Here is a 72,089-nt window from a genome sequence, read left to right as displayed (position 1 = left end):
AAGAACGGCTGCCGAACAGAAAGAGGTATCTTCAGCTTCACACGCACAGGCATAATATTTCTGATTAAAACGAGAACTCCGTGGGACGTTTCTCTCCAAACTCCTCAGTGATGGGAGACCTCCTAGTCCAAGGACTCAGGCGGCCGCATCCCCTCGGAGACCCCATTTGCCTCTGCGAAATCCCCTGTCTGCACGGAGTTAGCCTCTAACCTCTCTCCATTTCAGACGGGAAGGCAACTGTTTTGCGCTAAGCGGCGAGCCGAGGGGATTCAGCCCTCCCAATCAGCACAACTAAAGCATGAAATGAGGACACGGAACGAGAGGGTGAGCAGTAGGGGGGGGACGGACCGCGCGCCGCTTCTCCCACATCACCAAAAAAAAAAAAAAAATGTAAAAAAAGGGAAGAAAGCAGAGCCTTTGCATTATTATGTGTTCTGTCCGGACCGCAAATGCTCTATTTTTATATACCTCCCCATCTTCCCCCCCGTCCTGTCCTCTCCTCCTCCGCCTGTGCAGGCAAAGTTCTTGAATCAGCAGATTCTGAGCTCGGGAGCGGTAAAGAGCTATTGAGGGACGGACTCTGATAGCATTACAACCATACATGGAGCCATTTTCTGTGGCGAATCGCTGAGTTCTACCTGGTTATCTCCTGCCTTGCACATCACTTCCGAATGACATGCTCTCAGTCTGGGCAAAAAAATGAGAGGTTTTTTTTTTTTAAGAGCTGGGATTTCAATAATATGTGACGAAAGGATGAGATTACTTTCTGAGGTGGGAGAAGGCGAGAGGGGAAGAGAGGGAGAGGAGATGAAGAGCAAGTTCTTGGCCCTTTATGGAGTTTCACAGCGAGGTTTCTCTCGTGGTGGCAAAGGCAGCCCAGCTGCCTTTCTTTGGATGGCTTCATACCCTTTCCCTAGGTGAAGGGGGCTGGGAGATGCCCATGTAACATATCACTGTACTAGTGAGCCCTTCTCACAGCTATGTTGGCTAGCTCAGCAACTAGGACCTACCTGCTTTACAAATGCCACCTGCCTTGGCCTCCTGTGCACCGTCGAGGAGAAGAAATGGGTCATTCTCCTTGGTAGCCACCTACTCCAAAGATGTGTTTGTTCGTGCCAATGTTGCCAGGCCGAATTGCTCTGGTCCATCATTCACGGACATCATGAGCTTCACACCGGACATGAGTTGGATCACCTTCGCAATGGCTGGGAACGCGGAGCTGCGCTCAGTTACAGAGTCTGGGTTTTGTAATCGGTGTGAGGTGCCCAGGAGCCAAGAGATGGACGTGTAGTTCATTAATGAACACATTGGCTCCCTGTCTGTCTGGGAATGGCACTGGAAGTAGGAGCTGCAGAAGAAGCTCTAAAAGATGGCCGAGCTTCAGCTACAACTTTAGAGATGGGTTTCATGTTGAAGAAGTTACAGTACTTCCAAGGCCCAGCTGGTGGCTTTATTTCCAAGTGTCCAAATTAGCCAAAAGTCGGTTGGAAATGGAGAGGGGAGGTGTGAAGATCAGCGAAAGACTCTCAGACAGATGGGTAGATGCATGGACCATGTGGTGGGGCTGAGGGTGCAGCAAGCAGAGACTTTAAAGGTGGCAAATATTCCCCTGTTCAGCAGAGACAGACTCATTCTGGAGTGATAACCTCTTTTCTGCCTTCAGATAATTCCTGTGCCTATATCCTCTAGCTCAGCTGTTTATCTGCTTCCCTTCCTATCTTTGCTGGATGCATCTTTCCAGCACCCCTCTGAGATAAGCAATGCTGTTATCCCTCAGGTATCACAGAGAAACCGAGAGGGATGGGATGGGATGGGATGGGATGGGATGGGATGGGATGGGATGGGATGGGATGGGATGGGGTGCTACAGGACTTTGCCATGGTCACACAAAAACTGTCTTTAGAGTGGAAATGGCCCCAAGGTACAGACTTACGTCTTAAACCTTTGTTTCAACACTCAGCTGGGGGATGAGGAGAAAAAGAAACTCCAACTCCATAAAAATGACAAAGGCAGGTTGTGTGGATCTATCACGTCCCCACGTGCTCTTCTACTCCCTGGGGAAGTTAGTTGAGACTCTACAAAACCTGTGGCCCTATGGATGAACTGTAGGTAGGGCCAGAAATGCATTTTCAGGTGAAGGAGCCATGTCTTTGCCAGGGCCAGTGCACTGTTTGGCACTTGGGTAGGATTTAGGGTCTTCTATGGGGACCACTTATTTGTGAGGGACACTGCTGGGAGGAAGATGCATTTTCTGCCTAGCAGAGATTGGAGAAGACCACTTCCCCTGTCCAAGAGCTCTGGTGACGAAGGCAAAGTCTTCGCGGCAGCAGCTGCCCATGGGGAGCAGCTTCTGATGGTGAGAAGGTCACCAGAGATGCAGGAGCTTCATGCATCTGCAGCAATGTGGAGGGTATCAGCACCAGAGCTAAACAGCTTCAAGGTATGTAGATAAACCCAAACATGTTGCTTTCTCATTTTGCTGGCTAAGTAGAAGAATACAGGGTTGAAATTCTTCCTTCAAAGACCCAAAGGTCCATTCCAAACCCATCTTCAGAGCAAAGTTGCACACCAGTCTCAGCCTTGCCAGAATGCTGCTCACTCATAGAGCCCACCTGGACGTGCTCTTTCCTCTCCCGTTTCATTTTCATTTACCAGCCCCAGGGAGACACAGTGGCCGGGGAGAGCCAGCAGCGCTGGGGAACACGAGCACCTCGTCCCCCCAGCTCCAGATGCGATCACCCGCTCGTCACAGCCGGCCGCGGGCTGTCGGCGTCAAGGAACAATCTGACACCGTGCACCGGGTGAAATTTCACTGGCTTCTGTCTTTAGATAAGGGCGCTATCACTGACTCGACATATTTTATGTATAACGCACCCGATGCAAAAAGCATTCAAGCATCAGGCTTGTTTAAATGTGTTTGATGGTATCTGGAAAAAAACCAGTTAACACTTCTCGGCTCGATGCGGGACGCTCTGTATGGCGAATCGCTTCGCTTGTCCTCTGTGCTCAAACCTGCCCGCTAGCCGGGGGCGGAGGGGCGAGAGGAGGACAACCTCCTTCACGAGGTCGTGATGAAGTAGCTTAGCTCTCCGAGGAGCAAGAAGACCTCAGGAAAAGCAGGATGGACAGCCTATCTGCAGAGACTCCTTCCACCTCCACAGCTGTGAGAGTGGGGACACTTGGCCAACGTGCCAGGATTTATCAGTCAGCTCCAAAGGTATCTGAAAGTTTTACAGGAACCCGAGACCGCTTTGTCTCTTTGCCAACACCAGCAGCACGGGTGCTGTCCTGAGACCTGTTTTCACCAACACACACCTTCACTTTCAGTGAAGAACGTCCCTGAGTACAGTATTGCCATGTTGTATGGGGTTGTTGCCTAGGTTTGGCCTCATAGAGTCATAGAATAATAGAATGATTTGGGTTGGAAGGGACCTCAAAGATCATCTAGTTCCAACCCCCCTGCCATGGGCAGGGACACCTTCCATGACACCAGGTTGCTCAAAGCCTCATCCAGCCTGGCCTTGAACACTGCCAGGGATGGGGCAGCCACAGCTTCTCTGGGCAACCTGTGCCAGTGCTTCACCATCCTCAATGTAAAAAATTTCTTCCTTAGATCTAATTTTCCCCTACCTGGGAAGAAAGTGATAGTTCAGATAAACATTTTCCAGAAAACTAAAATGCCATCACTTTTTTTCAGAGTTTGTTTGGGTTTTATTGTTGTTGTTTTTTGTTTTTTGTTTTTTTTAAACTGGATTTTACAAGAACACATGAGAAGCAGATAGAGGCAAATCACTCCCAGGGCTTTCTACTGACAAGATAGTTCTTTATCTTGAATTTGTGCTCCTTGATCTAAGCCCATGCGCCAGCTGTAAGAAAACAGTTTTGGTGAGCTGACCTAAAGAAAATAGAACACACTTCCACTTTTGAACCAGTAGATATTTTCTGGGTTAGGGTAGATATATCCGGGGAGAAGTGGGAAATAAAGAGATGCATTACTCTGTCATCAGTAGATGATTGCTCTGCCATCACCATCATTACTTCTCATCAGCCCCATCTCTGCTCATCAACCAAACGAGGCGGAGTTTGCACACAAAAATCCTCCATTGCACATACATCAAAACAGGGGACATCATGCTGGTACCTACTGGGCAATGACCAAATGACTTCAGCTGTCACTTGCTTGAAAGCACATCCCCACTTTTCCCAGTGGTAAGGAAAAACGGTGCAAACAGGACCTCTGCTCTTTCTGAAGAGGAAAAATCCCAAATACAGAGGACCGAACACTTATTGATCAGGGTTTTTTTGAGGTCCAGCTAATGCTTCTGAGATGTTTAGGGGTATTGGTACTCCATCACAGCATAGTTTGGACTACCTGGAGAGGGAAGGTGATGGTGATTAGCACAAGGATGTACAGTTTCAGCACAAGGATCAACACCATGTTCTCGTACAAGGTAAAAAGCAGTGGAAAACTTGCCCCCTCTCCCAGTTTTGTCGTCATTATTTGCTCGGAGGCCAGAGTGAGATTTAGGAGACTTTGAGTGGAATCAGCTTGCTGGAGTTCAAGGATCCCTGATGCAGATGTCACCATTTGGTGAGTCAGTCTGTTCTCCCCTTGTCAGTGATGGGGAGAAGCAAGTTCCTGACCTCCCTTAGATGCTTGCCCTGGGACAAGACGAACCCCTCTCCACATCTCCTGTTTTTTGGGTTACTGTAAAGTGGGGTCGAGAAGATCAAAGCCAGAAAAACTCACATGCAGCCTGGTTACCAGCTACAGAGAAATCCTTCTGCCCCTTTCCAAAGCTGCTGCTAGCTGTGCTGGGAACTGAAGCAAAGCACTTTCCTTCTCCCAGACTCCTCTTTCTCCATCTGCAAAATGAGGCTGACAATTTGGAAAAAACCACTTAGAAACACATAGATGGGATTCATCAGCTACCTAGAAAAAGAATCACAGCTATTTTTCTAAATTGTGAATTAACAAATGAATTATTGTTCCTTGTGGGTACCAAGAGGCAGCACTTTGCTGGTGTTCGGAGTTTGGGAGGAAAACTCCAACAATACTATATCTTTTTAATTCTTTTTCTGTTTAAAACCTGTACTTCCCCATGGCAGGCCATGCTCTGCTCCTTGATTGGGGTGCAAGGAAGAGGAGGAGGAGGAGGAGGAGAGGAAGAGCGTGCGTGTGCGTACGTATACATGTGTAGGGTGGCTGGGTCCAGTGGCAAAGGACCCTTTTGTGAAGATCAGCAGTTCTCCGTGCTTTTATCCCAGGCAAAGATTACATTTAAGTCCCATGGGTCTTTGCTTCCTCAGATCCTTTTCAGACTGAGTTACTGTAGCTCTGCAGATAGTTTTGGGTGTCCTTTCATTTTTTTTTGACGGTATTAAATATATACCCCAGTGAGCCATAAATCAGTGGTTTATCAGAGAATAAATCATATCTGTAATAAGGGACCACTTCTTTTTAATTGGACAGCGCATTAAATGAAACAGATATACTTCCTCAAAGAATACAAAAATGTGTCAGCTAGCCTTCTTTAATTAATTTTAATTTTAAACCACCTTTTCTTCGAGAGAAAAGCTGGTTTCCCCCCCCCCCATTCTCCAGTAAAATTATATTCTAACTGGAGGATTCGCTGAGTTTTAGGGGTGATTGCATTCACACCACTTGATGTTTCATTCCTACCGTAACGCAGCAGCCTGTCCTCCAGGTTCAAACTGAGTCCTGGGGAAAATCTCCACACTGGAAGTACTCTCCTAGGTGAGAGAGGAAATAATTTGGGTAATGTTTATGCAGAACAGTGACCAAAAGGAGTAAATTCCATGGGAAGAGGAGGATTCGTCTTATTTTGTAAGCAAGTACAGACCATCTGATCAGGGAATGATGCAATGCAACGCGTTCACGGATTGGAGACACGGCACAAATGAGGTCAAATTGTAAAATAAATGTCATCTTTATTTTTTGCTCCTTATCATTCAGATCCCAACCTCTTCAGGGCAGCAACAACTGACCAAGAGTTGGAATTCTGGTCCTTTGGGAAACCCTGACATTTTTGACGTTTTCTTTTCGGCAGAGCTGCTGCTTTGCCACAGACCAGGAAGAGCTGAAAAATTCTGATCTGAAGGGTTGTGCCTTGCAGATGGCTTTTGCGTCACCTGAGGTGAGGTGTCACGTCTGAGCAAGTCAGCTGGGAGCATCTGTAGTCGATGAAAGAAGACAAGACCTTAAGGAGGTGATGGATCCCATTGCAGGAGAGGAGTGGAAGGGCTGTTGTTGGTGTGCCGTCCCCTCCGCAGGGTCAGGGCTTTGTGGTCTCCTACCTCACACTGCTTTGATGCAGGTAGGGATAATGTCCTGATGCCTAATGGGGGTTGCAAGTCTGGCTAGGAGGTCGGTGAACACAGAAGAACAGGGTCACAAAGTATAAATAGCTGGTCTTCAGTAAGGTATCTATGGCAAAATTAGATGGCATCCACAAAGAAAAAAAAAAAACCAACAAAAGCCCAAACTTTTTCAGTAACCAATTTTTCCACGAAAAAATAGCCCTGACATCCACCCCAGGAGATGAGCACAGAGCAGAACAAGAAGGAGGCATCTGACTGCATCCTTCACCCTGGGCTGTCCCCATCCCTCCCGTGGTGAAGGTGGTTGGCCATCTGGGAACCAGCCCAACCGACTCAACATCACCTCCCCTCGTGCTCGGCAACAGTGTTTTGTTTTGTTTTCGGGTCTGTTTGCCACCGTCTGATGGGTATTAACTTCTGGTCCCTTTAGCTGCCCACCCTCAACTCAACCAGGGCCCTGCAGCATCACCACCCCACTGTTTCTCGCTCTCATAAAATAAACAGGCTCTGCAATAATTTTCTTCTCCATGTGCTGTTAGTAAAATCCTTATGAATTTGAATCACTTTTATTATTTTCAGCCCAATGCTTCTATTTCCTACCCAACACCTTGGGTATGATTTCCCTCCCCTGAGTGCCCAGCTGGGTCACTGTAGGTAATAACTGGTTATTAGCTCTGGGCAGAGGCAGCACGCATTTCCAGCCAGGCAGGAGAAGATATTACAGGCAGAAATTTAACATTATTTCAAACTTCTTGTCCTTGGTGGGTTTGGAGTAGGTATCATCATCTGTTTTTTGTTTTGCTGGCTGAATTCCTTAGAAACAGACAGAAAATTCTTTATCCTTGTCATCTTAATTCATACCTGCTCTAGTATGACTGCTTCTTGGTGCCATTGTTTGTCTTGAAATACTTTGAAACCATAGCTCTTTTTTTTTGGTCTCTTTTGCATTCCTGTTAAATTCTGGAGCAGTTGACTGAAGAGGCTAGCCCAGATCCATATATTTCTTATACAAGTTATTAATTGTTCTGCAATTTAAAAAGTAAAATAAGACTGCACGGTCATCATCGTATATAGTACATTAAGCCTTGAAGCTTAATATCGTATATAATGCACGTTTCTTCCTGCATAATGAGATTGGGAAATCTAGAAGACAGCTTTTTTTTCGACAGAAAGCTTCCAAAAAAAAAAAAAAATCCCCAATAAATTGTTTGGGGAGATGCTTTGTTGAAATGCCTGTCATTTAACTAGACTGGTCAGCTGAAATTAAGACTTTACGAGGTATCTTCTCAAAGAAGGACCCTGCCACCTCATCCCATGTCCATGTACCCAGGTCCCAACATCTCCTTCTTGCTCGTGGAGCTGCAAGCTTTCTCACCTCTGAAACAAACTGGGAGGAAAGCAAGGGGTCTCCGGGGGTGAGATTTGACCACCCCACTCCATTCTGTGCGTGCGGTGGTTTGACGAGTCTGCCTTCGGTTTTCGCACGGTACTTCCTGCTTAAACACCTTTTCAAGGCTGGGCATGCCCGATGCTGGGTGGGATGTCTTCTTTAAAGCCAGATGCTTGGCTCCGGAGCACGTGTGCTGCAAGGAGGAACTGCGCGGGCTGCTGTCGGCAGAGCGTTTGCTCCTCCGTCCTCATCGAGCAGCTGAATGCACCAGCAAGAGAGAAATCAAGGCAGAACATTTGGTTTCCTCTGTTTTTTTTCTGCCGTGGAAAAATGCACCACGAGTTTCCCTCTCCTCCAGTTCACGCTCAGTCCATCCTGATCTAACTCCAGCATTGCTCCAGCATCATTGCCAGGTCCTACAGGGAAGACGCCCATGAGTGCAAGACCTTTGGGATGAGCTGGGTCCTCAGGGGTCCGGGTCTGCATGATCTCCACTGCACCTCACACCGAATCCCACCAGGATGATGAGGCTGCCCTCGTGGGGGTGCAGAGAGGGGGATGGAGGACACCCCAAAGACCTCAGGAAGCCGAGCATCCCTTTGCTGGTTTTGGGTGTCGCGTCTAACCTGCTGGTGGGGGTCAGGGAGGGCGACCACCTCCTGGGGAAGGCAGGGAGGGCAAGTTGGGATGTGAGAGCCCATCCTGGCACGTGGTCAGGAATGGCCCTCTGGTGTGATGTGCTCTTGGATTTTATTTAAATCAGTAAAACGAGAGGACAGTTCAGAGCACTGGATTAATTCCACTTTCTCCCTCTCGCTCTCTCTTTTTTTATTAGGAAAATAAAAGAGACTTTGAAATATTAAGAGAGAGTGGGATTAGAGCCCTCTCCTGCTACCCCAGTCTTTCCTCCCCTATTAATTTCCACTTGATTAGAATTCTTTTTGAAGTATTTAAATATGGACAATAGGAAAAAGGGAGGGCGAAGTTATTGAATATCAGTTAAACTGTATTAATATAAGCTCAGTTCCAGCTTTTATATAGATACTTCATATATATGTATAGTTTCCACTAGGAATAAAGTAGATCTATCCCTCCTCCCCTACCTAAAGTAATTATGATTTAAAAAAAAACTATAATGAAACTCTTAAACTTTAATAGCCCATTTATAAATCCTCAGCTTAAAATTTAAAAGCTTTAAAAAAAGTTTCAGAACTGTAGAAATTTTCTTTTTTTTCTGCCTTTTTTTCTCTTTTTTTACATAAGGGGCACTTTCATACTGTGAAACTTTTGAAGCTGCACAGCATTTCATGATCAGTCACCCCTGACCTTGGTGGAAATTGGGGTGCTAAGGGGCCAGTAAGGAGGATGTAGGGCTTTCTGTGCCAGCACGGGGAGGTGGTGGTTACTTACCCCTGTGCCAGCAAGGTGGTCCTGGTGGCCTCACCTGTATCTGGAGAACAGCTGGAAAACAACGTCTCTCTTTGATGGCCAGAACCCAACACTTTGCCATTGTGTTGGGTGTGATACAGAGGCCCTGAGGTTTTATTTTTTAGTGAAGGGTAAATCCGGGATTGCTGATGAATGGTCTGGGGTCCCTGTGATAGACAGCGTGGGTGTCCATGTCACGGTCATTTTGCACCTCCTGACTCATCACCTGCCGGGAGCCAAGCCGTTCTTTGGGGTTTTATTTGTAAATCGGTACTTTTATAAACTAGATTCAGATATCTCCATCCAGATTCATAAATCCTCTCAGCTAACCTAAGAACTGCAGTTTGATTTACAAACCATGACTTTTCACATCAGATTTAACTCCCTGACTGACTTCTGAAACATTCCATTGGCTTAGAAGTCAGGAAATAGATTTACAAATCCTAAAACATAATCACAAGTCATGCCAATAAGTTCTAAGCAAAAAAAAAAAAAAGAAAAAAAAAATGTTCGTTTACAAATCTTTTCTTTGCATTAGGAATACAAGAGACTGATTTATAGGCCAGGACTCTGAGGTCCTGTCACCTTTATGATCAGCTGTATAGATCCAGCTTTTCCATTTGAATGCAAAACTCCTATCTGTAAATCTCAGTTGGCTTTTCTAGCTCTGACTGAGCCTAACCTCCAGCTAGGCTGTAGGATACAACACGGATTTGAATGAGTCCCACCATCATCACCAACCTCTGCGCCCAAGAGATGACCATAAGATGACCATGCCACCCATGAGAACACACCACCACCCGTGCCAGGAGAAGGGCCACGATTACCACGGCTGCAATGGAAATCTTTTCAAAATGAAGATGCTTAACGAGAGAAAAACAGTTACTCAAGGAGGGGATGTATTTAGGAACGTGTGTTCCCCTCTCCGACAGGTTCTGGCTCATCCTCTCCATGCCGCTGCGCTCTGCGATCCCATGTCCCGGGACAGGCTTAGCACCAAAGTAATCACAACTCGCGGTCTTGTGCTTTTACAAATGCACTGGAAACAGTCCAACTGATATATTTTTCTGGTGCCTCCATCTTGGCTTGATGGGCCCTGCTTGAAGGGGAAAGAAAAGGAATTTTATATTGTTATGGTTTGAAGTGGGGGGGGGGGAGGTCCGGGTGGCAGAAGCTGCCCATCAGACCGGGCTGCCATCCCCCTCGGGGCTTGAGCCAATCGGCGCCTCTGCGAATTGCCCTATTTACGTGGGACAAAGGAACCGGAAAGGTGTGTGCCTGTGCCCAGGGGCAAGGAGAAGGGGGGGGGGCACGGCCCCCGGCTCCCGGCGCCCGGCCGGGCCGGTGCCCGCCCCGTCGAGGATGGCGGCGGCGGAGGCGCTTGGGGAACTCGGGGAGAGCCCCGCTGCGGGGGCGCCCACCGGGCCGAGTTCACCCAGAAAGGGCTGAGATCGGAGAGAAACGGCCGCACAGATCAGAGGTCAGTGAAGATGGGACGGGACAACGTGTGCCGCGGCTGAGGCCCCCTTGCCAGCAGCCCCTTTGCAAACAGCCCTCGGTGGGGCAAGCAGAGACCCACTCGCAGCCCGTGGAGGACCCACATCGAGCAGAGATGCCAGAGCCTGAGCACGGTGCATCTCGATCCCGTGGGATGCCCCCGCCGATGGGGAGGGGTTTCGTTACAGGAGATGCCCGAGCCGGAGCCTGCTGTGACTCCCGGGCACAGGGCGAGGCCATTTGCGCATCTCGGTCCGTGCGGAGCCGCGTTTCGGGTCGCTGTGCCGCCCCACGCCGGGGCTCATTTAAAGTCTGTGTGATGACCCAGCGAGTGGCCACAGCTCCTTAAAGCCCAGGGCTGGTAAAGCCCGCACTTGGGGCAAATCCGATGGGGTAAGGATTTGCCCCCCAGCGGGCAGGATTCACGCTTTCGCCGTGAGTAGGGGATCTGCTGGAGCAAGGGACAATGGTGTAAGGGCTCCTGCTCCTTTAAGGGAAGCGGCAGTAACAGCACGGGATGAACTGACCTGCACCCCCCCATTCCCTGCCCCCTGCGCCGCTGGGGGGAGGAGGTAGAGCCGGGAAGAAGAGGCAAAGGGGGGCAGTGGTGTTGATTTTAAGACCTGGCCTTGTTTTCTTGTTACCCTCTCAAGTAACCGTTTTTGTGTGCTTTTCTCTTTGTAGGCAGCTGTTAATAAATAGTTTTGCTTTAAGAAAACAGCCTCTTTTGCCCGGGACCGTGGTTGGTGGGTGCTGCTCTGTTCCTGTCTCGACCCTCAGCTCTTTTATTACATTTTTCTCCTCTCCATTTTACTGGGGTGGGAGAGCTGCGTGGGGTTTAGTTGCCGGATCGGCCTAACCCATGACATATATCTGCCTGTGGATAAGCTGTTTTACAGCCTTTTCAAAGTGCCACGTCGTTGCTCCGAGGTGGTGGACCTCTGTACCAGATTCAACAAACACTTTGTAATCCAGCTGTTTCCCTTGCAAATTGTTGCTACTGGAGCAAACTCCCACCTTCCATAGTGTTCTGGAGAGACTTAGAGGAAAACATAACTTGTCCACGACGTCTAATGTTAATATGTGGAAAAGCACCTTCATAATTCAATGATTCCTTTTTTTTTTTCTTTTTTCACTCCTTCATCTTCCAGATATACATCATAAAGCAACAACTGGCACTAATTCATTTTCCTCTTTGCAATCACCTTTAAAGGAGAAAGCAGCAAGGGTTTTCTACCAGGTGTAAACATGAGGAATAAAAGGCCAGATAACAATGAAGATTTCATGGAAACTTACAGATACGGGCACCTAAGTGTAAGGTCTGCAATTAAATGATGGGCAGCAATTTTCAGATGACATTTTGTAAACAGAAAGCTGGAAAATGCAGCCTGAGAGTCAATTTTGGGGCAGGAACACGAGAATCTAGAGGAGGTCAGTGGAGGAGGCACCTGTCACTAGAAAGCTTGGTCTTGTTTATTAGAAAGAAACAATCAATTTAAGGAATAACCCCCAACACCAACAAAACAACAACCTTCAGTCTCCTGAGGCAGATCTTCACTGAAGAGAGGGTTTAATTTGTAGGCGCAGATTTTTCATCTCTTCTGCCATTTTTTTGTGCTGGTTGGGCTACGAGCTGAACCTTTCTTACGGACACTGGTGGGACTTGGACTGCGAAGAAATGCCAAGATCCTCCTCTCCTGCTCTTCGGCCTGGGCTTTGCATCTTTTGCTTTCATTCCTTTCCTGCCATAAAATAAATAAAGGTTCATTTCCTCATTAAGAAACACTTGGCACTCACGGTGTCCTGGCCGAAACCTTGCCTAGATGCAAGGAGGAAGAATCTGTCCCTTGGAGTCCGGCTTCCTTCCTCCCACCGAGATGCCCAAGAAAATGCCATTTCCATTTCCCTCCCCCAGGGACGACTTCTGCCTAATATTATTCTGCTTTCTCCACCCACCTCTTCCACCATGTGCCCTCAGGAGCTAACAATAATAATATTCCAAACCCTGTAATACATATTGCCATCGCCACCTAACAGGCAGTCTAAAAAGGCTGGGGATAAATAAATAAATAAATAAATAAATAATAATAATAAAAAAAAGAATTTTCCCATTTATCCGTGAGGGTATGCGTGTGCTCGAGAGAGGGAGAGAGAAAAGAGTTAGCTATTAAAGATCCCGCATAGCCACAGGCAAATTCTAGCATCGTCTCCTTGCGGAGACCCTTTTTTTTTTTAAAAAAAAAAAAAAAAGCAGAGATTACTCTGGCGGTTCAAGGTGCTATCGAGCTCTAACCAGGGACAATTACAAGGCTCCAGTTGGAGCCTCTGAGACGATGCTTACGTCTGATAAGGTTGAAGGGGAATAATGGAAGGAGGGAAGTGATAATGGGCTGCTGAATGGGTGGGTTGAGGTATCATTGCCATAGAGCCTGGAGACAGAAGCAGCTACTCATGCAGAGAGGATGTGTTGGTTTTGTGGTTTTTTTTTTCCTTTTTTTCCCCCATTTTGTTTCTCTTTTCCCTACGTAAGGAAAAAAAATAATCTCTGAACATACACTTCAGAACGATTTTTTTCTCCTAGCTCCAAGCAACACTAGTAATGCCACTCACCAACAGGTTTTATGCAGTAAGAGCATTCATAAAAGAGGCCTGTGTGCCTTGCCTCTCTCGTCACCCAGTTCAAGGGCTTTGGAGAACATTTTTTCTCTTCTCTGCCCATCACCACTTTACTGAGGACCAGGCCGGACCCCATGGCTGCTCTGAAAGCACCCAAGGAATGGCCAACTCTGCACCCCATGCCTCACAGGGTGAGCCAAGACAGGGAGCCAGGCGCGTCCATCCCGGTGTAGATGAGATTCTCTCATCTCAATGTTTGCTTTCAGGTCCTGGGGTCTTCCACCTGGCATTGGTCCTCCATGTTTTCTCGGCAGCTGGGATCCTAAAGGGAGGACATGCTTCCCTGACGGCCTGGGAGCAAAGAAGGAAATTTGTCTGGCTTGCTCTTCTCCATCATTCACATGGAGAGTGACCAGCCAGCTAACCCAGTCATCAGTAAGGGATGAACCCCTCCACTGGGCTGCCTTGCACAACTCAAATAGTGGGACGAACGCTGCTTGAACCCACCCTTCCATTCCCTTGGTGGCCTGTTCTTACCAACTTGTGGGCCATGACTTGGTCTTCGTAAAACTAGCATTGCTGGCACAGAGAGCATCGATGACGCTTTCATTATATTATTTGCTGAGATTTTTTTTCCTGAGCAAGAGTCTAGCCAATTACAACTTTGGTGTATTTTAATATACAATAAACAAACAAAGCCGATTGTTTTTCTTCTTCGAAGATGAGACTCTTCTCTTTGGCAGATACTTTTATGTCTGTCTTTACTTTTTGGGAGTACAAAATTAGATCAGGATTTGATTTTTCTTCTTTTATCAAGGCAAGACAGAGTTGCCTCTGTCTTTTCCTATGTACCACTGAAGGCCAGCAAGCACCAGCAGAAATCCTGCTTTGGCCAGAGACGCATTTTGGAAGAAAAATCAAATGAAACCTTCCTACAGTGGAGGTCCGAAAACCCCTCTGACGTACACAAATATGGAGGTCCTTGTGCAAAGAGAATACACACAATGCATTTTTGCTTGGCCCAAGAAAAAATGCTTTTGCTTTCCTGAGAGTCAGACAAATCTTGGCCACTGCAGTGGAAGATGTCCAGACAGCATCCAGGGGAGGCTTTTGAGGGGTGGGGAGTGAATTACAAAAACAAGCAGTCATTTGCAGCTGTGTCTTGACCAAAACTTGCAGAGAGGTGGTGCCAGACACTTATCAAATCCCCAAACCGTGTCATTTGCTTTAAAGAAATCACAGCACTACTTTTGGGGTGGGATTTCTCTCACCTGCCTTTGAGTATTGACAGTGTCAATAGCTCAGCTGGGGGGTCCAAAGTTATGTTCCAGACCAGGGAGACGAACATAGAATCATAGAATCATAGAATGGTTAGGGCTGGAAGGGACCTTCAAAGGTCATCTAGTCCAACCCCCCTGCAAGGAACAGGGATATCTCCAACTAGATCAGGTTGCTCAGGGCCTCGTCCAACCTGGCCTTGAACATCTCCAGGGATGGAGCATCCACCCATGAACATGCCTTCATGGAGTACAATTTATTCAACTTCTTCTGAGGGCCAGCCTTGAGATGGGGTGGACTGTGATCCAGAAACGTCTATTTCTCTCTGTAGTCTCTAACACAAACCTAAACAAAGAGCTCAGGTGTAAACAAGTACTCTGTTCACTTCTAAAGGCAATGGGATAACCTCACCTTTGAAATATAATCACTTGCCTCCTAGGTTTTAAAACAGTAGGGATCTGGGTTTTCGAGCAGATCTTCTCAGTCAGATGATGTTGAATCTGGTGTATTCACATGACTCCAGGATCTGGGGCTTTAAGGGAAATAGGACAAGTTGTGAGAAGAACAAGAGAAACGTAGAAGCAAAGAGGATGTAGAAAAAGCTAGTGTCATCTGCAACAATTGAAGATATTCGGTGTTTCCTTCCCTGCTACTTCAATTTTCTCTTCCTCCGTGCCACGCCAAGTTCCCCACCTCGAGCCTTTGGTTGAGCTGAGAGCACAGAACCCAGTGATTGAAACAGCCACGAGTTTCTGTATGAGCTTCACGGAAGCCTTCCTGCTCTTCTCCAGCATCCACCTTTTCAGAGAAACAGGCGGGAGGAAAGAGCAGGTAATAGATGAGGAAATGCCTCTCTGCCGTTGTAATGGACTAAAATAAAGGAGCTGCTGTGTGATGCCAGGAGAAAGGAGATGATATCTGTCCAGGTTATACCCTGGATGCTGAATCCAAAAGCATTTCAGCCAAGATCAGTTGCTGTAAAAAAAAAAAAAAAAAAAAAAAAAAAAAAAAAGTTGATTTTCTTTCCAGCTCTTGGAAGTGAATCTATTTGGTGTCAGGCTGAAAGAAGACAGCGTGTAAGTAACTGAGAAAGTGTTTACTCAGTGAATTAGTTCAGCTTTCATTGTGCACAGAGGATTATGGCCTCAGCAGTGGATGAGCTCCATTTCAGGCTGGAGTGGCTCACTTAGCTACCTCCAGGGCAGGACTAATTATCATAGGACTTAGGCCATTAAAGGGCTTTAACTACCAGTGCTCTCTCCCAGGTCTGGATTAACTGTTTGCCTCGAGCAAACCGCCCAGATAACCATTCAGCCTAATGGTCTGCTTTGATTTCTCTGCCCCCTCTGCCCACCCCTTTCGCCTTTAAACTTTACGTTATTGGCAGATCTGGAACAATAGCTGAGAATATTAATACCATCGCTGCAAAATGTCAAAGGGGTTTTGTTACAGTTTGGGTTTTTTTTTTTTTTTTTCCCTCTTTTGCTTTATCATGGCTAAGGCAATTTTAGGATGTACTATCTTGCGTGGCAGAGAGCCCTTACCTGACTCAGGTGGATTAAGAGGGGCTGCTCAAAAGGCATGACCCCCAAGGGAAAATACCAAAATGCCCACAGAGCCCAGCTCTGTCTTACTCTCTTGTCTACAGGACAATAATTGTGGCAGAACGTACCCTGCATAGAAACAGCAAAAGACTATTGTGCCCCGAGGCCCTAAATAGCCAAGATGAGAGCAGAGTTATTACCCTACTTCACAGAAGAAGAGCTGGGCTAGACAAGATTTAAATGGTTTGCCCAAGGTAACAGATGGGGAATGTGGCAGCGGCTGGTCTGCTCCTTATTATTAAAATTATATTTGGAAAATTAGTGATCCTTCTTCAACGCCAGCATTCTCAGCTTCTCTGGTAGTGTATAAGCACATCTGGGTAGTTTTCAGACTGGAAGGGGGGTGACTGAAGGAGGTACAACTCAAGACTGTAAAATCAGATGCAGCTTGGACAGGCAGCCTCTTCCAGTACAAGATCTGAGGAGAGCATCAAAGAAATCTAGCAGGTGACATGCTGGAAAGAAAATAGGTGGTTCTTCACACCACAGAGCTGAGCAGAGCCTTGTTTCTTCTAAAGATGTGTGGGTTCAGAGTTGCAGAGGAAAAATTTCTTTTAAAAGAGCTTGTACAAAAGGGTGGAGAGGGTGGACTTCTGGTACGGTCCTCTGTTCAAGCTCGTAGCCATCAGTCCCTCATGCTGACTCACACTGCCTCACTGTTGTCTTCTACCGTGCCGTGCCTGTGTTCCCTTGGTACAATACTTAGGGCATCAGGGAGACCAGCCCAGAGGACTTCTTGGCACCATTTGAAGGTGGAATTTTTGGCAGTGAACTCATACCTCTCCATCCCTAGAGCAGCATCCTTAAGATAGTTTTTCCTCTTCACCTTTCAGTTTTACATGGTGAAGGAAATACTGTTTAAGTACACGTTGCCCAATATGGCAACCATTTACAGGCATAGCTGATCTTATTCATGTGAGTAACTCAGGTGTTTTGGAAAGAGTATATGGAGTCAAAGCCCATAAAATCCATGACAGCACAGATTAAAAGCTAGAGTGTATATTTGTACTCCTCCATGTCCTTATGTCCTTCACAAACATATAAATAAAATAGATATTAGTGAAAAGCAATATCTAAAAATCAGTATGATTACAGTGGCACTTCTCTTCCTGTTGTTACCAAATTATCACAGTGCAGCTCAGAAACACGCTGCATGCACAGCAGAAGACGGCGCTGACCCAACCAGACAATGGGTTTTGATGGGTGGCAGATGCTCTGCTTCATATGTTCGTAGCCTTCTCAAACTCAGGAGGGTTTTACGTGTGTAAGATCAAACACATGCTCAAAAAGCCAAGAGGGATGTAAAACGAAGACCCAAAAAGGATGCTTGGGTCAGCAATTGGGCACAGCCTGCATAGATTAAACCCGCTCAGATTATCTGAATAAAGTCAAGCACCTGCAACCAGGTCTTGCTGATGACATGGCCTTGAACCCTACTGAAGCCCAGGGCCAGGCTCTGGTCGCCTGCACCCTCGACATGGTTCCCACATGCCTTTTTGTTCCTGGCAGTCTGGGAGCAGGCAGCATGTAAAAGCAGTGCCTGTCCAGCAAAGGGTTTTTCTTCTTCCTTCGACGCTTTTCCTCATCATTTTGTTCACAGCCTTTCTTGGCTAACTAGATTCTGTATTTTATAGCCCAGCTGACAGCTTTCACAGCGTTTTTCAGAGCTCTGAAGCCTCTCGCAGATGGTTGAAACATGCCAAAATTGTGCTCTGCTGCTTCGTCTATATGGAAATTGTCTAATTTCTGCCTTCCTCTGATCTCTTACTCTGAGGATAATGGGGTTTAGTACTTTCCCTTCTTGCCCCTGCTGCAGGTGTGAACCAGAATACAAGAAAAACTGCCAGCTGGAGTGCAAGTTATTTGTTGTTTGCAGATGAACGGAGCTGGTTTTCATTTCCTGTGATTCTGAGTATTAAATTTCTTCCCCTTGTCCTTTACCCATTGCTTGACATCTTCCGCTTTCAACTCATTCATTCCTCATCGCATCCGAAAGCCATCACGTCGAAGCCCACCAGGAAAAACATAACTGGAGCAACTCTACTAAGGAAAAAAAAAGAGGCAGGTAATTGTGGAGCAGCAAGCAGGTACCTTTGAAGAAAAGTCATTTCTCAGAGGAAAAGTGGACCCTCTGAGGATTTTCTCTCTTGGTACCAAGGATGCCCCAAGCCTGGCTGAAACATCTGTCTAAGAAATCTATCAAGAAAGTTCCCAAAATAAAAATCAGAACTGGAAACGTCTAGGAGCAAGTGAATCTGCTCTGTCCTCACCAAGAGAGCTGAAGACCGTGCACTTTCAGAGGCAGCGACTGTCTCTTACTGTCTGCTTGCTCGGCACAACGAGACTCTGACCTGCTTTGTAGCAGACAGGGATAACTGCAGTGAGACAAGAACCCCAGAGCTCAGGCCAGACAGGGAAAGCGTGTTCTGATGCCTCCTTCTCTCATTTATCAAATGTGGCTTTCCTACCTTTTGGTGAAACTGCAATTAACTTGTAAGTGTATGCTACAAAATTAATTTTCCACCAGCTGTTGTTCTGTAGCTAAGAGGAAATAAGTCAATGAAACACCAACATGAGTTCTGATATGGCCCTCATGACAAGCTCTGCCCTGATTCAAAAAAAAAAAACCCTATGATACTGATAAGCCCAGCCCAGCTTACACAGAGAGAGCCCAAGGACTAAAGGGATGGTGAGCCCACTTGGAGATACTCCATCCAAAACACTCCTGCCTCTAACAAAGGGAGCAGGGATGGGAAACACCAGGCTGAACTTAGCCAGGTGAGCTGTTTTGCAGCACTATGTTGAGCTTGAACTAAAACAGCATCAGAAAACTCAAGTGTGGGTCCATGTTGCGAGAAGATGGTCCTCCTTTTGGAGAGACAACCAGCTCTCCATAGTCAGGTGCGCTTGACACTCACCCCAAGCCTGTGCTAGGTCTCTTCATGCCATGTTTGGAGACTGATGGATAATCTTGACAAGTGTCCCACTTACCCTGAAGACAAAAGTATATGCCTACAGCACAGCAAAAGAAGTCACACCAAACTGTTTGAGTAATATGCTATGTAGGCTGTGGATTGGGACAGATTCGCTTTTTTTCCCTCTGGTATTTCTCACATTTCAGCAGGATGCCCCATCCTTTGGCCACAATCCAGGTCTGTCCTCATCATGTGAGCTGGGACCATGGCTGTAGCTACAGCTGACACCTGCCTGCAGCAGCCCGCTCTGAACCTCCGTGCCATCCTGATCACACGCCAGGCCAGCCATGGTGTATCCTTAGCCCAGACCCAGATTTTATTCCCCTAGCGTCTTCCACTCTTGGTGACCACCAGGACACGTATTATTCCTATCTCTTCAGCAGAACTTTCATATTACAGCTAAAGAATCTTGACTAAATTAAAGGTGTTCTTGCATGCCCACTCTGGGATCTGTTGCAATGGGATCTGTTAGATCCCTAAAACGTCCCAGTGCTGCAGTCAAAAGACGACACAAGGTGGGTGATGGCTCTGATTGGCTGGGACCATGATGTATTCGTGGTTTTATACGTTCTCCTCTACAGCAGAAGATAACAAGTTTGCCACCACATGTTGAGAACAGGCGCCGTTCTTGATGGCGAGCGGGAAAAGTTCACGCTGCAGATGCAGAAGACTTTAGTCATGGTGAAAAGTAGCTGAACACATCACCTGCTGGGAGATGGGATTTTTTTTTCTGAAGGCTGGCTCTACAGAAGACAGCTGTGCTGAGAAACAGAGCAAAGACACTTGAAACAAAGAGCGCCGTTAGCCGGGAACGGAAAACTGCTGCTCTAGAAAAAAGAAATAACCCAAAATCCCCACGCACACAATAGCGTGTTATGGGAGAACAGCTAATCTTGTAGCATAGGCACAGGACTCGGCGCTGGGAGGAGATAACAAAGACCAGGGGCTCTTGTGTTACGGGTCAGCTGCTGGCCTCCAGCTTTACGTCTTCTCAACAGACACAACAGGCACTGTCACACAATGTCACTATGCCTGCGAGAGATAAGCTCCTGGACGAAAAACAGCTGGCTGAAGCTCAAGCCAGGCAAGATGGAAATGATGCTTCTAGGAAAGAAAAAAAGAAGTGATTCAGGCATTTTGTAGGACAATGCTGATGCTCTCTTCCTCCTCGCCCAGGGAGAGGAGCACCAGTGGACTGAGATTGCTCTTACTCCTTAAGGCTCAGCTTGTGCTAGTCACGAGCAACCTCTGAGCACCTAAGTCACTCTCCTGCCTTACCCTTTATTTCTGTGAACTTTGGTGAGACACAGGACATCATCAAGCCAGGTCTGAAACCCCTCTTCTGCAAGGTAAGGCTGGCATCACCAGATCAAGGTGGGTTGCAAAGAAGAGAGGATGCCAATGAATTGGAGTAGATTTTCTCTTCTTACCCAGTCACAAACCTGGTTTGGGGACACAGCATCTTCTATGCATATAGAAGGGCCAAAGAAGGATGAGGATGATGGGTGGAATAGCAGGAATATTTGGAAATCCCAGTAAGGAGATGTTCCATTCATTTTGATCCAAGAGCTGTTCTTATGAGTATTATCAACATGGGAGGGAGTTATTCCCCACATGGAAGAATTAATGAATTGTGTTTTCCTCTGGGCTTAAATTTCTCCATCCTTTCCACAATGATCACAGGTCCCAAAATAACTTCCACTCTACTCCCCGGTTTTCTTCTTCCTGCCCATGAAGTCTGCTTCACCCTCTTCCTTTAGAAACCAAGTAAAAGCAAAGAGGCACAAGATGACTATCAATCTGTTTGCAAAGGTGATGTACAGCTGGAAAAGTACTGGTGAAGTCATCTCTTGAGATAACTCTTGCACCTAGAGTTGATTTAGTTGACCTATCACCCATTGATTAAAGAGGTCACCGGGAAGATGGCGATTCCTTCTGTGTGGCGTGGGTTAGTGGATGGATCTCAAATTTCCTCTCTCCTACATGGTTGCCTCTTCCCATAAGCGTGCCTTTTCTGAGACGTGGGTTCTGTTCTGATGAAGAATTTGCAAGGTCTCCGTCTCATGCCAATGTGGATGGAATAAAGGCCAAAGCTGCAGAATCCCTCATGAAACAGAAGGCACGTTTTCTACCCAGCTTACACAGAGCAAAGGGCAGGAAGTGTCCTCATTGGCACCTCCACAATACCTGCCTCCAAGGACACTTCCTTCCTAATCCCCAGTAACAGGAAGATTTTTGTGCCCTGAAGCGTGAAGGTTTATGTCTCTTCCACCGGGCTGAATGTTTTGTTTAAAATTCAGAGCATTATAACTTCTAAAACAGCATCTGCGTTCCCTTCCCGTGGATGCTTTAGCAGCTGAGATCTGCTGACTCAGGTCTTTTGGCAGTAACGCTGTTCGCAATGATGCAAGTGAGTACACCGGGGTGGCAGAGCTCAGAGGGTGGCAGCAGGAAGGTTTGTGCCTCCTTCCAGCGGGAGCAGGGAGGAGAAGGAGGACGAGTGACTGGGTCACCCAAGCACCTGGGTTGTCAGCCCTTCCTATCCCTTCTCTAGGACACAACACGTTCACATATCTCAGACCAGCTCGTGGTGTCCTCGTCAGTAGACCAGATGGTTGAGCATAACGTTCATCTTTTCATTCGTTGTGTTCAATGAATAACCTTTTCGTTTAATTTTTGTTCTCCTGAGATGCATATGCCTCTAACAGACTCGGACATTGCCATAACTAGTCATGATGGGAATGGAGAAAAGCAGTTTGACCCCATGTTCCTAGTCAAGAACGGTGGTTGGATGTCCCTCCTCCCTGGCTGGACGCAAGCCACATTGTGAGAACGGCACCAGCAAATACTGGCCAGGAGGGGACCTGCACTCTGAAGGGTCAACTGCTGCTCGGTGGTCTGCTCCAGACTCTGGGAAAGCACGTCTAGCACTTGTGATTTCCTACACGTTCTCTTCTGCTGATCAACAAAGTTCTCAGAGTCTTCTTTTTCCTGTCCCCAATTCAATGCTCCCTGCAATTGCTGTGCCCTTCTGTGGAGTCAGCGGCCAGTGGATCTGGGACACAGATTCCAAAAGTTGGGCTGCCAACCGCTCTGCTTGTTGAAGTTTGACATCAAGCTCACACGAACTTCTCCCTCCCGTTACGCTGTGCACAATTCTGCTTCTTGGTAGCACACAAAGGAAATTCAAGCGTTTTACAGAAAAATGAATGTGCTCTCATGGGTATGTATAAAATTGCCCAAGTCTGTGCGGGGAAACCGTGTGTTTTCTCCTCTTTGGACTTGCTCCTTCCACCTCCTAACACGTGGAACAAATGTCTCCTTTGGACCGTGATGGGGTAACTTGGAGAGGTCGGCAGAATTGCCGCAGACGGACCCTGGACTGGTTTTATTTTTCTATTGAACCTTGATGGAAACGCATGCACAGCAAGTCAGGGCCTGTCCCTTTTCCTTTCTCCTTTCTCTCTCTCTCTCCCTCTTTTTTTTTTTTTTTTTTTTTTTTTATTTCTTCCAGGAGTGCTGATGATAAGAAAAGCAATGTCTAAATCTTCTTAATGGTGTTTATGCAAGCAGTTTTGCTTAGCTGCAGTCCCTGCCACCCCCTCCCCCGTCCACCCTCCCCTCCCATCTTCCTGCTAATATCGCTGCTTCATTCCTTTCCCTGTTGGCTATTACTATGGACTACAGCGAATCTAAAACTAAATAATCCCCTTAGTGTCAAGTTTTCTGGGCTGAGCAAATAAATCTAACCAAATGCATTATCTAGGTAGAGGAGGCTGTTGTAAGGGGGAAAAAAGATAAAAGCTATTTTACTTTAAGGCAAAGAGTAAAACCATCATTTTTCATTCGCATTGTACTTTCAAAGTTTTTTTTTTTTTTTAATTTTATTTTAACTTTACCGTTCAATCCTTTTCTCTTTCCATTGTAATTAAAAAAAAAAAAAAAAAAAGAGAGAGAGAAATGCAGCAAAGCTTCTGATTTCAAGCATTAAAGAGAGGGAGAAAGACCCCAGATAAGGTGCCATTCAAATCCCCCTCTCAGACGGGTAATTCTGATCAGGCAGTAAAGCATTCTAAATAAATAAACCCTTCCTCACATCCCCTTCCCTGGGGGAGGGGGGACCAGGGATATGAGAAAACTCATTTGCAGGAGGAAGAGCGCATGGAAGATCTGCACGTTGCAGGACGAGGCAGGAAGGTCTGCGGTGGTTTTGCCCTGCCTTGAGTTCACGAGTTGGCAGCTCACCAGGGTAGGACCTATGTGCACGGTGGTGAAGAAGTCCGAGATTCGGCCGGGTTCAGCCTGGCTTTGGAGGCAGGGCTAACATAAACCTGGGGACAAAGTGCTCCAGATCTGGAGAACTTCGTGCTTAACTCTCATTATCATCTGATGGATCTTCGAAAGCACAAACAAAGTCACTATTAGCCAGCTACTCTCTTCTGCAAACCCATGGCCAGCATCAGCCAGCAGAGCTTCATTGGTTTTGCACCAGCCAAAAATCTGGCTGACATTGTCCCCGTAGCTGCTGGTGTTCACACGTGAACCAGGTTTGCTCAGCTCTGCCTTTCTCTCCAGCCTTCCCTCTTTTCCTGCCTTTCTTGCAAGCCTTCCCTCTTTTCCTGCCTTTCTCACCAGCCTTCCCTCTTTTCCTGATGTTTCTACCACATGTGGTCCAGGGAAAGGGTATAGACATCCTCTGCCCTGCAGTCCCTCTGGACATCAGCCTCCTGAGTTGTTTGCATGCATAACCAGCATAAAGGACCCAAAACCAGCACCGTTATCAGAATTGGTCCTCTCTCATATTGGTTCTCTTCAAATGCAGACCAGATTAAGAAGATGCCTGGCATGGCCTTTGCAAAAGCAGAATCTGACTCACATGTTTCTATAAAATAAAAGCTCTCACGTTTTGGCCTACGTAAGCGAAAAACCAAAAGGATTGCTCGTTTTGGATCCGCAGTCTTGGGGAAGGGCAGAAAGATCTGGAACTGCTGGAGCTAGATGCACTAATAATGTGAGGTGCTGCTCCTTTCACATGCCTCCCCCAGGCTAAAGTCTGCCCTCTCCCACTTTGATGCGATTTTTCCACTTGAACTTCAGTTTTAGAATAATTAAGTCAACAACTTTTTCTCTGCGTTTCATTTAACCCCTCTGTATATGTTTGGGGTTCCCCATCTCTGTAGCCAGCCTGCACAGGTGATCTTCAAATTTCTCCTGTTTTAGATGGGCAGATAATACTGCTTGAAACTGATCCTTTGCCTCTTTCTTTTCTCTTTTTTTTTTTTTTTTGATTAAACATCCCTTCACATTTTTTAGACCCTTTTAGTTCAGAGATAAAACCCCAGGAAGGAGAGTAGAGGGTTTGTTCTATCAGTTCTTTTTGTGAATCTTCTCAAACGAAATAAAATCTCAGGCACTGCTCACATCAAAAAACCCAACTAAAGACCACTCCGATGTATTTTGGGGACCAGGACCTGCAACAGACCTCACAAGTAATCACAGACCAGCTCTTGACCTGCTGTTGGTCCGCATAGCAAGGACTCCAGCTGAGGACCAGGCTCGATCAATTTGCAATACAATGGCACAAGCATCTTGCTCATTTTATTCTAATGCCCTTTCAAACGTCTGCACGAAACTGCCTGCTTGGCTGTGGATGAACTCCAAAAGTTGAGGAAAAGGAAGAATTGCAATCTTTGATAAACAAGCTGAAGTAATTATCTGAGAAGATCGTGCAGGATTACCCACGTGCCCTAAGATACTCTGCCATTTCTTCCATGGTCTTATGGTGCCAGTCCGTACTTCTGCCTCCTGGAAAAACACCACGAGCAATTAGATTCATGCGCACTTTTTATTTTTTTCCTGTAAAATCTGACTTCAATTTCTGCCGGCGTCAACAACCATTTCTGGGACCTAGAGGAATGTCAAGTGTGCTTCAGTAAGTTCCTGCTGATCTGCAAAGTCCTAGTAAGTGTGTGCTGATACATGCTAAGCTTCCTGCATTTCCAGAAGGTACTTCCATATTCATAACTCTTGTAGAGTGACCTGCTATGGAAAACAGGCTTGTCCACTGTCATGGTTTGATGTGGAGAGGGTGGGGGTTCTGGTGACAGGAGAGGGGTTTTGTTCCATGTGACCTCCCCGGTTTTGGAACCGGGTTAGACTTGGTTCTGGCCACCAGATCAGAGTCCCATCCCCCTCGGGGTTGAGCCAATAGGGCGCCTCTGTGAATTGCCCTATTTACGTCGGACAAAGGAACCGGAAAGGTGTGCCAGTGCCCAGGGGCAAGGAGAAGGGGGGGGGGCACGGCCTCCGCTCCCGGCGCCCGGCCGGGCCGGTGCCCGCCCCGTCGAGGATGGCGGCGGCGGAGCCGCTTGGGAAACTCGGGGAGAGCCCCGCTGCCGGGGCGCCCACCGGGCCGAGTTCACCCAGAAAGGGCTGAGATCGGAGAGAAACGGACACACAGATCAGAGGTCAGTGAAGATGGGATGGAACAACGTGATCCGCGGCTGAGTGCCCCTTGCCAGCAGCCCCTTTGCAAACAGCCCTCGGTGGGGCAAGCAGAGACCCACTCGCAGCCCGTGGAGGACCCACGTCGAGAAGAGATGCCCGAGCCTGAGCACGGTGCATCTGGAGCCCGTGGGATGCCCCCGCCGATGGGGAGGGGTTTGGTTACAGGAGATGCCCGAGCTCGAGCCTGCTGTGACTCCCGGGCACAGGGCGAGGCCATTTGCGCATCTCAGTCCGTGCGGAGCCGCGTTTAAAGTCTGTTGATGGCCCACGCCGGAGCGAGTGGCCACAGCTCCTTAAAAGCCCAGGGCTGGTAAAGCCCGCACTTGGGGCAAATCCGATGGGGTGAGGATTTGCCCCCCAGCGGGCAGGATTCACGCTTTCGCCGTGAGTAGGGGATCCACTGGAGCAAGGGACAATGGTGTAAGGGCTCCTGCTCCTTTAAGGGAAGCGGCAGTAACAGCACGGGATGAACTGACCTGCATCCCCCCATTCCCTGCCCCCTGCGCCGCTGGGGGGAGGAGGTAGAGCCGGGAAGAAGAGGCAAAGGGGGGGAGTGGTGTTGATTTTAAGACCTGGCCTTGTTTTCTTGTTACCCTCTCAAGTTACCGTTTTTGTGTGCTTTTCTCTTTGTAGGCAGCTGTTAATAAATAGTTTTGCTTTAAGAAAACAGCCTCTTTTGCCCGGGACCGTGGTTGGTGGGTGCTGCTCTGTTCCTGTCTCGACCCTCAGCTCTTTTATTACATTTTTCTCCTCTCCATTTTACTGGGGTGGGAGAGCTGCGTGGGTTTAGTTGCCGGATCAGCCTAACCCACGACACCCACTCCTCATATTAGTGTTTTACCTGGAGTCTCCTCCGATATCAGTGATTGTATCTCAGGAGCGTCTCTATGAAACAAGAAATGACTCTTAAAATAAAGTCTTGGTGGTGGTTTTTACTTGCTCCACTTGCAACTTTATTTTTTGTGTGCAAATAGGAATGACTGGCATCTGTCACCTGTGAGGTCTGCCCACTCCTGAAAAGGAGAATTTAACCAAAACCACTTTCCATTCCCATTGTCTACAGTTGTCTCCCTCCCACTTTGGAGACCTAAAACCACTGATGGTCCTCCTGAAGGCGTAGCACTGTGGGCTGCATCCTCATGCAGGGCAGGGCTACTCTTGTTTTACCTACCACCTGGACAGCAGTGCTACATCACAGAGCTGCCTAAATCTGTTTTCAACAGTGCTTTTACCTCCAAGTTCAATGTCTTGGCCTTACTTGACCACCCCCAGTGTGGAGGGTTTTTCCTTATGTCCAGTTGAATCTCCCCTTCTTGTAAGTTGTGCCTGTCAACTCTTGCCCCTTGGCGGTGTGACTTCAGGGACTGGTCCCATCTTCTCCATAAACCTCCCTTAGGCCGTGCAAGACAATAAATAGATCCACCTCTTCTCCATACTGAGCAAACCCAGCTCCTAGCCGCTGCTCAAACATCACGTGCTCCAAAGCCCTTTGGTGGCTCTTCACCAGGCGCTCTCTAGTTTGCCGGTCTCTTGTTTGTACAAGGAGGGATCCCAACACAGTCCACAGCACACAAAAAATCATTTCCCTCGCCTTGCTGGCTCTGCTGCAACCACCAAGTCTAACATGAAGTTAGACTTCATGTCTTAATGGTACGCAGCTGACTGGTGTTCAGTTTGATGTTCCTCAGGACCCCTGATTCTTCTCTACAGACCTCTTCCAGACTGCTGTGGGTGGGAGAGCAGCACCTCCCATCCGGTCCTTGGTGTGCAAACGCTCCTTTGCCAATGAGACAACCTGTCCAGGGGCTTTCAGCCCCACTGGAGCCCTTCATCTCTTGCTTTCGCGCTGGGTTGCCACCTTCCTCCTAAGCAGAGGATGACAGTCGCTTTCCACCATTTGCCTGTTGTCCAGGCACCTGTTTAAGGAGTTGTTTAGCACATCACCACATCTTACAGAAATATAAGTTTTACAGAGGGTTTCTGTCCCCATCCCGGGACTTAAGAGTTAATCTCGATGCTTTCCTGAAGCTTCAAATTTGTGGTTCTTGCCTGATGCTCTGTCATTCGCTTCCTCTGCCTCTTCCTGTTTTATGTAAGGCTGAATCACCATTATCTACTGGGGTTCTCTGCCAGATGACTGGTCCTGGGTTGGGGCCAGGGGCACGGAGCCAGGATGGATTGAGTCTGTCGTACGATGTATGGGATTTCTGGGCCCAAGCCTGGAGGGTTTGGGAGGAGGACTAGGACCGGGAGCCAAGCAGAGACAAGACATCTCCTGGGATGTGAGGCAGCAAGAGCAGGGAGCAGAATTTGCTGGGGGTATTTCATAACAGGGGGCTTGGTTGAACCAGACCAGGCTGCCTTCCACCATGACCCTGACTGTATCTCTTCACCAAACAACTCATCAGTGCCACAGCTAGCAACACTAGCTTCTCAAAGCTAGGAAAAAAGAGGTCTGCCCTTCTACACAGGAACATTCTTCTGCAGCTTCACTACCCTTTTGCCCTCCCATGGCCCAGTAACAAGCAGCTGGAACTGATACAGCTTTTTGAAGTGCCACCATCAGTCTGTGCTAATTATACCTTTTGGTCCACACAAAAGAGTGGAAGTGATTTATCCAGATCCCTCTGGTTAGGAGCACCAAAAGTCCCTCTTCTACTGGAGCTCAGATGCGTTTGCACATTATTGTAGGGCAACAAGTTACTTCATGCTGCACCATTCCACGCATCTGGCTGTGTGTTCTCCTACCCATTGGCAAACGCCAGATGGTTTGAAGTGTGTCAGCCCACGGTGAGAGCCGGGAAGGCAATGAGGGAAAGGCAGCAGGAGCACACGGGTGGAAGATGCACAGTTGGAGGACGCCGGGATGGACCTCTCAGTCATTACATCCCAAGTCTAAGAGCAGGGTCAGTCAGTGACCAAGAGGACACTAAACATTTCTGTGCTGTTAAGCACAACATCAACAAACTGCATCTTCACTGCAGGCTTCATGGATTTACACTGCGATTTACCAGCCCTGGATGACTCAATTGGTAGGTTGCTCTTTTCTTCATAAACTTAATATTCCCTGACTTCAAAACCTTTGCCACAGGCGTCCTTACTCTTTTAGGAACCTGGTGAAGATATTTCCACTGTCTTCCCACAGTTTGCTTGAACACCATGCATAGACTGTTCCTATCCTGTGGTATTTTTCCTTATCATCCCCAGTTTATCACTGGGTGGTGGTTCAACTGCCGATGTCCCAAGCAACTTCACCTCTTCTGGTGTTTTTTGATGTTTTTCTGCTGGGTGCAGAAACCTGACTACAAAGGTGCATTGTTTCCAGGCAAACCCTTTCCCTGGAACGTGCCGCTGTTTGGCACCCACCCTTGCCCATCGCTCTGCAGGTTGGGGATGCCGGGACACGGCATCTGGTTGCCGTAGGTTCCTAACAGTTTTTGAGCTGGTGACAGGTGACAAACGTGAGAAAAAGCCTGCTAAAGAAATGGAACTGTCTTAAATCACGTTGCCAGCTTTCTGTCACTGTAGCATTCCAGGGCTGGGAGCGCACGATGGCTTTGACCTTGATTGTGTCGGTGATAATCCACCTGCACGAACACTACATACACATATATATGGATATAAGTGCACTAAAAAAGCCACATTTTTCTTTACATGGCATCTTAGGAACATGGGATTGAAAGGGACCATTTCTGTCCACTAAGCTGACGTGTGTCTTCATTTTATCCCTTTTATCATGTCCACTATTTCCTTTTTTTTTTGTATCCCAGGAGTTTGCAGGCTTTTTGGGAGGTTCTTCCAGATTATGGATCTTCTCGTGGTCACTAATTTCCTGCCTAAATTTATTCATGGCTATTTTATCTCACTTTGCTCATGTGACAATGCTGCCCTTTGATTGGAGCAACTCCTTCCCCTCCCTCACGTTTAATCCCCTCATATATTTCCTGCGTATTCTCCTAGTTTCCCTTTTACTGGAGTAACCAACCCAAGCTTTTTCTACCTGATGTGTGGGACATGTTTCTGTCCCCCAGATTGCTGTCCAGGCCTCACCAAGCCATGGTTTCTGATGAGCCTCTTTCCCCAACAATGGGTGGCTGGAGGAGCTGGCTGTTTTCCCAAGGAGGACTCAGCAGTACAGAGCACGATGACATGAACACTTTCCTCTCTCCACTGGAAACACCTTGCCTGAGACATCCCGGAATTGCATTTGCTTTCATATGTCTGCATCACATCAGCACCATGGCTTCTTGCCATCAGGGACCAAACCAAGTTTCTTCTCCCCATGCACCCCACCACAAAGCCCATCACTGCCTCACTGGCCTTGACTTTGCCTCCTCTCCCGGCCACAAGCCCCCATACCTGTGACCCAGGTCTGAGTGTCCTCTGCCACATTTCTAATACCTTTGGACATCTGCCATCTTCTTCTTTCGGGTCATCACTGGACCATCATGTCCCATCCCTGGCCTTTACTCAGCTGTAACCCAGCCAGGGTACACGTACACTGGGCACTGAGTGTGTTATACAAAGTCAAGACCCAGTCCCACCCTTTCACCTGATCCTGTGTCTCGATAGTTCCCTGTGCCACGACTATGCATCTACCCACACTTTTTTTTCCCATCCTGAGAAGAGTAGTCTCATTAGCAGATAACAGGGTTACCTTCTAGCTCAGCTACGCTGGATCTCACTTCACTTGGCTCATGTCAACCTTAGACATAATGATTTCCCCCACCTCCCTACACCTGGATGAAGAAATTAGTAATACAGGCTCCAGCATTACTCATGCATAGCCTCTGGCATGTCTCCTGGGGCTGTCTTTTCTTCCCAGATGCTGGTGGTGTGCTGTTCCTGCCTTGTTTCCTCTGCAAGGGTCATCCAGAGGGATTCATGGCACAGACACTGTGTTGCCCACTGGCAATGCATCAGTGAGAGCTCCAGGAGGTAAAATGTCTTGAGAGATAGCAAACACCAAACGACTTTGCGACAGCACTGCCATAATTTCCAGGTCCATGGAAAACCCTGAAGAATATGTGTCTCCTCTTTCCATGTTGCGTACAGGAGCTTGTGCACGAGTGACCCATTGGTGTGCCTGGGTAGCATGGGCTGATTGTCCCATACGGGCTGCTGAGCACACTGTGCACCCAGCAGCACCATTTCCAGAATAATTCAGCTGGTTGGGATAAAGTCCAACCAGTGCCACATCAAGACACGAGGTCCCTTTGTAGATGGAGAGGAGAAGAGCCATACTATCGCCTCTCCATGCTGAACCAGGGAACTGCCCCCAACCCAGTGGAAAGCCCCCAGCCTTCATTTGGGAAATCACGTCTGTATTACATGCATAGTTTGTGTCCTGATTTATCTGAAGTATCTGCTTTTGTGGTTATATTAGTTTCACAGGCTTACCTTCTCCATAAAACACTTGCCTGGTGGTGAAGTGCTACGGGTGCTCCAGGACACAGGAGCAAGCAATAGCTCATGGCAAATTTCGGGTCCATCCACAGCTGGGAAGGGCAGTGCTTCCTAGGGAACAAACACAGATGTACTTCCCAGGAGCGGATGTCTCAGAGCTATTTAAGTCTCAGGTTAGATATAAGAAAGAAATTTTTCCCTCTGAGGGTGGTGAGGCACTGGCACAGGTTGCCCAGAGAAGTTGTGGCTGCCCCATCCCTGGAAGTGTTCAAGGCCAGGTTGGATGAGGCTTTGGGCAACCTGGTGTAATGGAGGGTGTCCCTGCCCATGGCAGGGGGGTTGGAACTAGATGATCTTTGAGGTCCCTTCCAACCCAAACCATTCCATGATTCTGTGATTCTATTTTATTTTGTAAACACATCAAAACATTTCAAAAATAAAATTACATTTTTTTGAAAAAAAAAAAAAAAACAATCTTAAATTCCACTGAACTCATTCTTCCTACTTAAAATTTTATCCCGAGGTAGCCCGAAAGCTTTGCGAAAGGCACACAGCACATCTTCATTAAGATAAAGCTGCCACGAGGCCGAGAGGGAATAGCAAGAATTACAACTCATTCAAAACACTCTGTGCTACACAGGGAGGAGTTTTGGCCAGAGTCGCTGAAAGACCCGCGTGATGGAGGGCTGGAACAGCCGTTCTGCAGAGGACACGGATTCTGCTTTGGCATTTGTAACTCCTCCTGTTTCAAACAGACAGAAGCCCTGGGAAGTTTCAAAATTAGTCACTGAAGGGTTCAGGCTCATTTGAGACAGATCAAAGCATTCCTTTTCCGCTGTGACATCACTCAGTGGTGTTATTTACATAGGAATTCTTAAAACATGGGGAAAAAAAGTGATTTGGGGACATAACGTGGAAGGGTTTCCCTCTCCAAATGCAAAAGCAGGACCTCCCAGGATCATCATAACTTCACTTCCCTTCTGTGTTTTCCTCTCCTGATTTAAATTTTGACAAAATGAGCGTGACTTTCAAAGTCCGTGAGTGTTGGAGTCAGCATGATCAACGGTAAAAAAAAAAATCTGTGTCAGTAAATCCAACAGAAACCATAGAACGTACACAGCAGTGAAGCCGTCAGTTATGCTGACCCTTTTCCATAACACAAGGACAAAAGAAAAATTATTAAAATAATGCAAAAAGCATTTGCACACAGGGTCCGGTTTTCCCAAGGAACTGTCAGACATGATTCAGGCCAAGAATTTCGAGGAGTTCAGACAAAGACCATCTTTTTATATGGGGAAGGAGCCAGTTGCAATAGTGATTTAAGGAAAACAGTGGGGACCATAGCCCAGATGCTGCTCGTTCCCTGGCACAGCTCAGACCTGCTCAGAGCATCTCAGCAGCTGGACCCGAAAGCTTCGCCCCACAGCACTGCGTAGCCCTCGCTGATCCGGAGAGCTGCAGACATTCCCTAAACAAATTCCTGCGTGTCACGCTGATTGACTGAACGTTCGCAGTCATCAAGTTTGCTCTCTAATCCGCTCGCTTTCAGCCAAGCACCCGGGGAGGCCTCTTCTCCAAAGAGTAAAGGCTGTAGGAGACCACGGCTGGGGTTTCCCAACGGGGACCGAAAGAGTGGGAAAAGTGGGGAGGAGGTGGGCGCTGGAAAAAAAAAAAAAAGCAGAGGTATTTTTAAGATGCTGATTTAGAGTGCTATTAAAAATGCTGCCCACATAGCCTTTTAACCCTCAAAGATATCAGATAACTTTTTTTTTCCCCCTCGGTGAGATGAAGTGGCTGTCATTATCTGCGAAGGTCTGTATCATATTGGAATCTGCCGGCGCAGGTCAGCGAGTCCGTGGTGTTCTGGTCCCAGCTCCGGAGCTGAATTACATTTCCCAGGCACAATGGCTGCAGAATGGGTGGGTGCTTTGTCATTTAAACTGCATAAAGAGGCAGAAATTGATTTTTATTGTGGATCTTCATATCTAATAAAGCTCTGAGGGGCTCTTTTCTTCTCCGATTGAATGGCCATTGAATGCTTTCAATCTAGTTCTGTGTTTCATGCCTAAACTGAATAGTGGCAGGAGGAAAATAGATGGGGGGAAGAGAGGCCAAGTCACTTTCCAGATTGAAAAGGATACAGAAGAGAAATAAATAAAAAAAATAAAATAAAGTAAAAATGAATCAGAACAAAAAAAAAAAAAAAAGCCATTTAAGTGGAAAGAGGAACTTTCCCGACGACGAGGAAAAATCGCTTTGTGCAACGCGCGCGTGCGTGACTGCGTGCACGAGGACATGGCTGCATGGAGCTGCACGGTGGTGTGAAAAAACATGGGACTCAATGAAACACTACCAAGGGACCCTGATGCTACCTGCATCTCGATTCTCTGCTTTGGGACTGGAAATTTGCAGCTCCCTGGTCAAGACATGTTAATACTGCAGATCCCAGAGCTGCCCTGCGTGCGTTGCCCTCAGTAACTAATATTTTGCTCAGGCTGCTATAAAATGAGAACGACTCAGTTTGTGTTGACATTAATTAGAGGAGAGATTGGTTTAGAATACAGTGTTTTTTAATGTAATTAGTACCTAGTTCATCACGTCCTCCTCAAATCAACAAAGAGACAATAATACATAATGGCTTTTCAGTTACTCTTTGATATGTATTCCTCATTTAGTCGGTTCCCCTTGGGAAGCTTCATCACAATTAACAAGGCCAGTAGCGTTAGCATTAATTGGTCGTGCTGATGGTCTGATCTAAGGTCCTAAGGAGTCCTCCTATAGCGTTGCAGACTGTGGTCAGACACTCTTGGGAACTGTGCCTAATTGAATGTTGAGTCTCTTGATCGTTAGACCCGGGAGAAACAGTCATTGCCTGCTCGTAGCCTCAGCCTTTCAAGCAGCAGTCCAGGGGATGAATGAAATGCCCCTGATAGCCCCTGGAGGACCTGGAAGGGGTGTCACGAAGCAGCTGACCCCACTGGGGTACCTTCCTGCCCATACCACCAAACCAGCGTTTTTCTGCATGGCAGTATCTTCAAGCTCTACCCAATCTCTTTGACTCCAGTATGTGGAAACTGAGCTTGAAGATGTCAAGATGTAAGGAGCACACTTCTTGCACGTTCATTTTTATTGTTTTCAGTATGTGCGTGTGACTTGACTCATGTTCTTGTACCTTCACAGGTAGCACTGGGAATCCCCTCCAGCATAGGCTGGTGCAGGAGACATTAGCAGCTCCCAAACTCAAACCACAGGGAGCCTTCAGTGTTGAGGAATGCATTTTGATTGTTTTTCTTGCAGCCATCCAAAACCCTGGAGTAGGTGTCTGTCTTCTTAACTGTGGCAAAATTAAGGACACGAGGACTCCAAACTCTCGAATCCTGGACCTAAGCAAAAGTAAAACTCTCAGCCTTGCGCCTGAAGAGCTGGTCCTTCAGTTTGAGCCATGAAGGCATTCTGCAACCCTGTCCTTCCTTGAATCTAAGGCTGTTAAAATCTCACTGAGAGCCTACTGACATGCCCAGTGCCTCCTCAGAGCCACTGCTGAGCCCCTGGTTATGGTGGTCAGGAGGACAGCAGGCTTCCTGGCAGCCCATGGATGCTCAAATTTCATTTTCAGCAAGGCCTCCCTCATATGCCCCGCCAGTTGCTTTATTCTCAGTACACAAAAAGGAGGAGAAGTGGAAGATGCCAGCTGAATCCTTCCTCTCCTGTCCTGGAGAAGAGAAGGAAACTTTAAAAGTCAAGGAAAGCAAACTTCCCACTGGATGCATGACTCCTTCTCTGCATGCTTCCTTCAGGAAAGAGATTTTCCTTAGGCTGCTATAAAAATGGGAATGACTCAGTTTATGTTGACATTAGTGAAAGGAAAGATTGGTTTAGAATAGTGGGTTTTAACATCATTTGGCTTTTCACCTACCTGTTTCATCTTCCTTAGAAACCTCCTCTAGATAGCTTTGGAGATAAGCCCCAGGCAGTCGAAGGCATGTCAAAAAAAGATAGGATGGTTACAACTTTAACTTCCCCCTGAAAATCTGAGGGAAAAGTAAGTTTCTCAGAGAGTGGGAGAAGGAAAACTTCCAAGAAGTGTTTGTCCTTCTCTCATTCCATGGCAGAGAGCTCAGCATGAACCGTTGTGAAAGGACCTGCGCTTCCTAGCACTGAGAATTAGCTTTTTGGAAATTGAGGTCCAAGTGGGGTATCTCAAGCGAGGAACCTGGAAAAAAAAAACAAACAACCAAACAAATGGTAAAAATTTCAAGTTATTAGTAAAAACCCTGGTTGACTTTGCCTCAAGTGCAATCTTGAAACGCACTGGTGATCCAGAAAACCAAGAAAATGCCAGGCTATATTCAAAAAGAGGGAATAATACTGAAAACGCTGTAATGGAATTACAGAACTGCATGATACACCTTCACCCAGAATAATGTTTTCTATTCTGGCCTCCCTGCCTCAAAATGCAGACACGGGAAAGGTCTAGGGGAGGGCAAAGGAAATTATTAAGGGCATGGAAAGACATCCATGCAAAGAGAGATTAGAAAGATCATGACTATATAATTTAGAGACGACATGAATAAGAGAAGCCATGATAGAGATATGAAATAATTTATCTTTTTGTGGTTTGCAGAGCTTTGTGAGCTCAGCTTGCAGTGGTTTTCCTTCAGATCCATGCAGGACTCGGATGTGCTTGGCAAGCAGGAAAACAAACATCATGAAGCTGGAGGGCATTCACCAAGAGCCTGGAGTGCTATCTGAGATTCAAAAAGAGTCATTTTAAGCAATGTGGTCTTTTTTCTGGTCCTGGAGTCAAGAGCCTTTGTATCAAGGAGAAGAAGTCCCTGCCCTTTGATTCCCTTGGGGAGGTTTAACTCAGAGGAAGCCTCTTCACCCTATCCAGATGTCAATAACAGTATTTTCATCACCTCTGCATCTGTGTTACAGTTATTTTCCTTCATACACCCTTCCCTGGGGACAGGGTCTCCCCACCTTTGGTCTGGCAGTCTTGGTCATCCATGAATATCTCAGCAAAAGGATCAGCCCTTCCCTTGAACTGGCTTTGCAGCCAGAATATCCAGCTCTAGACCCTGTTCTGAGATCTTCTGTCAGAGACTTGACTTTTCTTTTTTCAGGTTTCAGTGAATTTAATGAGGCTCACTAATACTCACTAAGTCATTAGGTTGACATCACTTTTAAACAGAACTGTGTGGGAAGCACCATGTGCTCCTGCAGAAGGTCTCCTCTTTCACACCCTATCAACGTCTGAAGAACCCAAAGGCAACCAAATTCTTGTTTTCATCCTAAGGCAAGGATGGAAGCGAAGCCTTTGACCTGGAAATTGCCCGTCAGTGGAGTGAGGATCTGTCTGCCTTCCCTGAAGGTGTTTTGTGTAAATCCTCTGATAACCGTTTCAAGAAAAGTGGTTTTTAAGAGAATGTGGATTTTGGAGGGATACAAAGGGCTGGTATGCCTGAATACCTACCCATTTCTTCCACCTGTACTGATTGGTCTAATAAAAGGTCATTAGATCTCTCTATTCAAAGTTGCCTCTATTCAAGAAGAAGCACTTCTGACGCTCTTATGATACTACCCAAACTCCATGCCTTTCAAAACAATAGTCTTGGACAAAGAGTTACCATCGGAGGGCCAGAAGGGAAAGGGAAAAAAAAAAAAACAACCCAGCCTACACCAAAGGTACGAAGAATACAGACAACAAAGGTGTAAGTAAGAATGATCCAAATTAAATGGTGAGATTCCAGATGGACTCAAGAGACATAAATACCTCACCTAACCTCAACACACAATGAATTGCCAGGGACAGAAATGAAAGCAGAGATCAGCTGGATGCCAAGTAGTTTGTTCTCAAGTTCCCCCGAGGAGAAGAAAGGTCTACAGCACTTAACAGAATGGTTTCTGTTCTGCCAAGGTCTAGAATTAAAAAGTCCAGGACGTTTTGAAGAGCTGGTGGGAGCAGCAGAGGCACTCAGAGTGCAGGATCACAGCTAGATTTGGGAAGAACACACTGCTGAAACAGTAGTGGAGAGAGCAGGCTCTGCTGGTGAACCTGGGGAGGGAGGGATGAAGGTCAGAGCTTGGGATAACAGTAAAATTGCACTTACTGTAATTTCACTTGTAGCCAAGTCTGAAAACAGGGTGGCATTTACTCAAGGCAGCTTGTTTCCATACATCAAAAAACCAAGCTTTTGATGCCACTAATTAATGGCAGGGAAAGCATGGAAGGCTTTTGAGAGATGGAGGCAGTTGAACAGCTTTGTGTGTTGTCCTCTCGGCTCCCCAACGTCATTTTGCAGCAAAGCCCAGGCAGGAGGATAAAAGGAGGAGCCCACACAATCTTTCCAGTCTGGCTGATATTTCCTTACCAATACGAGGTCCAAGCAGTTGAGGAGTACCTCCTCAAGGTACTCCATCAAGGAGTACCACAGCAGGCTCACAGCTGAAGTAGAGACCTTTCTCTACAGCTCAGAAAAAAATGGCCAATCAGGTTGAAGGGATTCTCTCCTAAATGAGGAGCAAACTTGCTGAAATAGCAGCTGGGGCAGGTTAGAGAGACAATTGTTAAGTGAGGTGGTGCCCAGAATTGCAGGCCAGCTGGCCAGGAGGTTTCTAAACTGAGTGGATACAACTGACTGCTGTGAGTTGTTGAGCTTTGTACTGTGTAGTGTTCCCATTAAAACATTTGTGGTGGGATGTAGAAACAGCACCTTCTCCCTACAGGGGTATGGATCCAATGTGTCCAATGAAGACAAATCCTCCAAGCAGCTCCTGGAAGACTGCATCATCTCCATCTCCCAGGAGTGTCTCTGGCCCCAATCCTGACCCACCTCTCCATCAGAGGACATGACTATGCGATCCTGTATGATACACCCAGTATATTTTTGTGATGAGCTAGAATGATGCAAATTAAGAAATTTTTCCCTCTGAGGGTGGTGAGGCACTGGCACAGGTTGCCCAGAGAAGCTGTGGCTGCCCCATCCCTGGAAGTGTTCAAGGCCAGGTTGGATGAGGCTTTGGGCAACCTGGTGTAGTGGAGGGTGTCCCTGCCCATGGCAGGGGGGTTGGAACTAGATGATCTTTGAGGTCCCTTCCAACCCAAACCATTCTATGATTCTATGATGCAAACCTTCACAAAAATTATCCAGGGAAAAATTGCCTTTTCTGTGTCTCTTCCACCTTTCTTCTGCCTCATTGCAGAACACAGCGTGGTTATCTTCCAACAAACAAGACATTTTAGTTCTTTTTTTAACCATTACAAGAGGCAGGATCTGGAGACGGGTGGCCTACCACTCTGATCTGGTAGGACAAATCCTCAAATTCCGCGTGCCTATAAAGACTTCAGATCAGAAGAGCATCTTCTCTGAAACCCGTGTACACAATACATGGTCTTCTAAGGCTGGTGAGGAGGTAGCACTGGGGAGTATTAACGCTGCAATTCTAAATCTGCTGTACCTGCCAAGTACTTTCTGTGTTATTCGTCTTGTATTTGCTCGTTGCAACACCTATTTGCTCGAGCGCTCGTCGTTTCGGGGTGTGATGGTTTGGTTTTTATCCTCAGAAGTGTTGACATCTTGGATCTGGCGACAGAAATCTGTTCCCTGAGCCTGCAGAGTCGTGGCTGGTACTTCAGCACTGTCTGGGTGGGGTTTTTTTGCCCCAATTTCCAGCTGCTCTGCCTCAGTGGTTCCTTTTTTTTTCCACCAGGACTCCCACTTGCAGTGCTCTGCTGGAGCGAGTGCAGCCGCGGAAACTGCTCCTCATCTCTCTTAAAAAATATTCAAAATGATGCGGGGAGTAGAAGTTTGAGTTAATTACAAATTATTCTCGATTTCACTATCATTTTATTAACAAATCCACATTAATCCAGTATTAAAGCAGGGCGGGATTATAGGATTTCTCTCATCTGAAGCTCGGAGCAAGGGAAGTCTATAATAAACCTACCTATTCATTTGACACAAAGCTCTTCTATCAAATCTACCACAACATGTGGCCCACCCTCCCCCCTCCTCTTCCTCATGACATACATATGCAATCCTATACAATAAAAACCGTATATTTTTACGATTAGCTAGAACAGATACAAAAACGATCCGGGGTAAAATTGCCTTTCCAGCACCTCTGGCCTTGAAGACACTTTTCTGGCTCGTCAGGCTATATAGGTGACCTACTGGGGACATCTTCCAGCTGGTGGAGACCTACCAGCTCCCTGCTTGAGTCCATTTCCACCATCAGAAGAGCTGACCCCACAGCAATCTATTTAACTGCGTGCATTTGCTTAAAAGCGAGATGACGTCATGCAAAAGGATAAAAGGATGCTTCATCTGCAAATTGAGGTTTACACCACGAGGTGGGACGCACCGGAGGAAGCAAAGGATCCGAGCGCCTTTGGAGAGAGCCGGAAGAAATAAGATGGAAAAGCAGAACTGTTTCATCTTGATCCTGCCACGGTCCTCAAAATTGTCTTGAAAGTTTTCGCAGAAAGGAGCTAGCTAAGGGACTGAAATAGTTTGCTTTAAGATATAATCCTTTTAATAAAAATGTAAGGGTCAGAATTTCGTGTTGGCAGTGAACATTTTGCTAAATAGGGCATGATGAGTTTGCTCTTCTGCTCGCAGACTGGTGGCTCGTGCTGGCGTGTCGTGGTGGATAATAACTGCATTAAATTGCCACCTCTGCTGGGGCTGGTGCAGGTTGATCAGCCCGAAGTGTAACAGCTCCTGAGCTGAAATTATTCTTCTTAATTTTACGGACCTCTGTAACAATAAAAATATTTCCCCTGACAAAAAATAAATCCAGAGAAAACGACGAAAGAGATCAGGCATTACAGACCTTTATTGTCTCACTCATGGGGTCACCGTGAATTCCTGAACTCTGAAATTATTTCGTTTTATACCTACAAGAACCATGCGTTTTCCCACGGGTTTTTGGTGAAATAAAAAGGGGACTTGCTGATGGATAATTCTGCTGATTCAAAAAGCCACGTTTCTGTCTCAGAAATCGGCATTTTCGGCCAAGTCTCGTTGCTGTTACTCTTCGTTCAGATGTGACAACAGGCTTGGGGCTGTGCAGAAATGAGACCACCTGCCTCCCAGGCACATCAGCTGTCTAAGACATGCAGGTGATGAGGCTTGGGAACGCGGCTACTTCAGAGCCGTGGTTTGTTAGTGGTTTTTTTTTTAATGCCTCTTTATATTACCTGCTGTTCAGGTCTGTTTTCCCATGAATATTTTTGAGACTAGTAAACAAGCGAACACGTGCTAGAAGAAAAGAGATTAAGTCCATCACCACCTCACTAGCAACAATACTCCTTTGGAGAGTGAAGGGTGGCACTTAAATTTTTTTGGCAGAAGCCTTTTACTCAGCCCCGAGGGCTGGACCAACAGTGCTCGGTTCTTTGGTGAAGATGGTTTCACCTAGCAGGGAGCTGGAGAACCCGACAGCCATCAGGAGCATTTACGGGGTGTTGCATCTACCTATCATTTGCATTCAAAAGATCAATCCTTCTCTCTGCAACTGAACATCCCGGAGACTTTTTGGATATTTACCCAGATGGCTACAACTCCAGCAGGGTAAGGCTCACCCTCTCACTGTCAAACTCTGCTAATGGTAAAACCTACGGTTGGCCTCAATGTCTACCCTTTGAGCAAGGCAAAAGCAGAGAGAAATGCTACCTCAGGATATCAGCTTTTGCTTCTGGCTGTCTCTGAGCTGGCAGTCTTGATGTGTGCTGGGTGCTCAGAGCCTGGCCAAGCACTAACTCCAAGCCAGACATCTGCAGAGCTCCTCTGGTTCCTTGCAAAGCCAAGGGAGAGGCATGGAGAGGTGAGCAAGAGCGATGGTCACACCTGAATGGCAGGAGATGAATGCTGGCTGGATTTTAAGCAGAGTGGATCACATATCCTTGGGTAGCTAGTTCCTTCACGCCTCTTCTGATTTCACTCAATCCATGCTCTAAAGCAGATCCAGCCAAAGCCTGGCACGTCACGAGCAATATCGCTTGTACCTACAATCCAGGGACCCCTTGGTGACATCTTCTGAATGCATCTGGGCAGGCAACCACTGCAGCACAGAGCAGTCCCTGTACCAGGGCATCGCTACACTGTGGAACAGCGTTTTTGATCATCGCCTTTTTCCATGGCCAGGTTGTGGTGGAATAGCCACCACCCTTCGGAGCACGGCTGGGAGCTGCTGTGAGAACTGGGGTGTAGCTTTCTTTAGAAGACAATTTCATAGAATCATAGAATGGTTAGGGCTGGAAGGGACCTTCAAAGGTCATCTAGTCCAACCCCCCTGAAAGGAACAGGGATATCTCCAACTAGATCAGGTTGCTCAGGGCCTCGTCCAACCTGGCCTTGAACGTCTCCAGGGATGGAGCATCCACCACCTCTCTGGGCAATTTATTGTTTACCTGCTCGTTGCCAGCTCTCTGACATCTTCCTTGCAGGCTCAATGCTGGGAGATGGGGCCTTTTGGTGCTCTGTAGTAACAGGCAATTTGGAGCACAAACAAGCCCTTTGTGCCTGTCACTTAAGGAGCCCCCTGATAAACATGGCTGTGGAGAGAAGCTGACGTGAATATATGAGATTCCTTCTGCCCACAGCCCGTGCCAAAATCCCCAGCAGAATGCACCATCTGCATCAAGTCCTATTAAGTAAATTAATGTTCTGGAATTTTTTTTTAGAAACAAAACCGTAGTAAAAAGAGAAAGAACCCAAGGAACTTCTTTTACAAATTAGTCATGGTTTGCAAGAAAAATGATGCAATCAAGGGAGCTCCAGGACAACAAATGAGCCCAAGGCTAAGACATCCATTAAGTGGACCATTTGCATCAAGAAGTTTCTTCTCTCCTATCTCAACTTCAGCTTCCTCATTTGAGGTTTTTCTGGGGGCACAGGTTGAGATATGGGTGCACACGCTCATTTAGGCAGACGACAATGTTCTCCTAGCTGACCTTGATCTTGGACAAGCCAAGGTAGAAGCAGTGATGCCCAACGGGAGCGGGGTCCAGGGGACCCGCAGCCTGTTTGTAGCTCAGACCCCAGCTGCCTGGAGGATCTGGGAAGGAAGGACGGACCTCGATGTCATTTTGGACAAGCGATGTTAAGGGCAACATGAGATCCGGGCTGGAAAAAGCAGAGGCATCTGAACACTCCCTGGAAGTGTTCAAGGCCAGGTTGGATAAGGCTTTGAGCAACCTGGTGTAGTGGAGGGTGTCCCTGCCATGGGAGATTGGAACTAGGTGGTCTTGAAGGTCCCTTCCAATCCAAACCATTCTGTGATTCTACTATCTTCTGCAGGGCCCCGTCTCCCAAGCAGTGAAGGGAACTGGGGTACAACACCCATGGCAACGCCAGGCTGTCTCTGGTTGTCCCTTGCTGGTGGCACGAGTCCTTCATCTACCAGCCCGCCCCAAGCTCCTCCTGAGCTCGCTGTTGATGCAGCCGGACTCAGGCCACCAAAGACATCTAAACAACATGCAGTACAAGGCTTCCAAAAAGCCAGTCTCAAAATAACTTGCACTCTAATGCGAGCTGCAGACAAAGCTAAAGAAAAGCAGAGGAGCAGGCACCCTTCAAGCTAAAGCATGTTATTAAGGAATATTCCTTTTTTGAAGTTTGTTGATTTTATTTTTATCATATTTTAGCACAAACCCTTTTCATGTTATAAATTAAGTAACTGCTGCAGAAGGGTTATGTTGTTTGTTGTTTTTTTTTTTTTTTTTTCAAGATGCATTTCCTATAGAGAGATTTTTAAAGTTTCCAGCACAAAAAAAAAAAAAAAAATCATGGAAAGCTGTGTTGAATTATGTGATACATTGAAATTAAAATGAAATTCCAAATTATCTTGCAGTCAGGGGCTGATGTGGACTGAGTGATAATAAATAAAGGTTAAAAGGACATTGGCAAGTCTTTTTTCATGGCTTTCAATTTTTCCCCTCCCTGTTGTTTGTAAGAACCTCTTAGAAGATTAAAAATAATATTTCTTTCCCTATTGATTTTTTTTTCCCCCCCTTTTTCCACATTTGAAAACAGCATTTATTTATTTTCTGTGTTTCTAATGGAGCTGGGATTAATGTGGCTTTATTTGTTCGCTGCTTGGCTTGTGCTTTCGTCTCGCGGAGGGACTCGGTGCAGCCGGGGGAAGGGTGCTCGTTAGCAGGACTGCAGCAGCCCAGCACCAAACACCTCATCGAAGGTCCAGCCAAGGGCCAAGGTCATCAGTAAATATTTTGACCCTGGGGCAGCCACCCAAAAAGCTCAGCTCTTTTCACTTTGGCACTTGATATCCCTAGGTCTAGGGTTGCGCATGAGTCCAAAGTCTCCATCCATGCCGTTGTGTCCTATATTCTGGAGAGGAGATGCTGTCCACTTCTGAACAGAAGGTTTGGAAAAATACATAGGGTGGGAAATAAGTCTTTTCACCTCCCACAGGTCTGTGTGGAAGACAAGTCTTTAGAAAAATACCCTGCATCCACCAGAGGAGTGGGAGGGTACATAAAAGGATTTCTTCTTTTCAAAAATACCGTTCTTCATCTTGCTCTGTGTTTGGGTTCTGGGGTTTGGGATGAGTTCTGGTGGGATAGGGGCATTTTCTCACTGGTTTTGATTTTTTTTTTTTTTTCTGCATTTTTGGGATGGAGAAAGGCAGGTTTTGAAAGCAATTTAAACATTAAGACTTTAGCCCACTTGATTGCGTAAAGTGTAATGGATATTGCAGTCTTCATCACTGAAGGGGGAGGATTTTGGTGCAGTAAATGTTAAATTACTTGAAAACACATGAGCAACAGAAAATTGGGATAGTCATATTACTCATATAAGCACTCTAAGACAAATAAATTTTTGTATTTAAAATAGATGTATTGTGTGCCTGCAAGCATGGTTAACCGTGAAGCTATTTTAATACATTTCCCAGCTAAGTTGTAGGAGGAGAAGAAAGTAAAAACTCAAGTGTCTTAATGCTTTTGGATCAAGAGGAAGGGCTCTGGTAAGATTTTGAATTTAACAAGTAAATTATTAGTTATGAATCGCTCATTGAGATGTAGCCTGCACTACACAGACTACTTGCACCTTCCCAGATGTCGATGTGGCCCTTCCAGGCTGGGAATCCTCATCTTCCCTGAGAAAATGCCATGGGAGGTGAAAGTTGGGCACCAGTTTAACGAGTTTCACTTTGACAGGTTTTGGTAAGTCAACCAGCCGCCTGCGGGAAAAGAAAACGTCAGGAAAGATTATTTTCCTTCAGCATAATTCATGGGAACAGGGATAGATTTGTTTCTGGATGCCATGCTTCAGGTATATATTTTTTAATGTGTTTAAAATATTAAAGATATAATCCCATCTCTCGGTGAGAAAAGTTCAATTAAGCTGAGATGTGGCCTTACCCACTGATGGTGAGGGTCAGTTCAGGGAAAATCGTGAGGTTTAGAAACAGCAGCAGTCAAGTCCTAAATTAAATATTTGGTGGGATCATTTATGGTGGGTAAAGCCTTCCATGCTTCTTCCCCCAGGTATCTCTCTCCTCTCCTTTTACCCCAGAAAACAAGGGACCAAATTATCCTTACTCTCCCCTACTCTGCCCACCGATGTTTTTCTGTTAGGAAGACAAATTTTATTGATGGGGAAAGCAGTTTTCTTTAGTAAATAGCAGTTTTTATTAATAAAAAATGCATTTTTGTAACAGGATACATTTCTCTGTTGACAAAATTGTGTCACTGGATGATGCTGGAGATGCCTCACATAAAGCCATGAGGATGTAGCATCTCAGGAGCACATCTGCCCACCTCTCCTGCCAGATTGACCACCACGTTGCTGAGGACCTGGCCAGATGCTGGCTTGACTTTCCACTTGAGGACCCTTGGGGTGACCTTGCATCCTCAGAGGTGCTGTGAAGGTCGGTGCATTGCAGACAGCATGGCCTGGACTGCACCAGGGGATAAGCTGTACGGGTAAGAGAGCTGGCTGGAGGTACAGCCAGGACTTTAGGGCTCAAACCCATCCTTCCCCTCACCATTCAGCAGGGAGCCAGGTCTCCAGCAGCTCTCATTGCACCCAAAGCAGATGCTGAGGTTGTCTGCCCCCAAGGTTTGGATTTAATTCAGGGGAAGGAAGAGGCTCCGGTGAGACCGCACGCAGCTCAGCAGAGACCTCTGCTCCTTGCACAGCAGCAGTGCAACCGCACGGCAGATGTGCGACCACCCAGCAGTGGGCTGGAGAACGTGGTGATGCCCCCCATTAGATGTTGGAGATCCAGCTTTGTTTGCCGTAGTGGTTTTCCTCTTGAAAAGACTACAGTGGCATTGAGGATGGGACAGCTTGGAGCCAGGGGATAAGAATATTAGGTGTTATTCAAGGTCCATCTCAGCATGATGCAAAACCTTGACTGACCAAGCCTGGTGGGGGACGAGCTGGATGGACATCCTCATCTTGCTTTCCCCGTCAGCCTAAACGCTTTGCGGGAAGGAGGGTAGTATTTCACTAATTATTGAGTTGGTTATTTGTACATCAACTTGAGGGAAGAGATGACAGACTGGGATATTACATCTGCCTTTACAGGGTTATAGGCCAGAGCAGGAGGCTTTGGCTCCACACCTTTTGAGCTCTGAGGTCTACGTGGCAGCTGGTCTTACCTCCATGGCCCGTTGGATCTAGTGGATGGAAGACGGGAGCTCAGCAGCTTGGACAAAGCGTTCACTTGTCTTTGCTCCTCTCCTGGCTCTGAACATCCAATATTTTGGGCAGAGAGGGAAGCTGGGCTTGGCAGATGAGCATGTCAGGATGCGTCTGTCTTTGTCCAGCGCACGGGAGATGGTACCAGCAAATCTACGCCCGCAGATCCCTTCGGTGCAGGAGTGGTGAACCTGCAAACCACCCCTTCCTGTGGTGTGGGCAGATCCCTGCACAGCCATCTGCTAGCACAAGGTGCAGCATTCCCTTACAGCACGCTGGCACCCCCGTGATGGGAAAGCCCCTCCTAGAGAAGGTAGGGCATTTATTTTTCAGCACGTCACTGGTAAAACAAAAAGCTATTAATGCCTCTGGTTTTTGTTCAGGCTGCAAGCTCTTTAGAAGGGGGAGAGTCTGCCAAGACTTATTTGTACAGGACCCAGCACAGTGGGAACTTACAGTCAAAAAAAGACCCCCAGAAAAAATTTATAACACCACCAAGAAGATGCTACTGAGTTTGAATTCCTTGTGACCACTCCTTGGGACGGTAGCTGGTGCGTTAGGGTCGGCAGCGTGGCAAAAAAAAAGGGTGCTGAGAGCCAGACAAGTCCATTTCTTCAGTCTACATTAAGGCTTTCGCTGTGCGAACCCAGTATTTCCAAGGAGCAGAAGGTGTATTTCCTAAAATTAGAAAAGAGGGAAAGGCAGAGCAGCAAACTCTCTCTGGAGAACAGCAGTAAATTTGGGCGTGAGGCTTGGCTCCCCCCTATTTCCCTTAGTCGATGGAGAAAAGAGATGTCCATGAGCAACTGGGATATTACCAGCTTCATGGAGCCTGCTCTAAATCCCCGTAGGAGACGCATATGAATTATGCAGGATCCATCTGCAGAATGTTGGTTTTTTTTTTTTGTGGCCGGGGGAGGGGGTGTAGGAAAAAGGGAATTAAACAAAACCCTCCCAATTTGCAGGTCTGCACCGGGAACCCAGCAACAAGTCCAAAGGCTGCTTGGCTTGCAACTCCCAAGTTTCGCCGGAGCGGACTTTTCTTATCGCTCTGCCTACGACGTGCGCGATACTTTATTAGCATCTTCCGCGGTAATCCCGGCAAAACTGAAAGGGGAGGGGGGGAAAAAGTGTCAGATCAAAAGGGGGAGTATGAAAGCGGGCGGCTAAGCAGGTTGCTGGGATGCTAATGATTGCTTCCCTCATTCTCTGAGTGTCACGCACAACATCTCTAAGCCCGGCGCGGCGCGTAAGCCACACAAATGGCCATATTTGTTAACATTCATGTGACTCTTTTCGTCTGAGCTGTATTTCCTTGAGTACACCACAATGAAGAGTTTCTTTTAATAGGGATCAACCGGGAAAAACAACTGTGAGGGACTTTTCTCTCCCTCTCCCTCCCTCCCTCCCTCTCTCTCACTCCCTCTCTCACTCTCTCTAAACCTTTTACACTGCGGTTGAACAAGCCTCTGGATAAAGACTTTATCCAAAAACCCCCTCTTTAAAGTTATTTCAAATTTCTCTGCAAGGCTTTCAGAAATCTGTTTGTTTGAGGGCAGAATTAGATGTGACCGGCGTTTTATTGTGACATAAAACCATATTTCTTCCCTGGAAGATTAAAAAATAAAATCGGTTAATAAGAAAAGCTGTCAGCAACAGAAAATGGCTGACATAATCCGTTTATCCTCCGAGCAATAAAGATATTGGTCCTTGGGAGTCTATCCTCTCTCTCATGTTATTTCGCCCAAAACATTATCTTCCCAGCATTCTGATGGATTAAGAAGTCATATGGGAGATAGCAGGGAAATGACAGATACAAAAAAAATAATATCCTTTCATTTCCCCTCCTCCCTGCACTCTCTCTCTCTTTTTCTCTCTCCCGTTTTTCTCCCCAGCCCCTCCTTCCCCTGCCTCCCTCTCTCTCTTTTTCTCTGTCCCCTTGGAAAAGTGGTCCATCTCTTTATTCCCAGCATCCCAGTGCTCTGCGAAAGTCCCAAGCCGCTAACCCCGGCGCGGTGGGGAGAAGCGACTCAGAACTTCTTGCGCACCTTGGTCCCTCTCACGCGTGCGGATGCTGACAGCGTGGCGCCGTTCGGTATCTGAATCCCTCCCGAATTTTTTAGGAACTGCAGTCAGAGCTCTGTGTCCCTGCGTTGAAGCGTGTCTGAGAAACTTGCTGGAGGAAGAGAGGCGAAACCTGCCGCTGGGTTTGAGTGGAGCAGAGCTGGGGCTTTTCCCTGTTTTTTTTTTGGTGGTGAAATCTATGGGTGGAAGAGAAGTCTTTGGAAAACTCCCCTTCGGCACTCACGAGCATCTTCTTGATGCCCTCGTCTAGTAAAGCGTAGCTATTACAAGAGGCCATCCCTGCAGCAGATGAGTGAGCAGTCCTGGTGGCCGTATTCTTGGTCTTGGGGGCCGATATCTGTCTGACTGTCTTGATGTCCTAGGGCTACTGGAGACAAAGCATGGCACAAGGCTGAGGTCCTGGGGCTCTGAGACACACTGCCTTGACCCTGATGCCTCCCAGCGCTATGTGTCTGGTGGCTTTCTGCTCTGCTTGAGTAGACTTTGCATTTCCCTTTCTCTCAGAGACTCTGAGAAACCCCTCTGCCACCAGCTCATGTCCTGCCATGGCTCTGTCTGACAAGGGCTGGCTCCAGCATAGAACCATAGAATCACAGAACGGTTTGGGTTGGAAGGGACCTCAAAGATCATCCAGTTCCAGCCCCCCTGCCATGGGCAGGGACACCCTCCACTACACCAGGTTGCTCAAAGCCTCATCCAACCTGGCCTTGAACACTTCCAGGGATAGGGCAGCCACAATTCCTCTGGGCAACCTGTTCCAGTGCCTCACCACCCTCATGGTGAAGAGTTTCTTCCTTAGATCTAATGGAAATCTGCCCTCTTTCAGTTTAAATCCATTTCCCCGTGTCCTGTCACTACACATCCTTGTCCAAAGCCCCTCTCCAGCTTTCCTATAGCCCCTTTAGGTACTGGAAGGCTGCTAGAAGGTCTCCCCGGAGCCTTCTCTTCTCCAGGCTGAACAGCCCCAACTCTCTCAGCCTGTCTTCATAGCAGAGGTGCTCATATCATATATCAGAACATATTCCCTGAAAGGCTTTGGAGGTGCAGGACTCAGGGCTAGGAGGGACATGAGGCACCATTTAATCCCTCCCCCCTGCTCAGGGCAGGATCACATGGATCTAAAGCATCCCTGAGAGATGTTCATCTAACCTCTTCCAAAAACCATCCAATACCGGCCACCCCGCCACCTCTCCAGGAAATTTATTCCAGTGCTTCTCTATCCTTAGCACTAGCATGTTTTTCTGAGCATCTGACTTAAATCTTCCATGCTTCAATTTAGGGCTGTTACTTCTCTTCCTATCCTCAGCAGACACAAAGAACAATTTATTGACTTTCTCTTTTTCAGCAATCTTTCGGCTAGCAGAAGACTATCCAGAGAGGAAAAGAGCGGGAGGAATGATCTTCTCTTTCTTCTCATCCCACCTGTTTCTTCTCCAGGTGAGCCTAGCTTGTAAGATGGTGTTTTCTAGATCTACAACCACTTTCCTGCTTGTCCTGTGCTAAGCACGGGGGTCGGCTGCCATCCAGCCTGGCTCCTCGGGGCCATGGTTGGGGAAGGGCTCCTCTCGCCCTTCCCCTTCTTCACTGCCATCTCCTGGTCACCTCACAGCCTCAACTCAGGCTTCCGTTTCAGTTACAGGTGATTGAAATATGTTACCAGTCAGTTTTTGTCACAACAAGTCAAAACGCATGGAAACGGAGATTTTAAGGAAAAAAAAAATACGCCGCCTGCTCTGACGACTCTCTTTTTATTCTTCTTTTCAGCTCTTTTACATTTTGTGAACATTCTAATTCACTTCTTCACTTTTTACCCACCAGAATCAGCTCTGCTTTGTTATTGGGTGCTATTTGAAGGATTATAAACCACGCATTGTCATCTTCTATCTCACTATTTACCCAACACCTGAGTTGGATCATTTGCCCGTGAACATTTCCCTAGATCTCATTCCACCTATCTCATAACCAGAAATGTTTTTCTTTTGCAAACCACGTTGACAAAATACATACGATAAAATACCATTAAAAATAGATAAACTTATGAGAAAATCCAACATTTTAAGATCTTGAGTTTGACCAAAAAGACAAAATGTAATCAGTTGTAATGTCCATTAAGATTGCAAAAATGTTGCACTGGGTCATGTGTATGGTCTGTGTCTCATGAACAAAGCAATTTGCCTTCTTCTGGCAGCACTCATTTCCCATGGTCAAAGAAACTATGAAGGGAAAAAAAAATCAGAAATTGAACTAAGCAGGAGACCAGTTTCACCAGGTTGAGAAATGGTTCAAGATAGCATTTCTAACTGTATTTTGGGCTGCAATAGTAAGAGCAAAATAAGGTTTACTTTGCTTTAAAAAAAAAAAAAATTGAAAAAGCTTGTAGGGGCACTTTAAATGCAGTTAAAAATAATCATATTGAAACATTTTTGTAAACTGTCATTTTCCCTCAAAGTTTTGGCCTCTGCTGTGTTCCACCAAAAAGTATATAGCATAGAAGTTTTATCAACCACTAATCATTCTTAAAAGACCTTAAATGCCTTTTCTCTTCCTTCGTTTAACGAATACAAACATCTCCTTGATGTCACTTCTGAAGCTACGAGAGAGCCTGCATATTCATTTGGGAATATTTGAAAGATCACCCTGATACCAGAAACATCGGCGGCAGCAGACTGGAAGTGCCCAAATGAGCCCCAGCAGAATCCACTGCCAGGACAAGACCACTTCCATCCAAAGCCTTCAGACTCTGCTGAAGGGGCAGGTTTTACCCCTTCGACACGTGTGCTGACAGAGAAAAGACCCAGATTTCTAGTGGAAACCCTAGCATCTTCCTGTATTTCTGCCCATGAGGAGCTCCATCTTCCAGCTGAGCTTGGAAGCAGAGAAAACACATAGTTCGTGCGTGAGGTTCATACAAGAAAAATAATAATAGTAAAGATCCAGTGTGAATATGAGCAGCTGATTTTTCCAGGACTGTCTGAAGAATTGCTTCATTAGATGACCCCGGAATCTGGCCAGAAACCCCAGACTGTGCCGTTATCATGCCCTGAAAATACCAGTTCATTTCCAGTAAACAGCTTCCTTTGTAGAGGAGAGCTTTAAGCTAGAAATCCCATTGAACATTAACTCCATCCACCACTCCTATGCCTATCCAGACACGAGCAGAGGTTCAAAAACGTTGTTTCCACGATGGGGCAAACTAAGCGAAGAAGAGCCTAGAGATCCTTTCCCAAAAGCTGACAGGCAATACAAGGGATTGCCAGCCTTGAAGAATCACCAGGTGGAAATACATAACTACGTGGAAAAAAACACAACAAGGGAGTCATCTGCCTATCAGCACCAGTTCAGGTGGCTCTCAGGGGAGGAGGTGGCACTGATTACCAAATAAACAGAGGCCGTTGGCGGCAGGGATGGGGGGAGATGAGTATATTTACTTCCAGCTGAGCAAATTTGTCAACTGCCTGTAAAACACACGATTACTATGGAATTACATGTATTACATTCTGTATTTATTCTTATTCTTATTTAAAATATAGATGCTCTCTAGGGCTGGTTTCAGATGAAAACCGAGGATTAAATGTAAGAAACAAAACCGGAATTCAGCAGCGGCTGAACACAGAAAATACTAAAGGAGAAAGTAGGGGATGAGAATTAAAAATGAGACCAGGACTTAAAGAATAGAGTGGAGTCGGTATCACAGACCCGGGCCAGCCCTCAAACAGCCACACAGATAGTTCTGAAGTCCTCAGATCAGCATATACTTTAGATTAAACCATTGTACGTCCTCCGATCCTCCTTCATAGGTTATGGTTTGCAGACCTCTGGTGAGACTCATGGGTACCACTTTTGGTTGCAGAGGAAAATCCTGATTAACAGCTAATTTCCATTGTGCTACTGGGTGGCCTTGGGCAGGACACTTCTACTTTCCACATCTTAGTTTTGTCCTCTGTGAAGTGAGGGGGGACACACTCCTAAAACATCCAGAAACATATTGATAGGGACTGTGTGACTTTCCCAGTGCTGGTTCCTCTGGTGGGAAATCACTCTTCCTTGCTATGTGTATGAAGGCTGTTAGCCCAGGAACTTATTGAATTATGGGGTATCCTCTAGACTGGAAACCCATTTCTTTTGTGACCTGAAAAGAAGAGAGAAACTATTCTCTTAAACTCACTCATACCAGTTTAAGAGACGAGAACTCTCCAGGTATGACCTGCTCCATGACTGGAAGCACAGGGAAACCACAATGGGAGCTGTGACATACCATCACCCTTTGGCATAACCAGACAAGCCAGTATGACTTGGACAGCAGATTTGGTGTCAGACCACCCTCTGTGACTCCGTGTTGTGGGGGTCTGGGGCACTGGTTTCTCAGACACCGTTCAGCACGGTCTTTGCTCTGAAGATAGCCCTACCAAGACAAGGCTACCTTGCTGGGAGGCACTGTCGAGACAAAGAGCAGAAGCTCACCCCTGCCAAAAGTTACCAGCAGCGATGGATGTGTAGAGGCTTGGAGATGATGCAGAGGCTCAGACAGCAGATCGGTGGCAGCACAAGCATCTCCCAAGTCGCAGACTGGTGCCTCATGTACCAACAATTCCCTTTCTCTAGTGGCACCTCAAGGGCTCCATAGGATGTGGTGAGATGCTGTAAAGACTAGATCCCAAGCTCACACCCTTTCCCAAGACACCAAATAATTTAGGCAACCTGAAAGCCCCTAATTGTCCCTGACCTTCAGCATTTCCACCTCTGTCGATGCCTAACAGCACCCTACGAGTACTGCTTTGCTGGCACGGGCACAAGAGACAGCAAGGAGGACGGAGAGGAGGAGACACACACGCACACACATGCTCACAGGGATAAAAAGGATAACTGGATCCATGAAAATAAGCCAAGCACTGCCATCGTCGGTCTAAATGCAGATAAGTATTGTACTGAAAACAAAGATTACTTGTACTTTGTAGATAGAGACGTGTTTTGTTACAGGATGCTTTGTATGGAATTGGGTCACAGCAGAATATGAGCCAACTCCCCCCCTCGCCCGCCTCCTCCCAACCTCCCTCTCCGCCTGCCTATCCTTTGAATCTGGAGCCAAATCCCAAGGGTAACGGAGTAGAAATTGCTACAGTTTTGCCGTTATTTTTTTCCCTTGGCTGGGATTTGCTTTTCATTTGTGGGGCGATACTCGTGCCTCTCTGCCATTCTTCTACTAATTAGTGTCATTGATTAGGAGCTGCTCTCTCTCAGCCTTGTGTTTGCAAAGCTCTGGAGGGAGGGGGGCGGGAGGTGAGGTGCATCCAAAGGATCCCCAAGTGACAAGGGAAGCACCAAAGCTTTGCCATCCTTCCCTCTGCCCACACCCTCTTGCCATATCCTCTAGCCTGGTCGTGTGCCATGCCCATCACCTCGGTATTTGACCACCTTCCCCTCTCCCCCATAAAGCAAAGCATCTCCTGTTGTCCTTCCAGTATTCTTCTGCTTCGGGAAAGAGCTTTGTATCCACACTATTGATGGATTCTACTGCATGACCTGCCCTCCTCAGTTACTCCAGATGCCAGCCTGTGTCTTGGCCGCTGCCCACTAAAATTAATCAGCAATCCAAAGTTAACACCCAAGACCCTGGCCAACGAATGTCTTTCTACATCCCAGGCTTCTGCGTTTCTCATTCAAGACGTTACAACTGAGATCAAGTATCCCCAGGAACCTTTGATCTGTGCCTCTATGCTTCCCACAGATTATTGTCTTCCTTGGTTCTGGATGTTGGCACTACTTCAGAGTGAATGTGTTGTTGGCCATGAAAGCCACGGAGGAAAGGACATCCAAATTCTGGCCATACTCACGCGTGCTTTTTTTTTTAGCCAAGAAGAGAGGTTTTCACTACCTGGGAAATGCTAACTACTTCTAGTTTGTCCATTCTCCTGGCAAAAATCTGCTTTGGAGCTCTTTCTCAAGAACCAAAGCGCAGGCAGTACTGTACCCACAAATGTTTATAGCACAGCTGGAGAGACAGATGGATTTTTCTCCAGCTATGGAAGCTAGAAAATGCCTTTTTTCTTTTTTTTTTTTTTTTGTTTTAAACATGCAGAATATCAGTGAGTCTCTCACAGCCAGCAGTAGGGATTCTGAGAAACGGGCCAAACAAGGTCTAAAAGTTGTGACCTTTGGGCTCTGACACGACACCTGAGGCTGAACCTATCTGCACTGAAGCAAGATCTCTAGGGAATGTGAAACATTTTGATCCTATGAAGCAGAAGGAAGTATTTTGACTTAATGGGTATTAAATGTTCATTGGCATGAGCATTATTGGATTATGGTGTGATTGCTGGTAGCTGGTCACTGCTTATCCTACCCATAAGACGTCAAACTTCCAACGGCACAAGATGGCAATTCATGTGAACTTACTTCATTATTGCACTACTACCAGTCTCGAGGTCTCTGCCATGAGACAAACCTACAACTGCTTTCAGACAGATGCCACCTAAACCAGCCTCAGCTGTATGACATCTCCAAGCCCTGTCCCGCATGTTGGGCTTTCTCTGCTAGGTCACCCCCTTCACCAACAGCCATGGAAACTGCAGGGTTTCAAGTTGGCCTCCCACAACACTCCAGAGCCAGGAGAGCGCTCTTTCCTGCACTGTGAATGGGGCACTTTGGGTGGGACGTCTCTAACCATCACCAGCGTAGTCAAAGATGGCAAGCCCATGAGTTACTGAACTTAAAATTTAAAATCTGACACGTTTTTAGAGGCTGAAATAACACAAAGGGCAGTTTAGACCTTTCTCATCTCTCCAGAAAGGTCAGATAGCAACGACGTCATTTCTTCAAGCTCTGAGCTTGGGGGATTTAAATAGGCACCCAAGGGTTGTCTCAAAAAGAGAAGGGTTGGGTTTTTGGTTTTTTTTTTGCAATGCTGAGTCAGGGCTCACTTTCCCCCGCGCTGCATTTCACTCCAGGGCCTGATCCAGCCCCCCATTAGAGCTGATGAATCCCACATCGAGCAAAGACGTCACGGCGTGGTGCGGCATAAAAGTTTTTATCGGCACGGGTTGGGAATGAGGTGCATAACTCACCGGCGCTGTTGCCACTTGTGAATAATGCTCCCATTCCGCTCTCCCGCGGATAAAACCTTTATGGCCCACCGCAGCACCGGGTATTGCATCTAATATATGCACCACTATAATGACGAGCGCCGAAAACCTGTTATTTAACCTGTTTTTCTCCCCCCTCCCCATCCCCCTTCCTCCTTCCCACCCTTAAATACCCCTCCGTGTCTGCTGCGTGGTGCTTTACTTCTGCTTTGTCAACCGCCTGGGGAACCCGCTCCATCGATATTCTGGACAAGGTTTTGATTTGGGAAAGAGAAAAAAAAAAAAAAAACAAACCACCACACACACACACACACACACACACACACACACACACACAGAGTGAGCGGCATAATTTAAAAATCAAAGAAATTCATTTCAGTAGTAAAAGGTTAACAGCCTTTAGGAGGAACACTTTTTAATCACCCACGTCTAGACTCTATCACTCGAATCACCGGCAGCAGGAGTGAAATATGGCTGAGCCCCTGTCACCAAACAGCACCTAAAGACTGTTGTATTTAATCATGTCTGTGCACTAGTTATGGATTTTCATTATGATTCCCGATGCTGTTGCGCTGTGTAAAATATTAATATCCATAGTAATGATGCATGAAGCTTGGAGTGTAATTTCTTCACTCTCCTTGTCTGATATTAAATTGTTACCACTTTATCATTTGTGTAGAACTGCACGTTTCAATTAATCTTTTCGTATCAGCAGCCCTGATTAATATAGATCATGATTCATAAGCTTATCGTCACTATAGTTTTAACAGATCATTTATAAAGATCTTAAATTTCAGGGCCTGGGAGGCGCAGCCACTCCGTCCAAGGCTTTTCTCACTCCTTGCTCCAGCAGGTTTCTTCATTCAAACAACTAATTCCGGGAAAGAAAATTAGCCAGATAAAAATGCCTGCTCGATTTTTTTATTTTATTATTTTTCAAACTTTGCCCAGAGCTGCCCGTAAACTTTTTCCCTGTTCACGTCATTGAGCAGAAGGCGCGTGACTACAAGCACTCACCAGCTTTGGGCTTCCTTGGTTCGTCTCCTCCATGGGAGATGCTCTTATGTGGGTGCTGGAGCTCCTCAATAATTACTGGTCTTCTCCATCTCCACGTAACAGCCACTTCTAGCACTACAAAACCACGCTGGAAGGCACGTGGGCTGAAAGCTCGCGAAGACGATGCGCTTTCCTCTATCAAGAAAGACCTCTTTCCACTGAACCTCTTCCCAAAACTTTTAAAAAATCATGGAGGGGGAATAAATTCTACATTTGCATTAAGAAGTGAGTCCCGACTGGACCCCACCAGCCTTTATTGTCCATGTTAGCCCAGATCCACGGGAGGGAGTTATTGCCCCAGCTGCAGCGCAGAAAACTACCAGGGCTCTTCCAAGGCCATTGCCTTGGAGCTGGGAAGTGATGCCGACCATGGACCACTCCCCCTCAGCTCCCCACGGAGAGGTTCGGCGTCACCCGGTGCAGTGCCACCGGGTGCGGGAACACCGGATCTCCTCAGGCAAGATGCTCTAAAGGCATCGCAGCGTGTGGCACAGATGTTGGCCTCGAAAATTCACAGCAAAAAGCAGCAACCCACACTCAGCTGGGGATGAATAGACAGCATCTCGCACGCGGGAGTGCCGGGCACTTTCAGGACACTGTTATAATCATTGTAATGAAGAACAGCAACCAATTAGTCATTTTTTAGTGGATAGAGTTGGAAAAGACGCATTAGATAGTTTAAAACATCCATCAAAGGTCCCTGTCTAGCTTTCTGTATATTCTCCAGGGCTTTGTCAAGTGATCTTAAGTGTCTCAAATAATGGAGAGACTCATGAGACTATTTAAAATCCTAATAGATGATTTTTTTTTTTAGCCCCTACTTACACATTTTCTTTCCTGACAGTCCCGGAATTCCTCATTACAACCCTCAGTTGAGATTTGCCAAAGGATGTGGGGTTAACAAGGAGGAACAGCTCTGGAAATCCCACCGGGGACCACGTGTGAGCCGGCGCAGGCAGCCACTGGGCTTGGTAGGGGCAGGGGCACGGAAAAGGGGGAATAAGCAAATCTCTGCCATCTTCTCCATTGCCTCCGTGCCCCAGATACCACTGAGCGTAGGTGGGCACTGCCAGGCACGGCTCCCAGGCACTGAGCAGCCGACCCCCTCCCTCCTCCATCCCTGGGAAGCACGCATCGGGAGTAGGATGCTGGCAGGCTCCTCTCCCTTCTGCTCCGTGCCCCTCTGCCAAAATTGGCACGGCGACGGAAACGCTGTGATGTTTTATTAACCTCCTGCGCTCCCAAACTAACAAGGGGGAAGGGAAAAACCCTGGGAAGCATACATCCGTATCTGAAATCTATACAGCAAGACAGATCTAGCTAGAGCAGTCTTTAGGGCATATATACATTACCAGGCTACAGTGAAATATAGCCTGAAATTTGTCTCCTAAGATGAGATAATGTGGCCGCGTTAACAGCTGCAACTGTCACTTTCAAGTGAAGTAGTGGGTATTGTGTTGAGTACATTTGCAGGGCAATTTTCCAGTTGGAATAAAAGGCTTTCCGAGGTGAATTTTACTTGGGTTTTATCCATCTATCTAAGGTTATTTTTATATATATATTATACAAATATTGACTGGTTCTGAGGGCAATAGAGGTAAAATATTGCACTAGGAAAGAAAACAGTTCCCAAGTTTCTCTCTATATATTTTGGCCTCAGCTAAAGGCTCAGGGCAATATGTGCCATTTTCCCCCTCAGGGCACGAAATTTTACTGCTCTTGCTTCTTAGCTGGTTTATTATCCCTTTGTATGTTTGTAGAGAAGGAAGAGATAGGGTGGTGCTGGGCTTGGAGGTTACTGCACAAAGCAACGCGCCTCGGAAGAGTTTTGCGTGAAACGCGGATTTGCATCGCCAGGATCTGTGTTTTCAAAGTAAAATACAGAAAAATACCATTCTCTGAGGTTTGGTTTTATTTTTCCTCCAAAAATAAATATAATAAATTCTCACAATTATTCACGATAGGAGGTCCAACAGAGACCAGGGCTCTACTGTACCAAGTGCTCTGAAATACATTTTAGGTAGCTGAGGTACTAGGCAATTTATGTGTGTTACAGAGAAGCTGTGCTGGTTTGAGACGATGCAGACTTTCAGTGGCAGCAATGGAAACTCCTGCCACGTCTGCCTGTTTGCACACCCACCGGTTTTCTCATCATGCTGAGCTGAGAAGCTAGCATGTACGTGGAGAAGCCAGTGCCTAAACCCCCTTAGATGCCCACAGAGGACAAAGAAAAACTCTCCTTTCAAAATTTGCCCCCGAAACCTTGGGTAGTTCTTTTTGGATTAGCTCCTAAAAGCCTAGCAGCAGATGAAAGTGCCAGTAGAGGCCCTGGGCTGGTGTCCAAGGAGATAATTTATCTCAGTGTTTGGCTTTGGTGCATGGACAGGACAATGTTCAACTCTGGGCTCTGGGCTTCACTGAGGACATTATGCAGCAGCAGAGGGACAAAGGCGTCACGGTGGCTCAAGGGCTGGGGGACAACAGCTGATGGTGAGATGCTTGGGCAACATGACCTCTTCAGTCTATCAGAAAGAGAAGTGAGAGGTGAGCTCCTGAGGGGCTCTAGACACCTTCTCATTGGAGAACAAGGCAAGGCTGAAAGAATGGAGGCTAAACTGAAGTTCAAGCAGGAAAGTAATTTTTACCTGCAGGGGTAAATGCCAGCTGGGATGAGCAACAAGGTGGGGTTTTTGCTTCTTCGCTGTTGGCAAGTCAAGACGTGCTTGCTCCTCTGCAGCACGTGCCTGAACAAAGCAGCAGTGGGAGGGAAACCAAAGGGTGGTTCTCCCTAAGCCCTTGTAGTTCTGTGTTTGGTCTGTGTCTTCTCCGTGGACCTGTTCAAGATCATCCTAGCTCTTCTCACGTCTGCTATGGCCTTGGAGGAGACATCCAGCTCAGGGACCCAACTCTCAGGCGCTGCAAACCCATTTTCCACCAAAGCCATCCCAGCTGAGCCACCCAAACCTTGCCCCCAGAGAGGTGGCAGTGAGCCCACAGCGGTCCCCGTTACCGAGCAGTCAGAGAGAGTATCGAGAGAGGAAACAAATCACCGGTGGCACCTATAGCCACACACAGAAATTAGAGAGTCTGACTATAAGGTCACAATAAATCAGTGCGCTGACAAGGAGATCTACCCTTTGTCCAGGGTAGAAGATTTATCCCTGACCCCAGGCGGGGGCATTTCTTCCTTGATTTGTTAAAGGCTGAAGGGAAAATGGAGCTGGATCCGAAGGCTGATGAGTACCTGATTGCAACCACCCGTGCCCAACCCCACGCCTGCCCTTCCCACCCCCCCGCAGACACGAACGCGCTCCTTCTCAGGGTGCTGTATTATGTTTCAAGAGACCCCTCTCTTTTTTCCCTCCGTGATGGACCAGCTCTTTTGCAGAACTCGATGATGTGGTTTGTTTTCCTGATGGCAAAATGCCAGCCAGCCCTGGGGAAGAGGAATCTGCTCGCCGGAGGGAAGCACGGCGCATCCCGGTGCTGCGGGAAGAGACCACGCTGGGATGCAGGAGGAGTCAACGCACCGAAAGGAAAAGAGGTTGGATTCCCAGGGTTTCTTTTAGAAAAGTCTTTCAAGCTCAGGGCTAAAATTCAGCGGTGATGAGGAGGGAATGAATTTTGCACAACTGCAAAGTGCAAGAGTGAAGGAGTGCGCCGGCGACGCATCCCGTTTTCCATGCATGGTTGGATGAAGGTCGAGATAAACAAAGGAGCTGAGACCTGCAACCAGGAGAGGGAAAAACTGCAGGAACGTTGGCAACACCTGACTTCTGCCTCGTCCAGGACCAAACATCCTGACTTGTCTAACCACGAGGTCTAGGCTGTCTTCTGCACCACCTCCACGCTGATAGACCAACCAGCTCCAAGAGGACATCACCTTCACCCTGGAATGGCAAACAGTGTTTCTTCCCTCGCCTCTACAGACAAAACCTACGGACATTCGAGGTCCACTTGGAAGAGAGTTTTACACACAATTTATAGCAGTCTAAGTTAACTTAACTAAACTAAAATCCTGCTGCCATCCCATCTACACTACAGCACGCAACGTAGACATTGGCAGCAATAATGGGGAAAACAGGGAAGAATCAATGACATCCATTTTGGCATTGCTTTACAAGCCTCGGACTCCTGTACCAAAGCTCTTAGTTTTCCATTTTTTTCTTATCTCGCCACTAAATTATTCCTTAAATGACTATTGTCGCGATTTGAGGAACTTTTGACGTATTATAAATGCAAACATACCCATAAATCTCACAGTAAAGACTTAGCACGAGAAGCCTGCATAATCACAAACAGTAAATATCTTGCTGTGGCAGTGGTTCATAAGGGAAAAATTAGCATTTCACTTTGGTTTGGCCCAAATGTGTTTTGATTTCCTTGGAGGTCGTTGAGGGTTTTTTTTTGGTTCAGTCTCCCGCAATATAAATAATAATGTCGCCAGATGCTTGGTGCATAAACACATGGCTGATGAGCAAAGGGATGTGAAGGATGATGTTCATCATCTTTAAAACACTGGGAAACAAGGCTACTGTTTTTAAACTGTACAAAATGCGTGGCATAAACCAAATGCCAATATCCGGGCAGGATCATGGTGGTAGGAATGGCACGGAGTTACTGGAGCAATTAGTTCCCTGGAGACGTTCAAGGCCAGGTTGGACGAGGCCCTGAGCAACCTGATCTAGTTGGAGATATCCCTGTTCCTTGCAGGGGGGTTGGACTAGATGACCTTTGAAGGCCCCTTCCAGCCCTAACCATTCTATGATTCTATGATTATCACACAATCTTGCCCTTTATGTACATGGGTTTCAAAAAATTGTAGAGGTTCCCAATTTTACAGAAGAGGGCTGGAACATGGTGACGTGACTACGCCACGGAGGAAAACTGTAATTGTCTAAAATCAGTGCAAGTGAGCCTAGGATCTGGCTCACTTTTGGGTTCCTCTCTTGCCACTGCTCCATCTGAAGTCATTGGAAGGAGAAGGTTCCGTCCCTCCTGAATGGGACCACAAACATCTCTGCTGGATATCCAATGACTCTAGAAATTACAGAGATTCCTCTGGAAGAGGGATTACTTCTTCCATTCAAGAAAAACTGTTTTTTCTATGACTGCCTGAACCATATCTGAACAACAACTTACCTCTGAATTACGAATAAGACCTGATCACATTATTAAATACGGTATGTTAAATATTTATCACTCTTCTGTGCACGTGAATCTAAATTCAAGGGATTTAGCAGCATCACAAGCAGTTTGGGTTGATGCCTATTGTCACGTTTTGCTTAACATCCTCTGAGATTCCAGAGTATTACAACCATGATAGCAGTATGTAATCAATACCTCGTTTGTGGAAAAGTCTACAGCCATGTAGGAGAAAATTCCCAGCACCCTTTTCTCCAGAAAAATTTGCATAGAGTTTCACATTTCTGTTCCATTGGTGCCACCTATTGGTAAGTGTACATGTCAACCCATGAAAACAATCATGTCCTTTGAGGAGCGGTGACAGGGACATGTCATGACCAAAGATGGCCAACTGCAGTCATCATGCAGGCGTCATCTGGGACCTGTTTGAGAGCCAGCTCCTTGGTCTCATTGGGGCATTCAGCTCCACTGACCATTTTCCACCAAGCTCAGCCCATGAACCTGCAACTAAACAGCTTGTTGCTGCCAAGTTGAGTAGGAAGTCCTGCTGCTGGCTTCTGCTTGGCCTGGCCACCACTTTTGTCCTCTGGGGAACATGAGTTTCTGGTCTGTCCCATAACGGATGTGGTGCCCATTGCAGTCTGCCCAATCTTAAGTGGATTAGACCTTCACAAAAGCTCTCCTTGGCCTCAAGTTTTGCCTGACACAGTGATTCGGCCACCAAAGCACCAGCATGATGTTCTCATTCCTAGGTATCCATCTACAGGGCAAGCTCCCAGAGGGGGTTTGCTAACACTGCATCCAGGAAATGGTAAAAATTCTGTTCGGTGTGAGTTAGTTTGATGTCTCAGTTGAACAGTTATTCTTTATTGAGGATATCTCTATTCTCTTTCTCTGTTGACCAGGTCTTCCTCAGGAAGGCTTCCCAGACAAAAGGAGGGAAAAAAGAGTAAAAGTCTCTGATTTATGAAGATTAATATTTAATGCAGCCTGACTGCTTTATCTACCTGGAGGGCAGCTCCCTAGGAAAGATCCATTGGGTATCCTTGGTAAAGAGAATGACAGTCAGCTGTAGTCTGACCAAACTTTGCCAGCCAGAAGACCTGTCCACAGTACTTCTCTGCACAGTTTAGACTTGCAAATGATTAAAAGCCCTATGCCAGCAGATATCGGGAATTATCTGAGGACATTAGCATATTCTGGGCTGGGGCTTTGTGGCAGATCCTCCTACAGTTCAAACAAAGCACTTGCTTCCTCAGCTATGGTCTCCTTGCCAAGGATGTCTCCAGTCTTTCGGGAGGTGGTGACAGGAGAAGGAGATCAGAGGGAGAACTTGTGGGTTGGGTAACCCCAGAGTCCTGCACCCAGCGATCTTGCAGGGTAGGTCTGAACGTGCATTTCATCATGCAAGCAAGGGGCATTGCCCAAAGGGTACCTCCTCTTCCCAACTCGGCTTGCAGAGGGCAGCAGGTGGCCCTAAGCTACACCAGATGGACACCAAAATTCATGGATGAATCAGGATAAGTCCTGTTGGGAACACACTTTCTCCACGTTCCCATGTGATGAGTCATTTCCAGCAACAGCTTCTCCTACATCATTTTCCACGTAGGCTGGAGCCAACCCAGAAAGGTGCTGTTCAGCTCACCTCCATCCCACCCTTTCCAGAATTTCCCAGCTCTCCCAGAGCCCCCTGTCTCTGATCCCAACACAGCCCTTCCTGTCCCTTACACTTTCATTTCTGTTTCTTTACATCTTTATTAAACTGTATAGCCACTTTGATAGGAAAATTGAAAAGAAAAAGATATGAGGAACAACAAAAAAGCCATAATTATGAAGATTCAATTTAATTTTAAAGGTTGTGGAAGGAGGAAAAAAAAAAAAAAGAAGCAGGAGAAGAAGAAACCAAATTAATTTAGCAGGAAAGCATTGCATGAAATATTGTTGGAGTTTAATAACCATGCAAAGACAGATGATATGTGTGGAAAAATTAGTTGTAGGACCTCATAATAGTCTATTAATATTTTCTACAGGCGCAGAAACCCTTTGCTGAATGATTGTAACAAAGTAATCTTTTTTTTTTTTTTTAAGACATTAAAAAATATCTTCAAAAGAAGAAGACGGCAGCAACGTACATACTGTACGGAATGGAGACCCCAGCGAGGCACGTCAGATCCCAGGCTAGATTCAGCACGAGCTTCTCTCTGCTCTGCCACGATGGAGGGTCTTCTACCAGGCTGCTTGCTGGGGGCAATTGTCCCAAATAGTAGGACAAAACCCCTTGAGAAGGCATCCCAACCCCGCTCTGACTGGTATGGAAAGGGTTTCTCCTGGCAAGGACAAGGAGTGAGGTCCTTGTCAGATGGGGAGACAGTTGCTCTGAGTGGGCAGGTCTGGCTGAGAAACAATTTCCTGAAGGAAATTCTTCTGTGTAGCCCCTTCTGCTTGGACATGGCTGCTTCGTAGAAGCACCTTTCTCCCTTCTTCTCCCGGAAACCCCTGTATTGCCTCTTCCAAAGAAAGCCCTGCCGCTCAGAAGTGCCCGGGCTCCACCAACGGAGGATGCATAACCCATCTCACATATGTTTCTTCTTCCAGACAACCCTTTCTGCCAAAGGCTGGCATTGACCTTGGGTGTCTCAAAATGGAAGAGGCCAAGGGCAATGTGAATCAGTGGGTCTAGGGGAAGAGGTCCACAGAAGGGCCAACGCCCAGCCCCACACACAACTGTGCTCTTCCCTTCCCTCTTCCCTTCAACTCCAGGGAGAGGTTAGACCCAGCTCTGCTGCCCTCCCTCCTTGACTCTGCCATCACAGTCCTATTTTCCCTAAATATTACACCGAATGAGGCCAAAATCTTAACAACCAGCCTCTCCTTCCACAGTTGGGTCTGCTGTCATCATGATGTCATAGCAATGGGCAGGTGCCCCACAAAAATAAAGGAAGCAACAGTCTTTCTCAAGGCAGCTCCAGGAGACCAAATGTCATGATCAAGCCCTTGCTGAGCCTGCATCAGCCTTGAATTTGGGCCATGAAGCCAGACGTGGCACTGGAGCAGGGCAAGGCTGCTGGCCGAGGGCTATGCTGATTGCACAGCCCCACAGCCTTGGTGCAAAGAGGACGATGCTTGCGTTGACTTGTCACCTTCTGTTCCCCAACAGAGACAGGGCAGTCCTGGAAGTGCCCCATCCCTGGAAGTAAGTGTTCAAGGCCAGGTTGGATGAGGCTTTGAGCAACCTGGTGTAGTGGAGGGTGTCCCTGCCCATGGCAGGGGGGCTGGAACGAGGTGATCATTGAGGTCCCTTCCAACCCTAACCTAGGATTCTATGATTCTGAAGACCTCCCCACCTCAGCGTGACGGTGGAAAGCTGACACTGATGCTGAGGAGCAACACGCCCGGGTGCAGCGTTCAGCCGAGGCATCGGTACTCCTCAAAGGCTGAGGCAGCTGGTGGGACCCCAGATTTTGGGAGGACAAAGGGAACAGGTCAGGCCACAGAAAAGTCATACCCATCTTCAGCAGCATATGGAGGTGGAGGTAAAGCCTTGGCATTGCGCCATCAGGGATGTCTAAAATGGGTGCTAACCAACTCAACACACGAGTAAAGTGTCACCACGACTGCACCAAGACAGAGGACAGCAATGGGGGCGACGGGGGAGAGGTCTCCGTCCGCGGACGTTTCAACTAGGTCTCTCAAAAGGATGTATTTCCTTGGTCCTAAATGGGATTTGCTTTAGCTCCAGACAAAACCCTTAGGATCCTGTAAATTCAACTAGGTCACTCGTGCAAGGGAAAAAGAAAATGAAATAAAGGGATGAAACGAAATACCTAAGGGAATTAAACCGAATTTAAAAATCTAAAATACTGGAACAAAATAATAAAAAATAAAGTATTAGAAAATAAAATGGTAAAATAAACTACACTAAAATAAACTACACTAAAATAAACTAAAAATAAAATAAAATAAAATAAAATAAAATAAAATAAAATAAAATAAAATAAAATAAAATAAAATAAAATAAAATAAAATAAAATAAAATAAAATAGCATAAAATAACATAAAATAAAATAGCATAAAATAAAATAACATAAAATAAAATAACATAAAATAAAATTATATAAAATAACATAACATAAAATAAAAAAATGATATAAAGTAAAATAGAATAAAATAAAATAAAAAATAAAATGAAAAAATAAAATAAAATAAAATAAAGATATAAAATAGAATAAAATAGAATAATAAAAAATAAAATGAAAAAATAAAATAAAATAAAATAAGATATAAAATAAAATAAAATAGAATAAAATAAAATAATAAAAATAAAATTAAAAAATAAAATAAAATAAAATAAAATAAAATAAAATAAAATAAAATAAAATAAAATGAAATAAAAATGATATAAAATAAAATATAATAGAATAAAATAAAATAATTAGAAAATTAAAAAATAAAATAAAATAAAATAAAATAAAATAAAATAAAATAAAATAAAATAAAATAAAATAAAATAAAATAAAATGAAATAAAAAAAAGTAAACCAGGACAAAACCAAACTGCAATTCCTCATTCGGCTTCCCCTTTCTCCCATTTTAATCTGTATAGCACCATCCAGTTTCAGCCTCCCCCCTTCCCCTTTTTTTTAAACACAGCCTAATCCTGAGTGTGAACTGATGTAGTTTGTGTGTTAGGGGGGGGAAAAAAAAAAAAAATCTCTCTCTCTTTCTGCCTTTTTTTTTTTTTTTTTTTCCCTTCTTCTTTCCTTGGCCCAGTTCATTATTTTTCTTTCTTGTCACTCAGTGTGATAGGTTGAACAGAAGTGCACAGATGAGCACTGAAAACGGTGTCACAAGGCCTTAATCTAGTCTTTAATGCCTGACTTCAGAGATGTCATTTATCTTCTAACTGCAGCAGGCTTCCACCAACTTTATCTCTAATAATATATTGATGGATTAAAAGGGTCGGGCAGGAGACCGGGCTGGAAAAATTGCTTATTGACATCAAAATACAGTGCCCTCAACCTGATAAACATGGAGGGGCTCGTGTATCTCCCAGAATAGTTGGCGTCGCTATAATTTTTTTTTTTTTTTTTTTTTTCCCCTAGCGCGTTTCTCCCGGGTTCATGGGGTGGTCCAGCAAAATAAACAAACGGAACAAATAAAATAGGAAATACAGTTTCTGCATCCACGCGGCCAACTGGGAGCCCGGATATTTCTGTGATAGTTTTTTAAGGATGGAAGCCGTGTGGGGCTATTTATTGCAGACCACGAGCCGCTTTTCCGGCGACCCATTGTTTTAGCGGGTCGGGGGGGTTTTAGGACACGCGGGACGAGCGATTGCGGCGCCCCGTAATTGCGTTTCGGGAAGGTGTTCCTGTCCCCGGCGGTGTAAAAGTCAGGAGCTGGCTGGCAATCTTTACGGCTGAAATTCATCCCTTGCAGGAAGAATTAAACGGGGGAGGAGAAGGGAACGCCGCGCAGAGCATCCCCGACCTCCGCTCTCCGCCACGAACCCTACGGATGGGTACCCGGTGGGGAAACGCCGACTGCCCGTTATTTTGGGGATGACGTAGCCTTTTGCACGCCCCAGATACAGCCAGAGGAAACATCCCTCGTTGCTCCTTGGCCACCACGGGCATTCGGAGCTGCCGCTCATCCCTGATTTATCCATCCCTTTCCAATTTCAGCAGTTTTCATGGCACAAGTTGGCTTGGGGAATGCTCCTCCAACACAAACATCTGGGCTGTGGCCAAACGGCTTCCCAACGCTATGGGAGCAAACACACCCGAGACTCGGCATCCCATGACCTCTGCCAAAGGCAGCAGAAAGGTTCTCCACCGTCTTCCAGTTGGTTTTACTAATCCCGTGGGATTACTGGCTGGGAAAGGTGGTCACAACCAGCATTGGTAGGAATAGTCACAGGTGAAAACATTTTCCTCGTGGTGGGATTGGAGATGGTTCAAGCACTAACAGAAAGGTTCTCCACCGTCTTCCAGTTGGTTTTACTAATCCCGTGGGATTACTGGCTGGGAAAGGTGGTCACAACCAGCATTGGTAGGAATAGTCACAGGTGAAAACATTCTCCTCGTGGTGGGATTGGAGATGGTTCAAGCACTAACTGTGCAAACACTTTATCACTAGGGGAAGGTGGAGCCCCTGCAGAGTCCATTGCAATGTGACTTTCATTCGTTTCTTGCTAAGGAAGCTTGTTGCAAATAGAGATGACAAAAAAGCGTGGATCTTCATCCTGAGGGAAGCCTCAACATTTCAAGTCTGGTTTATAGTAAAGCCAGGCTGAATGGCAAAATCCTGAAGACTTTCCTTGGAAGAAAAACATATTGAACAGGACATTGCAATTTGGACTGATGTTCCTGGCCCATTCCATCTTGAGCTTCAGGAGCCCCCCACCCTGGTCCATCTGTTCTCCAACAGGGCTCACTCAAAAATACCACCCGTTGTGCATTGTGGTGGACATATCCCCCTAAACTGATGCCTGGGCTTCCTGGGAAGCCCACGAGCCACTGAGACAGATGCAGAGATAAACTGTGTCACCAGAGAAAGCATTTAATGTCATTTCCCTGGAAAGAAATTCCATGAAAATCAATCTTCCCACAGAAAATCTTGATTCTTGGCAAAACGCCTTTTTCTGATCGGGAGTGGCCTCAACTCAAAAATATCTGAGCAGCTGTGGTTACGAGAAGAGTCACCTTTCATTCCCACCTACATTAAGAAGGATTTTGTGTGAAGGCAAGCTCGACAGTCCTTGAGGAGGTGGTACGGTTGAAAATATCACCACTGCAAGAGCTTTTAATTATCAGGAGTTCGGGCTGCTTTCATCATACCCCAAAACTCTAGCGGTGTCAGCTGGCCCAGTGGAGACCACGCTTGCCGTGGAAGTGGTCCTTAGCTCAGGAGATGGGTCTGCTAGAACTAACAAGCTCACACGCCTTGAAAGCCTTGTCCTTCCCTGATAGATGGAAGTAACGGAAATAATACTGCAGAGCATCACGCAGACAATGTCAGGTACAAAGGTCTCTAGGACATAGAGCCTGTAAATAAAGATCAATGACCAAGCCCCATACAAAGGGACTCTGGAAGACCAGTGCTGGTAACCACCATTCCCGTTCAGGAACCTCAAGAAACACAAATGCAAAAAAAAAAAACCAACAAACCACAGCAAATGGGGAGACTGGGGGGAAATTATCCTGATGGTCTCTGATGGGCAACCAAGCCATAACTTTGATCATGAGCACTGCTCTGGGAGCAAACGGCTGAGCATCACAGGGCCTGGCATCCCAGTTCCTCAAATGGGAATGACTGGCAGGCGCTCGCAGACGGCAGAACACAAGCCTTGCATTATAAGATTGTCTTTCCGAAATTTCCCCGCTGAAACGCTGAATTTATCAGCTGAATTTATCAGCTGAAATGCCTCAGACTTCTGGGAAGCTGCCTCTGGCCGACCACTTGATGGGAAGAACGTCTCCGATTTTTTTGGCATGTGGAACTAAAGCAGCTCAGCCGCTTTCCCCTGCACCTGCCAGTCACTCCTGGTTGCATTTTATCTAAGCACCGTTTTCTAATTTCACTACGGTGAAGACTATCACGATGTGGTTTTGCAATAGGTAGCTAAAAATGACAAACCCCGAGGATTGTTGCATTTCGAATGTAAATTGAATAAATTACCGTAGTTAAAAATAGCAATTTAATACACGTATTTTGTTAAGAAAAGAAAAAAAACAACCACAACTGATTTTTGTTTTTGTAAATGCCGTTCTTTACCTGTTTCCTTTTTCCCAGACTCCTCAGCAAGCAGAGAAATACCCCAAAAGGAGGTGGTTTTCTCCCTCAGAAATTAGATCCTCCGAAGCTTTTTGCAGGACATTGCTTCCCACGAAATTCCCTCGAAGGCTCCGCAGTGACGTAACCAGCACAGAGTTTGGCCAGCACTGCTCGGTTTGAGCATCTCACTGTTCTCCGAGACGTTCCACGAACTTTTTCCATTCTTCCCTTCGATTATCCCATCCCTTTCTGAATTTCCAGCTAATTGCTCGTCATCCCGTATATAACAGGTGGGGGGAGGTGGGGGGAGGCAGCGTTTCTCATCCCAAACCTGCATGTTACAGCGTTTGCAAGGCCACCAGGAACAGCAACGTGCTGGGCATCACAGCGCAGCCGTGAGCTGCATCCCGCTGCCAGACCCAACCCCTCCGCAGACCCTGCTGGAGCATCACCAATTTACCCACAGGAACGTGGCTTTAACGAAGCACCAACAATAATTCTTCATGGCTCTTCACTGCCGACGAACTAAGCCATGGCAAACTCCCACTGGTGGCCACAGCACTGGGGTTTTCTCCTCGAGGCCCAATTATTTCTCACTATTAGATGCCAACATATTTTACATGGAGGTTACTTCACTACCTAATAGAGCAGCAAACTCTCTGGATGTTTTTTTTCCAGGGTTGCCCATTTAAAATAACAGATATCCGTATCACGCTTGGCCATCCTTACCTGTTTTCCTATTATTCTGCAGAAGGAATTGCCAACGATGTAACGGGCCCGTTCCCAAAAGGGGTGGGCGTGCACACCTATTTGTTGTACTGCATCCTGCGTCTTCCAAGGTGCCTTCTCCCTCAAACCACTTTTCCCCTGAAGAATCACGCCGTCAAAACCCTCATTATTTTATAACTCCTATGCCCCTCTTCTCTTCTCACCTTGTTAAGTACTGCTGGAGCAAAGGGGTTCAGTAGCTCTACCATTTTAGCAACACCATTGATTTTGTCTCCCTCTTCATTTATTAATGGAACTACTTTCTCTCTAGTATTCCCTTTTCCCTGATATAATTGTAAAAGCTCTTTTTATTCCCCTTAAGCCTTTCTGCTCTCTGAGCTGGCCTTATCTTTTCCCTGCAAGCCTTAACTGACTGTATATTCTTGTTTAGTTCTCTTTCCCTTCTCCATTTTTCACTATAGGTTCTTTCTTTACGCTCCTATCTTTCACCGGCGCTTTGTTATGCCACATTGGATGCTACTTGTCCTTCCATTTATTTCGATGGGAACAGTAGTGTGTCCCACTCTATGGAGCTATTCTGGCACTTCTGGCCTTTTCTCACCCCTCTGGGCTTAACACATCTTCCCCAGTGCAACCGGTTCACGCCTGGCCACAGAGGCACCGGATAAAGTGCAGGCCGGAAAGGCACCTTCCATGGGAAGTCCCATGCCTTGTAACCCCAACATCTCCATCTAGGAGGAACCAAAGCACCTCTCCCAAAACACCAATCCTTTTCTTCCCACTGGTGGTTCAGAGCCAACTCTTGCTTCCAAACCCAACCAAGGTCATGGGGTTTCCAAGAAGTGAACGGGGAAGTTCATGGTGTGATTTTAATTATTAGAGCAATTATCATCTGGAGCAGTCCAACGGAGGCAAAAGACTGGATGGGTTTTACCAGAGCCCCCGAGAAATTGTTGAACGGGTGTTTGTGTTACCAGCATTGGGATTCCAGTGGGTGGGACCAAGGGGCTCAGGAGCCACTCTTGTTCTCTGGGTCTCTTGCTTTTTGCAAGTGAAATATCTTCATTCCAACTAGGTAATGGCTTAAAAGAAAAAAAATCACAGTACTTTTTTTAATGAATCATCGTTTCATCTGGAAGAATCAAAGCATTGCGTTTCTAAAATAAGGAAACACACACTTTGATTCCATTGGATTTAGAACATGTTAAAATGAAGCACTTCCCTGAATTGTGAAATTCACACAATTCTTCTGCTAAGTCTGAATCTACATTTTCCCAGACAAGAGGGGTTTTTTTTTTGCAGCGAGTCCATGAAATAGAGGCAGGAGTTATCAGAAGACCAGAAAACAATGCCTCTGAGGAAAGATTGAAGAAGTTGGGGTTGCTCAGCTGGAGGAGAGGTGGGACATTGCTATAATCTCCGAATACAGAGGAGGCTTATGGAAAGAGGAAGGGATAGCTTTTCTTCCTGGTAGGTAAGATAAGTAGTCGTGAGCTTAAACCACAGCAGGGGAGGCTAAGGCTGGGTATGAGGGGAGCCTTTCTAGTGACGAGGCTGATGAAGTGCAGAGACAGGCTATCGGGGGAGCAGGTTGTGTCTGTATCGATGGAGGCGTCTTTTCAACAAGCAAGACCACCACCCACCTGGAGCAGCGTGATTCGGCTGGTCCTGCTGCAGAGGTCACCTCAAGGTCCCTTCCACCTCCGTTTTCCTAGGATTTTGCCAACCCTGCTGTCCTAGTAAGCACTAGCCTGCAAGGTTCGATGGTTTTTTTTTGGATACTGCAGCACTTCTATTGCACTGTGGGGTTTTGGTGGATCCAGAGAGGAACATCTCAGAAGATCTGCTTGGTCTCCAAGTCTCCCATCGAGCAGAACCAATGGTGCCAGGCGCTGCCCCTGTGTTATGCACTGCTGAAGCACAAGTTTCTATAAAAACATTATCAAGAACATGAAAGACCCAGGTACTGAAAAACAGCTGGAGCCATGAAGCCAAAAGCTGCCAGGAGCAGCGTTGCAGGCAACCCCAGCCCAGGGGGGCCCTGAGCCCTAGCGCAGGCAATGGGTAGTGGGGGGACGGTGAGATCCTTCAGGGAGTTTGGCACTTCTCCCTTCTCCAGATCTCCCCTGGTGTGCACAGAAGTTATAGCATGGCTAATTACAGGAAATTAAAGAGAAAGAGATATAAAGAGATTGCCTGAGCTGAGAGAGCCCTGGGAAGGGCTGGCGGGTGTCCCATGGTGCCACCGCCGCAATTAGACCCGCAGAAAGTGGGGCTGGAATGAGAAAACTTGGAACTGTGTGGCAGGAAAAGGTTAATTACAACCCATTTCTTTGGAATCTAATTTCCAGGCATTGAGTATTTGTAGATTAACAGGCAGTAAGGCCAGAAAATACTTTTGAAGTGGTCTAGGCTGGAGCGGCAGCGATGAGAGACTGTGCCAGAAGGGAGCTTGTCCTTAGCCCAGAGGATCGCAGTAAAGATGCTCGTGCAAGGACTGTG

Source organism: Tauraco erythrolophus, chromosome 11 (assembly GCF_009769465.1).
Source record: "Tauraco erythrolophus isolate bTauEry1 chromosome 11, bTauEry1.pri, whole genome shotgun sequence".
Classification (NCBI taxonomy): Eukaryota; Metazoa; Chordata; class Aves; order Musophagiformes; family Musophagidae; genus Tauraco; species Tauraco erythrolophus.
This window is presented reverse-complemented; position numbering follows the sequence as displayed.